Consider the following 72,089-nt stretch of genomic DNA (forward strand, 5'->3'; position numbering starts at 1 on the left):
AAGTGTAGTAAATCTAGTGGACGCTTGGTTGAGACTACATTTTTGCTTTGAAAAGACTTTTTGGTTTGTTTACCTTGCTGACAAGCATTACACAGTTGATCCTTCTCAAACCTGAGTTTGGGTAATCCCTCAACTAATTTCTTTCTTGCTAATTTGGCAAGGAGATCCATGCTTATATGACCAAGTCTCCTATGCCATAGCCAGGAATTATCTTCCTTTGACACTAAGCATATATTTTTTGAAAACTTTTTTTTCTAGATTTAGCATGAAAACGTTGTCAAAACGAGGGGCAATTAAAATCAACTCATTTGTTTTTCCCTGGAGTATCCTACACTCAGTGGCATTAAATACAACCTTTCTACCGCTGTCACACAGCTGAGCTACACTCAGTAGGTTATATTTAAGACCACTGACTAGGGAGACTGACTCAATAGTAGGATTGCCACCAACGATACCTGACCCTACTATCTTACCCTTTTTGTTATCTCCAAAACTTACACTTCCTCCTCGTTTATGCACAAGTGTGATGAACTGAGTTTCATCACTAGTCATATGCCTTGAGCATGTGTTGTCAATGTACCATAGCTTTGACTTCTCAGCACACCTCAGGCTCACCTGCAATGTAACTAGTTATTTTTAGGTACCCAATTCTTTTTGGGTCCTTGTTTGTTAGGGTCAACAGGTGAAGCATCATATTTTATTTTGTGACGGCATACATTTATAGTGTGGCCATCTTTTCTACAAAAGTCACAATACACTACCCTCTGAGGGTATTTCCATTTTTGGTCAGCACGATGGTGCTGAGCATGCCAGCATACCTTTGTGGTATGTCCTTTCTTTCCGCAGATGTCACATTGGACATTCTGCTGAGTATTCCACCTTCGCTAACTGGTACCTGAGTACTCAGCTTTTGGATGGAACCTTTTCTTAGCCGATGTATTCAGCTGGTTTTGTATTGATGTGATGTCCTTCCTCAGTTTCTTAGAATCTGATTGGACTTCAGAGACACACCTATGCATGATTTTTAGATTTTCATCTTCCCTAGAGTTGTCCTGAAGGAGATGTCGAAGGTCACTGAGTTTAACCTCCTCAATCTCATCACATCGCCCGCTGAGTGCTCTTACTTTCTTATTACACTTTTTGATCAGTGTATAGAGATCACTCAGGGCATTAATCATTTCATTTCTGAGCAAGGGTAGAGACATAGCTCAGTTGAGTGTTCCTCATGGTCAGATCCATCAGAGAGGCCAGCTTGCTCAAAGAGACAGTGGTCAGCAGATTCGTCAGCCATGAAACAGATGTTTGCTGACTCAGTGGCATCAGCTTCTGATGAGGTTGACTCATCACTATCACTCCATGTGGCCACCATTGCCTTTCTGCTTCCTTTCTTGTCCCTCTTTAAGGTAGGACAGCTTGATTTGATGTGCCCGGCTTGATGGCATTCAAAACAAGTAACAGGCTTTGAGTTGTCCTTCTTGTGTCTGCTATCGCTAGACTCAGCTTTGTATTTATCGCTTCTTTTGAATGGCCTTTTGCTGTACTTGTCATTTTTCTTAAACAGCTTCTTCATCTTTCTGGTAAACATGGCCATCTCCTCATCATCCGATGAGTCAGCTTCGGTTGAGTCAGCTTTCTTGATAAGAGATTTTTGTTTCTTGTCCTCAGATTTTTCTTTAGCCTCAAAATTTTTCATGGAGATCTCATGGGTCAGTAGAGATCCGATGAGATCATCATATTTATATGTGGTCAGGTCCTGAGCTTCTTCAACAGCTGTTTTCTTTGCCTGCCAGCTTTTGGGGAGACTTCTCAAGATTTTCTTCACATATTCTTCTTCTGTGAAGTTCTTGCCGAGTCTCTTAAGCTCATTTATAATGTTAGTAAATCTTGCATTCATCTCAGAGATGTCTTCATTATCATTCATCTCGAACAGCTCGTATAGCCGCATATGCTGATTCACTTTGGACTCATTGACCTTGCTAGTTCCTTCATAGGTCACCTCCAACTTCTTCCAGATTTCTTATGCTGACTCACAACCTGAAATCTTATTGTACTCTACAGCATCTAACGCACAGTGAAGCACGTTTATAGCCGAAGCGTTATTTTGCAATTTTTTAAGGTCATCTTCTGACCACTTAGCCTCGCTTTTGACAGTTTTCACACCGTCAATGGTTTCATAGGGAACAAATGGGCCTTGGATTATAGATATCCATGCACTCATGTTTGTTGCCTGAATGAAGTTTTTCATTCTATTCTTCCAAAATTTATAATTAGATCCAAAGAACTGAGGAGGCCGACTAATAGATAATCCCTCAGGGAGTATCTGAGTTGTTTGATTTCCTGGAAGGAAACGAGTGCTGTTCTCAACCATTACAGGGATCAGCTCAAGATAGTTTTATCTTGAATAGTGATCTACTGAGCTCTGATACCACTTGTTGGTCCCGTGTAACGTAATAGGATTAGTTCCAAGGGGGGGTTAGGAACTAATGTAACTTTTTCGCTTAATAATGTTGACTTAATTGAATGTTTGATAATTTAACTCAGCTTTAGGTCAACAAGGCTGAGTGAGATGTAAGACATCTTTAATCAGATACTGACTAGAGTTGTTTCAATATTGAGTTGGGAAACAACACTTTAAGTTAGTTTCCAACTCAGCACTCTGGTTACTCAGTGTCGGCTTTTACAGATTATTTACTAAGCAATTTTAAGCAAGAAACACATACATACATATATATATATATATATATATATATATATATACCAAGAGAAAAGGTTAGAGATTACTCAGCAGACTTATCCTGGTTCGGCCTCACCGCCTACGTCCAGTCCCCGAAATCCTTCCGAGCTTTTTCAATCCTCTACTGAGCTCTTTAAAGGTAGAGCACAAACCGTTTACAATAGCAACTGAGTATGCAAGAGTACCGTCCTCTATTCATCTACTCAATCCTATCTACCACTGAACACTATAACCGAGTATTCAGATTTTCTCTACCACTGAGTACTATAACCGAGTACTCAGCTTCACTCTTCTAACCTTTTACAAATGATAAGGAATTGTTCTTAATACAACAAAGAACACTTTAGATGACAGAGTCAATCTAGACTTTTACACAATAATTGGAATTGGGTGTAAGGGCTTGCTTTTTCTATTCAGACAACTTCTCTTTTGGATTTTCGACTTGGTGAAGATTTTGCTTGTCTGTATATCTCTTGTATGTATGTTGTATGATCCAAGTGATGATTTGGCCTATTTATAGCAATTTTTGTGGCTTCAATCATTCGAATTCTGATATAGCCGTTGTATGATAAATGGTCTTCTTCGTCATCACGTGGTCAGCTTCCAGAGCTGCAGGCCAATCCTGTCTTCTATTTTCACCAGACGCCAGGTTTGCCAGTTTCGTCTTCTTACGCCAGGTTTGTCTTCTTGCGCCAGGTTTTGTCTTCTTGCCAAAAGTCAGACGACCCATGCATCTCAAAAAGGTCTTTAAAACGGATTTCCAAGACTTCTGATTTGTGTCAGACCTTGTCTGTCAAGTTGACAGATCATTGACGCTGACTTGGTTGTTACTCAGCTTGACTCAGCGGCTTCACCTTCAAGCTTTTCTAAAGAAGACATTTCTTTTCTTAAGGCTGAGTTGCGTTCTTACTCAGCTCCTGCTATGTGACTTGCTTATGCTGACTTCGTTGTGTCTTTCTTTTATAGATTCTTAGTTCTTGTTCTCGTTAGTCAACTTACTCAACATTGAACAAACACATTAGTACAATTAAATCAAAGCACTTAAATTTAATTGTTTTAATCATGGGAATAATTTTGTCAAATCAAAATCATGTGGAACGGTGTTTCAACAACTTGTAGTAGGTGCAGAATCCAGACTGAAACTACCTGTCATACTCTTAAAGACTGTGTGAAGAGCAAGAATGTGTGGAGGGATATTCTTCCAGGTCATTTGCTGCCAAATTTCCTGGCATATCCTAGTCATGAGTGGTTTATTGATGGTGTTAAAGGTTTGTTATTGCCTGAGTTGGAGCATGGTGCTATTCTCTTTGCCGTTGTTTGTCACCAGCTTTAGCAATGGAGGAATGCTGATATTTTTGGAGATGGGGCAATTATCTTTCCCAATTTACTTGCTTTTTTCTCTAAAAAAATTAACACTATTATTAAGAGCTTTAAGGAGGAGGGTTTTTCTAATACTAGCCAGAGGAATGAGGTTTACTTAGTGGGTTGGAGTAGACCTGGTGAAGGGACTGTAAAGTTAAATACTGATGGTTCCTATCTATCGGATGGGAGGATTGCGGTTGGGGGGGGGGGGTTTGAGAGACGCTGGGGGTGCTTGGGTGTCTGGCTTTGCTCAGAACCTTAGTATAGGTTCTTCCTTCACCGCTGAGGTCTGGGGAATCTTCTCTGGGCTTAGGCTCGCCAAAAGTCTGGGTGTAAAAAGTCTGCTCGTGGAATCTGACAATTTAGAAGCAGTTAAAATTATCTCTGAAAATAAAGCTTTTTGCTTGAGCAACCAAAATTTAGTAAAAGGGATCAAAAGATTATGTTCTTCCTTCGATACCATCAACTTTGGACATGTCTTCAGGGAGCAGAACAGGGTTGCTGACCGCCTTACTGCTGAGGGCCATGTGAGGATGTTAGGAGTCTCCACTTTCTCGTCGCCCCCGGACTTCCTTTTTTCTATGCTTTCTGATGATAGAGTTGGGGTTAGCTTTCTCAGCCTAATCCCGGGTTAGTTCTTTGAGTTTTGTTTGTCTTTTCTTTCCTTTTCTTACCAAAAAAAGATAATGATGAAAAATGGTAGTAAATTTAATAAGTAATTAAAGAGAGTAGTAATTCCTTTAAAAAAGAGTATTAAATAATAATAACAATTTTATATATATATATATATATATATATATATATATATATATATATATATATTTGTGGATGGAAGGGAAGGAAAATGTGAGAACACAAAGAAGTCCTATTTTTCTATTTCTAAGTAGTTGAATGTGAATAAAAGTATGATGCCAACGAACCTTTTCTTTTTTTTTTATTAATCTGGGGATCAAGTAAAGGTTAGACTTCAAGAATTTATTGATTTGTTAGATTCAACAGTAGATATTGAGATGAGTGGTTAATTATATGCACAATTATAATTATGTTGTTTATATACTTTTTTTTTTTTTTATATGAATACTAAACTTGTAAATATTGTGCTTGGTTGGTTGATGTGTTAAACTTGTGATAATAAATAACTTTGTTGGTAAACGGGCATTTTGAGATTGATTCTATTAGTAAACACAATCCGAATTAACTACCGGTGTTAAAAAAAATCAAAAGTCAAAGGGAAAAGAGTTAATTGTGTCATTATATTTATTTACTTTATAAATTAACTCATTTATTATCTAATTATCACAAATAAATTCCAAAATAAAAAATAAAAATCAAATACATCACCTTCTCTATCTCTTCTCTTTGTTAATTTCTCTTTAAAATCTACTGAATTAAAGATTATACACTTTTAAATATTAGAGAGATTGGAAGGGTTGAAGGATGATAAAAATGTAGAAAGCAATGACATAAAATAACCAAAAAGCTCAGCTCTTTCCGCTTCCATTCACTTCTCATCTTCGTCTTGGCCACCAGCAGCAACGTTACTTTGGATTTGAGAGCAGCACAGCTTCTTCAATGCTAATCTGAAATTAAAAAGGACCAAGCAATATAATCACAAAACCCATCAATTTGACCAGAGACAAGTATGCTTGATAGCATTTTACCATAAATTAAAAAGAACCAAGCAATATAATCACAAAACCTGAAATTAAAAATTGTTCTCTGATTCTGAATAAGAAAGAAGCAGAAAAGGGTGGTCGAACCAACATCGGGCAAGGGAAGAAGAAGAGGGTGAGGGTCGAACAGAAGCCAATCGAGGAAGAAGAAGAAGGGGGCGATGGAAAGAGTTAGATTTTCATTTATTCGCATGAATAAAGGTTCAAATTGTTCTCAAAGTTGGGCTGATGTCAATTTAGCCCAAATCAATCTTTCGTAGGTCCAAAATCAATTTTTCGTAGGTCCAATATCACAATTTGCACTAAAGAAGCTGTGCTGCTCTCAAATCCAAAGTAATGTTGGTGGCTAAAACGACGATGAGAAGCGAATGGAAGCGGAAAGAGAAATGTATAATCTTTAAAATGTACAATCTTTAATTCAATAGATTTTAGAGAGAAATTAATAAAGATGAGAGAGAAGAGAAAGAAAGAAAAAAAAATAAGAAATTAAAGAGAGATGGAGAAGATGGTGTATTTTATTTTTATTTTTTATTTTGGGGTTTGTTTGTGATAATTAGATAATAAATGGATTAATTTATAAAATAAATAAATATAAGGACAAAATTAACTCTTCTTTTTAACTTTTTTTTAACATTGTTAGTCAATTTGGACTGTGTTTGATAGCAGAATCAACCTCAAAGTACATGTTTGCCAACTTTTAAACCACATAGTGTATGATTGAAAATGGCTCAAACCACGAGGTTTATTTTTGTACTTTCCCTTTAATTTTGGATAAATTATCTAATAATATTTTATGAGATTATGTACAGATTTGTAGAGATAAAGATGGAGATTTTTAAGGTTCAGAGTCAGAAGCCTTCCTGGCTAGATTTATTGGACCTGGTCACAAATTCAAACTCAAATAAAAATCGTGCAGAATATCTTTGGCAGATTGTTAGGATTATTTTTAGGCTTTCTATATTTGAATAATTTGGTTTTTCCATCCTCAGAGATTGGTCAGTTTTTATTAGATTGGTTCATAATTTTAGTTTTGATTAGAAATTAACTAGTTTTAGACCCGTGCTTTGCACTGAGTTTTATTTATTTGATTGTATCTCCATTTGATAGATATCTAGAAATTCACACATTAAAATTTTAATGACTATATAATTATTAAAATTTATTGTAATAACCTTTTAATATATGGCACATCAAGGTATTTTTTTATTGAAATACAGACCTAGCCCAATGGGAATCCCAACCAGGTTGGCACCCCCGAAAAGGCAAAGAACCAAATATATAAATGAAGAGATGAAAAAAATATGAAACCAGTAGAAAGAATGTTTTAAGAAAAAATCTAAAAATATCCCTACCAATGGCATTATCTCTAGCAAGAAGGGAGCAGAAGTCTGGAAGGGTATTCCACATTTGTAAATCTGAGGCCAGACGTCCGTAATTAGCAAGAGCGTCCGCCACTTGATTTCCCTCACGGAACACATGGGAGACAACCACCTGAATATGCGTCATTGAATCTAAATAATTTAACCAATCCACACGCATTGTCCAGGGAATGATCTGCGTACGGGCACGGAAAATTCGAATAACGTAAGTCGAGTCACTTTCAATCCAGAGATGAGTCCATCCACGTGACCTCGCAATTGAAACTGCAAAAATAGCAGCTTGCAATTCCGCCATGTGTACCAAAGCACAATCAAGGGGGGAGGCAAATGAACCAAGAGGATGCCCCTGACTATTTCGAAAAACCACACCGCAACTAGCTCTACCCGAGATCACGGAGGCATCAGTGTTAGCTTTAATCCAATCAGACGGAGGGGGCTGCCATCTAACTTCAATGATTCGAGGGGCCCTATGACGACGAGCGTTTAGCCCGAGATTATGGAGAATAAATAACTCCACAACAGAATTCCATACTGATCCGTTGCTGATTCTATCAGAGCTACGAATTGCAGACCAAAGATAGCGTAATTCCTTATGAATGTTTGGTGGCTTGCTCCCAAAAATAGCAGCATTTCTTACAGACCAGATCAACCAAACAGCGTTGACAAGTGCGGCCTGCCAGAGGGAAAGGACTTACAAACTGAACTTGTGTGAGAAGGTGCAAGAGGGTCTGTAGAGAAGAATCAAGTACAAGTCTTCTACCAAATAAAGCCAATATGCTAAACCATATTTGGGGAGCAAAGGGGCAATGAACAAGCAAATGGTCACTCGTCTTATAAGCCATTAAATAGACCGGACAGCGAGATCTTAGAGGCAGACCTCTAGCACGGAGTGCATCAAGAGTTGGTAAAGCGCCCCAGTATGCACGCCAGCAAACCATGAAGTGTGATGGCTGAATAAAAGGTTTCCAAATTGACTGAAAAACCAAAGGCAAAGTCGGAGGAGCACGTAGCCAGTGATAGAATAACTTTACCATGAAGAGGCCATTGCTCGCAGGTCTCCAAAAACATAAATCATATTCAGAGCCATTTCCATGCATATTCCGGATGCGCTGGTGCAATGGATTAGCCAGCTGTTAGGCATGAAATTGACTAAGTTTAACATGATATTTATAAGGGAATTTGGGTGTTATTTATGCTATATTGCAAAGAATAAGGACTGATTAGTGTCTTTATGCAGATTAGTAAAGATAAATGCTAAACACGCTGGAAACAGCTTGTTTCGCTACTGCCAAAGAGGAGTGGAGCCTTTCTTAAGTCCAGCGGTCAAACGCCGGATTATTCAATGACGGACAGCGACAGATCAGAGGTGGCAGAGGTAGAGACAGAGCAGCAGGTGGAGAAGTGTTAAGGTGACATTACTCAAAGAAGCATGATGACATGAAGTATCGACCCTTGAGTGTTCAAGGGTCAAAAAGGATCTTTAATCATTTCAGTTTATTTTGTTTTAGTTTTTAGTTGACTTAATTTCTGGAAGGGTACGCGGGTTGTACCAATTTTGTCCCTGTCTTTCTCCTTTAAGTAGGCGTAGCAAAGGAAAGATAGGGAGTTCGGAACATTTTGTAGTTTTAGAGATAGAATAGTTATTTTAGAAAGAAAGAAAAAGAGAGCTCGAATGGAGTCTCTGAAGGTTTCAAGAACGACTGATTACTCACTGCTCGATATGAGTGAGTAGTCCATTTTGAATGGGCACGGCCAGGCCGAGCTGGTAATGTAAGTTTTATATCATTTTTAATGAATATTTAGTATTTTGCCAATGCTGTGATTGATGAGGATTTAACTTTCATGCCTCGGCATTTATGCATGTGTTAGATGGATGTTAGGACACTGCTTGCATCTTCACTGATATCTCTATTAATCTCCCAACCTCGAAGCTGACCAGTTAGATGGTTGTGTCAAGGGTTTTCTTAATCAGAAATGCAGTTTCGTTCTTAATGCAAGAAAGAACGTATCTTTAGGACGCTAAAGGTTCTAGTAAATCTTAGGAACTTAAGAACACACGAAAGTTGACTTAAGCTCGCATTAAAACTGATACTTTGGCTTCATTGGCATTATCTTGTATTCATTGGAATGTTGTAAGGCTTAGCACAACCTGTTCGGCAGTGTCGAGCCTGTTCTATCTTCTAAATCATTACCAAGTTATCATATTTCTTACAACATTAGATCTCTTTTATCTTACGTAACCAACAGTTGTACAATCAAATTAAAAAGGAGAAACATGTTTGACCCACACGTTGTTTAGCAACAATTTCTGATATAGATTTGAATCTCAATCCCTGTGGAGATGATACTTAACTTAACACTTTATTACTTGTATCTAGTGCACTTGCTAGAGTCTCATCTGAGGACAATAAGTTTTTGGCGCCGTTGCCGGGTATTGAAAGCAACAAAATTTATCTGAAATTTCTATGAAACATGGTGTTTTTAATCCGTTTGCTAAGGCGTGCAGGAAACAAAGAAGTTCTTAACCTGTTTATGCGTAGAGCTGGACCTCCTATTTTTCCTATCGATCTCGAGTTAGAGAGAACGTGTAGACGAAACAGAGCGGGAGCTCGACGTAGTAGACAAAGAGAAAGACAAAGAGAGAGAAGAATGGTTGGAAGGGTACCACCCGAACAACCAGTTCAACCAAACCAAGAAGAAGAAGGAGAGAATAACAACCCTCCTGTTATGCGAATCAGAGATTATTCGAGGCCAACCACAGAGGGACATTCATCGTGTATCGTGTTACCCAACGAGGGGAACAACATGTTCGAAGTAAAGGGGTCCATGATACAGATGATCCAGGCCTCCGTACAATTTAATGGGTTTCAATCTGAAGATCCAAATGGGCATATTCAAGAATTCATCACGTTGTGCAACACATTCAGATCGAACAGAGGTGTTTCCGACGATGTAATCAGATTGAAGCTGTTTCCTTTTTCCCTGAGGGATAAAGCGAAGAACTGGCTAAGAAATTTACAGCCAGGAACAATCACAAGTTGGGAATAGATGGTGCAAGCTTTTCTAATGAAATATTTCCCACCACGACAAGCCATAAAACTGAGAAATGAAGTGTCTCGGTTCATACAAGAAGAGGATGAGTCGCTGGCAGAAGCCTGGGAGAGATATAAAGAGTTGTTGAGAAGGGTGCCAAATCATGGTATCCCTATGTGGATGCAAGTGCAAAATTTCTACAATGGTGTGACCAGCATTTACAAAATTCAAATCGAATCCATTGCTAACGGTAATCTAGAAGATTTGGAGCCACAGGCTTTGTATGACCTTATTGAGAAGGTAGTCAGCACAAGTTACAACTGGCACTCAGCCAGAAGTGAAGGGAAGAAGATGGGAAATGATGATGTTGTGTCAAAACTGACAAGTCAGGTAGAACAGCTTGCTCGACAGCTGGGAAAGATAAATGTGTCTTCAATCCACAATGAACCACCATTCAATGACATTTGTGATTTTTGCGGAGGAGCTCATTTCAACATAAATTGTCCCGGAGTCAAGCAAGGAAATGGCACACAGGCTGAATGTGACTACGCAGGGTATAATCAAAGGAACCAGCCTAACCGTTATTCTAACACATACAACTCTGAAACCAGGAACCATCCAAATTTTGGATGGACAGGCCAACCAGACCAGCTGGGACAACCACGATATCAAGACCAGCCAAGGTATCAACAACAGCAAAGAGGACAGTACAAATGACAACCTCAGCAGCAATACAAGCAACCTGTGCCACCAAAGGAAGACGTAGAGCCAGATATGAAAATAATGATGATGCAGTTCATAAGACAGACACAGGCGTCGATCAAAAATCTGGAGACACAAGTTCACCAGATAGCTGCATCCACGTCAAAAGGAAAGGGAATAATGCCAAGCAACACATAGCCAAATCCTAAAGGCGACGTCATGGCAATCACCCTAAGGTCTGGTAAGGAAACTCAACCAATTGTTTTGACTGATAAGAATGCTGAGTGTGCAGGAACATCCAAAGAAGCTGAAGGGGAGCAGGAACAGGATGTTCCTAGTAATGAAGAAACAAGGAAGGCAAACTGCACAGGTAAGCCGGATCAAGAGGAGGGCGAAAGAATGTATAAACCACCACCGCCGTATGTTCCACCTGTGCTATATCCAACACGTCTAATCAACAAGAAGCTGGAAGAACAGAATTCGAAAGTGTTGGATACCTTAAGGAAGTTACACATCAACATTCCTTTCGTAGAAGCACTGGCACAGATGCCGACATACGCCAAATTCCTCAAAGACATCCTGTCGAACAAAAAGAAGCTGGAAAACATTTGCATGATACCACTCAACAGAGATTGTTCGTCAATACTCCAAAACAAGCAGCAGCTACCAAGAAGCTAAAAGATCCAGGGAGTTTTTCGATTCCTTGTTCAATTGGAAAGCTAAATATTGAAAATGCACTTTGTGATCTAGGGGCTAGCATAAACCTCATGTCGTATTCTGTATATGCAAAACTTGGATTAGGAGAACCCCAACCTACTCGTATGTCTATTCAATTAGCTGATCGTTTAGTATGCTATCCTAGGGGAGTTGTGGAAGACGTGCTAGTCAAAGTAGGGAAATTTATTTTGCCAGTTAATTTCATTATAATGGACATTGATGAAGACTTGCATGTTCCTATCATCCTAGGTAGACCATTCTTAGCCACAGGGAAGGCATTGATAGACGTAGGCGAGGGACAATTATTTTTAAGGATTAATGGGGAAGAAGTCATCTTTAAGATGAACGAGGCAATTAGACGTGCAAATAATAATGATGACACATGCTGTTTCTTGGATGATTTTCAAAGTCTTTCTACTTTGCAGGAACAGGACACTTTAGAAACTTTATTGGGAGAAGAGGTGAACATATGCGAAGGAACAGGCTGTTCCATTGAATCCAACCTACTGGCACCTCCTTTCGATCCTACTGTTCCTACTTATCAAGAACCACCGGAGATACCAACTGTGCCGGTGACTAAACCAGAATTGAAACCGTTGCCTGCACACCTCGAGTATGCGTTCCTTGAACCCCCCAGCGGAAGTCCGGTCATCATATCCTCAAAGTTAACTCCTGATCAAAAGGCGCAACTCATGGCGGTTTTGCGAAGAAACAAGGATGCAATCGCATGGAAAATTGATGACATAAAAGGAATTAGTCCTGCAGTCTGTGTTCACAGAATCTTGATGGAAAAGGAGCACAAACCAACTGTCCAACCGCAACGCAAACTAAATCCCCACATGAAGGAGGTTGTGCGAAAAGAAGTGATCAAGCTTCTCGATGCTGGCATTATTTACCCAATATCTGATAGTGTGTGGACAAGCCCTGTTCACGTTGTGCCAAAGAAGGGAGGAACAACAGTAGTCCTCAACGAGAAAGACGAGTTGGTGCCCACAAGAACGATTACAGGGTGGAGAGTTTGTGTTGATTACAGAAAGCTCAATGAAGCCACGAGGAAGGACCATTTCCCTTTGCCCTTCATTGATCAGATGCTGGAGCGGTTAGCAGGATATGCTTTCTATTGTTTTCTCGACGGGTATTCAGGATACAACCAAATCGCAATTCATAGTGAGGACCAAGAAAAGACAACGTTCACATGTCCGTATGGGACTTATGCTTACAGAAGAATGCCGTTCGGGTTGTGCAACGCTCCAGCCACTTTCCAGCGATGTATGATGTCCATTTTTCATGACATGGTGGAGCGGACCGTAGAAATATTCATGGACGACTTCTCGGTTTATGGAAACTCATTTGATAGTTGTCTAAACAACCTCGAAGCTGTGCTTGTGCGATGCAAGGAGACTCACTTTGTCTTAAATTGGGAGAAGTGCCACTTCATGGTCACAGGAGGAATTGTCCTAGGGCATAAAATTTCAGAGAAAGGGATGGAAGTGGACAAGGCAAAGGTATAGGTGATAGAAAAGCTAGCTGTGCCTGCCAATGTAAAAGATGTGCGAAGTTTTCTGGGGCATGCAGGGTTTTATCGCAGGTTTATCAAAGATTTTTCAAAGATTGCGCTTCCCTTGTCGGCTTTACTTCATAAGGAAGCCGAATTCTCTTTCAATGCAAACTGTTTGAAGGCGTTTGAGCTCTTAAAGACCAAGCTGATCAACTCGCCTATACTGGCAGGACCGGACTGGGAGCAACCTTTTGAAATGATGTGCGACGCAAGCGATACTTGTGTGGGAGCTGTTCTTGGACAAAGGATTGAGAAGAAGTTCCGGCCTATTTACTATACAAGCAAGACATTAAATGAGGCCCAGCAGAATTACACAACTACCGAGAAGGAACTTCTTGCGGTTGTGTATGCCTTCGACAAATTCAGACCTTACTTAGTGCTATCCAAGGTTGTTGTTCACACAGACCACGCTGCGTTGCGATACTTGTTCGCGAAAAAGGATGCTAAGCCGAGGCTGATCCGATGGTTATTATTGCTTCAAGAGTTTGATCTAGAAATAAAGGATAAAAAGGGAACGGAAAATGTCGCAGCTGATCATTTATCAAGGATTGATCACCAAGGCAGTCAGGAACAACCAGAGATTGTTGAAAGGTTTCCAGAAGAACATCTGTACACTGCACAGTCTGCGCCGTGGTTTGTCGATATTGCTAATTACCTAGCAAGTTCGCTCAAGCCTCACAAACTGTCCACTAATCAGAGGAGAAATTTTTTTGCTGAAATTAAATATTATTTTTGGGATGACCCTTATCTTTTCAGGTTGTGCGCTGATCAAATTATTCGAAGATGTATATCGCAAGAAGAGGGACAGGATGTTCTAAGCCACTATCATGACCGTGAAGCTGGAGGACACCATAGCGCTAGCAGAACTGCTGCTAAGGTTCTTCAATCAGGTTTTTTCTAGCCAACACTTTTCAAAGATGCCTATCTGTTCGTTAGCACTTGCAATGAGTGCCAGCGAACAGGCAACATCTCGGCTAGGAATTCTATGCCCCTCAACAACATAGTTGTTTGCGAAATTTTTGACATCTGGGGCATAGATTTTATGGGTCCATTCCCTACATCTTTAGGAAATAAATATATCTTAGTAGCTGTAGATTATGTGAGCAAGTGGGTTGAAGCAATGGCTAGTCCCACCAATGACGCCCGTGTGGTAGTAAAATTCCTGAAAAGGCTGTTTGCCAGATTCGGTGTCCCACGAGCGATCATTAGTGATCAAGGAACCCACTTCTGCAATGCCAAATTCGAGAAGCTGGTGGGAAAGCTTGGAGTCTCTCACAGAATTGCCACACCTTACCATCCACAAACAAGTGGACATGTAGAGATTTCCAATCGTGAAATCAAAAGAATTTTAGAAAAAACTGTTGGCAATTCTAGGAGAGACTGGGCAAACAAGCTTGACGATGCTCTTTGGGCAAATAGGACTGCCTATAAAACACCAATTGGAATGTCTCCGTTTAGATTGTTATATGGAAAATCTTGTCACCTTCCTGTTGAAATGGAACACAGGGCCTTTTGGGCATTAACTTTCTTAAATTTTGAGCAACATGCTGTTGGAGATCAGAGAAGACTTCAACTCTGCGACATGGAAGAGTTCAGGTTATTCTCATATGAGAATGCCGTGAATTACAAAAACAAGACAAAGATGTGGCATGATAAAAAAAATCCAGACAAAAACATTCCACGAAGATCAGAGAGTCCTCCTGTACAATTCAAGACTCAGGTTGTTTCCTAGGAAGCTAAAATCAAGATGGACGGGACCTTATATGGTGCACAAGGTGTTTGGTCATGGAGCAGTTGAGATTGGCAGGGAAGGTCAGGAACCTTTCAAAGTGAACGGGCATAGATTAAAACCATATTTAGAGAACGATCACACAAGGAAGATTGATACTGTTCATTTCCAGGACCCCCCAAGCCAGTAAAAGCACAAAAAGGGTGTTCACTACAAACACCAATTGTAGCACAAGTAACTTTGCATTTTAATTATTTTAATTTGGTTAAATAGTGTCAAATGTAGTAGATTCATTTAACATAGAACTGTGATTCGTAATGAGTATCTCATGAACAGGCACAGTGGTAAAACTCAAACCTTTTCCTAAAGGTGTAGTTTTACAAATGTACCTATTCAGTAGGGGAGAAGTACCTTGGGAAATTGGGCGACAAAAGTATAAGTCAGAAAAAAAGTAGAAACGTCCAATCCTATCCCCATAGGCACTCATCTCACCTGTCGTCCTCGATGAAATCAAACGGATATGGAGCAATAAATTCAAAATTTAAATCGTGACCGTTCGTCACCCCTCCTCCTATTTCGAATGAACACGCCGTTTTTCCAATCTGTCCAGGTGGCGTCCTCTGAATCGACCTCATAATGACAGATTGGCAACGAGACGTATCTGCTCTCCCTACTTAAAGAGCTCTATTTCATTACGGTCATTCGCTCAATGTATTTTTTCTTTTTTTTTCTTTTCTTCGTTCGTTCTTTTCATTTAGACATTCCATGCTTTGTGCCCTTTACCACTGGGAAACATTATTTAAACTAGAGCACAACATGAGAACCCGTGGTTCAGGAAAACACGTAAAAGTTGAGGGCTCATCCAAGAAAGAAAAAGCAAAAGGGAAGATGACGGAGCCCAATACTGTAGCTTTTGTTCCAGACGAAAAACTGGTGAAGAAACTTTCCCAGTTCAAAGACGCAACCATACAGGCTTACTACGAAGAGCTGGCTAAGCTTGAGATCGGACCCATCCGAACAGTTTGTTGGGAAACCCTAAGGCGGCTAAAGCTTGATGCTCATGTGCGCGCACTCATGGAGGCAGGCCACTTTGGATGCTTCTTTGAGATGAAGGAACCTGCCTATCGAGAACTGACACTCGAGTTCTTGGCCACTTTTAAGCACAACATGGAGATAACCGATCCTGAGGAAGAGGGAAAGTTCAGCTTCCGACTCATGGGTCACTCCCAGAGGCCTTCGCTCAACTTGTTCAACCAGATGTTAGGTGCTACCGATGATGATGACCTTGAATCTGAAAGCTACAAAGAAGCATTCACCAAGACGCCATATGTCTTTAACCCTACGGCTTTCTGGGAATCAATTTCGGGACAGAAATACTATGACGGTAGCGTGTCTAAGGCTTCCAATGGTGATGACTATACAATCCGCTATTTGCACAAGCTAATTTCCGGCACAATATTTGCCCGAGAAAATCAAGCCACCATGCCACATGCAGATCTCACCGCTTTGTGGAGTATGACAGTTGGGCCAAGAATGAATCTAGGCTACTGGTTCGGAGAATACATCAACGCTTTCTGCAAGAAGAACTCTTCACTCATCTGCTGTGGGAGCATCATCACCAGGATTGCTGAATCTATCGGAGTTTTTAAACCCGAAAACCACTCTCGCCTCACGATTGTGAACCACCCAGACTAGATTGACCTCCGGAGCCTACAGAAGATGCTGTTCGGAAAGATGGTAAATGGGAAGTGGGTGTGGATGTCGGACTTTGTTACATCAAGGCGAACAGAAAGTCGAAAAAGGAAAAGCGAACCAACAGTGTCGGTCTCATCGGATTCTGAACAGGTCGAGAAACCAAAGGACCTGGCCTTCTATCAGAAGTGTGCAAAGCTTTCCAGTGAGGATATAATGGACCGATTCAATGCCCTGTTTGCCCAAAATCAAGAAAACTGTGAAATGATATTCGCCCTGGAGCAAAAATACGAGTCACAATAGGAGTCGATCGACATGCTTAAAACCATTTGTATTGAGGAGCATGGCAAGGAAAGTCTTTCTGGTTTTTCTGAAAAGAGTCTGGTAAGAAAAGTTCCTGAAACACCTGCTAGTGCTAATGTTAATGCTAATGCTGGTACGTCCTCGAAAGAGGAGGGAATTCCTGCCACTGTGGATAGAGAGGTTAACTCCTCTCTCTCCCAACCCGCCTGATCTGTCCAGATAGTCGCTGTCATAGCATCTGGTAACCTCTAACACCCTTACTCTATCATGTTATGCTCTGCCTGTATTATTATACTTTCACTTATCTACAATCTGCTGCCATGTTAATAACATTGAGGACAATGTTTTGTTTTCATTTGGGGGTGGGGATTGTGTATCACAATTTATGCGGGCATGACATGATAAATGCTTTAAATTCTGTTTGTTTAAATTAGTGATTTGATGTAGAACAAATATCCATTGAGAATCTCTGTTGCATATGTCCTTGGTAATTATTGTGATGTTTGTTTTCATTTTCTCTCCCACCTGTTCATTCACCATCTAGTCAATTGTTTTGTGTTCAGTGGGAATCAAAGAACAGACTGTGCATGTTTTGATGTAGTGGTTTGGTGTTACTTGATTGTTTGTGAGGTGTGTCCCCAAATCAGGAAGTTCCAAAAAATTTCAAATTTTTAATTCCTCTTTCAAAATTAGTAACCCTTGCCTTACTACATTTCCCCAAATATAGTGAGAACTTGAGCCTAAGAATGCATCTATGGTATGCATTGATTCTTTTCTGAGTGGGCCAGCACTCACTATCTTTAGGGAGAATTTGCCTTGGTGCCCTGTTGAAATGGTGATTGGTTCTGACTTTCATAGGAGGAAAAAGGCATTTAGTACCCTCTCCGCTACACAAAAAGCCACCTGTGCTTTGCACTCCAATGATTAGGATAACCAAGTCGAGCCATGACCTGCTCTTTCTGAAAAAACCACGAATGATAGCCCTCTCCCTTCACTTATAACTCTAAAACACCCTGAGTTCTATCTTGTGCTTCGAAAAGCCAATTTTTTAAAATAAAATCACGTGCTTAAGTTATGCAAATGTAAGCGGTTGAGCAAATATTGCTTAGGAAAAGACGGAAAGGACTTGGGAATATAATGTGGGGAGGAAGGAACCTTAATGACTGTTCAAAAATAATAAAAAGAGTACTGGGTTATGAGGAAACAGGTTGTGTAGATAAGCTACAAGGGTGAATAACAATAATCATTGTAGGCTGTGTAGGTTAAATAAATTGCAAAAAGACAGAGTTCATACACTGAAATAGCCTTTTACTGTCAAACCAGAACCTAAGCCTAACATTACAACCTTTATAAAGTCCTTTGGACTATGTCTGGAGGAACTTTGACCCCTAGATTCAGGACTAATAGGCAAACTCGCACCCTAAGGGTGTGGTGACTGAGCTGAGGAGTGAAATCACATTCTTTTTCCTGTGGTAAGTAAATGCCATGCGAGAGTGAGTGAATTATTCCATTCCTTAGTGAGGCATGTCTGGCAAGTAGGTAACTCCTTGTGAAAGAGGAAGTCTAAATTTTAAGATTTAAGGAAGTTCTCGAGCAAAAAGGACACAATGTTTAAGACAAGCTTTAACTCTTCGATGAAATCTTAGCATGCATCTGTTCATTGTCTCATTGCACAAAACAATCTTTGTTCCCCTTTCTCATTCTCTGAAACAAATTTCATTCCTAACTCTTTTTCTGATTCCTTCTTACAATTTGTTGCTTGAGGACAAGCAAAGGTTCAATTTGGGGGTATTTGTTAGGCATGAAATTGACTAAGTTTAACATGATATTTATAAGGGAATTTGGGTGTTATTTATGCTATATTGCAAAGAATAAGGACTGATTAGTGTCTTTATGCAGATTAGTAAAGATAAATGCTAAACACGCTGGAAACAGCTTGTTTCGCTACTGCCAAAGAGGAGTGGAGCCTTTCTTAAGTCCAGCGGTCAAACGCCGGATTATTCAATGACGGACAGTGACAGATCAGAGGTGGCAAAGGCAGAGATAGAGCAGCAGGTGGAGAAGTGTTAAGGTGGCATTACTCAAAGAAGCATGACGACATGAAGTATCGACCCTTGAGTGTTCAAGGGTCAAAAAGGATCTTTAATCATTTCAGTTTATTTTGTTTTAGTTTTTAGTTGACTTAATTTCTGGAAGGGTACGCGGGTTGTACCAATTTTGTCCTTGTCTTTCTCCTTTAAGTAGGCGTAGCAAAGGAAAGATAGGGAGTTCGGAACATTTTGTAGTTTTAGAGATAGAATAGTTATTTTAGAAAGAAAGAAAAAGAGAGCTCGAATGGAGTCTCTGAAGGTTTCAAGAACGACCGATTACTCACTGCTCGATATGAGTGAGTAGTCCATTTTGAATGGGCACGGCCAGGCCGAGCTGGTAATGTAAGTTTTATATCATTTTTAATGAATATTTAGTATTTTGCCAATGCTGTGATTGATGAGGATTTAACTTTCATGCCCCGGCATTTATGCATGTGTTAGATGGATGTTAGGACACTGCTTGCATCTTCACTGATATCTCTATTAATCTCCCAACCTCGAAGCTGACCAGTTAGATGGTTGTGTCAAGGGTTTTCTTAATCAGAAATGCAGTTTCGTTCTTAATGCAAGAAAGAACGTATCTTTAGGACGCTAAAGGTTCTAGTAAATCTTAGGAACTTAAGAACACACGAAAGTTGACTTAAGCTCGCATTAAAACTGATACTTTGGCTTCATTGGCATTATCTTGTATTCATTGGAATGTTGTAAGGCTTAGCACAACCTGTTCGTCAGTGTCGAGCATGTTCTATCTTCTAAATCATTATCAAGTTATCATATTTCTTACAGCATTAGATCTCTTTTATCTTACGTAACCAACAGTTGTACAATCAAATTAAAAAGGAGAAACATTTTTGACCTACACGCTGTTTAGCAACAATTTCTGATATAGATTTGAATCTCAATCCCTGTGGAGACGATAATTAACTTATCACTTTATTACTTTTATCTAGTGCACTTGCTAGAGTCTCATCTGAGGACAACACCAGCATCGGAAGATCCTGCTAGTTGCCATTTTCATAAAAATCTGAGATTCTATCAGTGAGCTTCAAACGGTCTGACATAGAAATCCCAAGCTGTTTAGCCAGATGCGGAAAAATCCATTCCGAATTCCAGAATGACAACTCAGAAGATGATCTAAATGAACAAAAAAAAATTCTGCCGTAACTTGAGATAGGCGGCCTTAACAGATCACCAAACAGACGATCGCTGCAACTGAAACTTTGGCAAACCAGCCATGTTTAGAAAGCGCGTCCTCAACAAATTAAAGCATAAAGAATTAGAGGAAAGAAATCCCCACGCCAATTTACCACTCATAGCCAAGTTAAGGGTCGAGAGGTGTTTAATACTCAACCCTCCTTCCTTTAAGGACTTTAAGCAAACCTTCCAGGGAACAGTAACAAGCTTTTTGGACAAAACTGAACTCGTCCAAATGAAATTCCTCATGTGTCTATTGAGCATATTTAGCAAACTCACATGCCATTTGTAAACCATAAAGGTGTGGATCAGAAAGCTAGTGATAACTGAATTAACAAGTGTCAGCCTACCAGCCATAGAGAGAGACGTCCCCGCCCAACGCGAGAAAGAGAGAATAATTCTATTCGCAGTCGCCGCAAGGTATTTAGCTCTTGGGATCCCTTGAAAAAGAGGAACGCCCAAGTAATTAAATGGGAGAGATACAATTTTGATTCCAATTAGACTCGCCAATCTGTTCCGACGTCTGAGTAAGATCGAATCCCCGAAGAAAATCTCAGACTTTTGCCAATTCACTAATTGTCCAGATAGAGAGCCATATAAATCAAAAATATCCATGAGAGTATGTATGTTCGAGATGCTTGCCCTGCAGAAAACTAAAATATCATCTGCATAAAACAAGTGCGAAGGCATTACAGAAGAAGTAGAATAATCCATCGGAGACAGCGACCCACGCAGGGTATGAGCTTTGATAAAACAGCTGAGGAAATCCTCCGCTAAACCAAATAGAAGAGGAGAAAGTGGATCTCCTTGTCTTACTCCTCGAGAGTAAGAGAAATACCCAGCGGATCCATTAGCAGTGAGAATCGAGATATGAGCCGAAGAGAGTATCGCATGAATCCAATCAATGAATTGAGAGGAAAAACCAAATGACTTAAGAACTTCAAGTAGAAATTGCCAGTTTAACGTATCAAAGGCTTTCCTAATGTCCACCTTCAGGCACATGTTACCACCAAAACATTTTTTATTCAAGAGATTGACACCTTCAGAAGCGATTGCAATGCACTGATGGATTTGGCACCCTTTTATGAATCCAAATTGATTCTCTGTAACAATTCGGCTAGCAATAATGGCGAGCCTATCAGATAAGATCTTTGAGATGATTTTGAATGTGAAATTGCTCATAAAAATCGGCCTATACTGTTCAATTATCGAGGCACCAGGGACTTTGGGGATAAGTGCCATCAAGCTTGAATTCAGCCCACCCGAGATTTTCCCATGCTGAAAGAACCACTGAACCATTTTACACACGTCACTACCCATAATGCTCCAATAGGACTGAAAGAAATGACCGGTGAAGCCGTCAGGGCCAGGAGAGCTAGAAGGATCCATGGAAAAAACCGTATGACGGATGCAATCCTCATCAGGGCAGACGGTTAGAGAAGTGTTCTCAAAATCCGTCAAAACTCGAGGAACCATATCAGAAACTAGAGACAAATCCATCGGATTCCCACCTGTGCTGGCGAACAGGTTATCATAGTAAGAGATAATATGATTAGAAATAATATTTGGGTCAGTGTGAGAAACCCCATCAATTGTTAAGGCATAAATTCTCATATACGATTTTCATATCGTAGAGACACGTTGAAAGTAGCTTGTATTACGGTCTCCCTCAGCAAGCCACCGCACCCGACTTTTTTCTTTCAAATATGTTTCTTGCTGAAGCAAGTGAAGGTCCAACTTCTCATGAGCGGACAACTCACGTTCCTGAAGATTCAATGACCATCCAGCATATTGAATATTCTACTGAATATCTGCAAGGGAACTGCGCGCCTCATCAATGTTAGCATTGAAGTTACCAAAAATATTAATATTCCAATTTCTCAAAATAGTCCTCAGACCACGTAACTTATGACACAACAAATGAGCCGACAGAAGAGCAGGGGCAGGGTCATCCCAATGATTTTTTATTATCACATAAAGCTCAGGATTACTAACCCACATTTTTTTGAAATCTGAACCGAGAAATCCTACCAGAAGTAGTCGAATAATGCCACCAATATTATTAAATACTTTTTTAGAAAGTACATTTTGAATACAATTTTCCATATCATTAGCAAATCAAGCGCGAACAATTATCACATTAAATATTATTAGAAGAAAACATTGCTTTTACACATGAATAATTGTAGTAGTAAGTAGAAATATAAAAATAGAGGCTAAAAGGCCTTTGATTTTAGCGGATTAAAAAAGTATTAGTAACAGTGGGTTGAAGCTTTAGCTAAGATGAGCATATCTTCCTGCAATCAAATCAGATGCAATCAATCATATGCAATCATATTCAACTTCATAGTTGCTTGATTCAAACAGTTGATGTCTCTACAATTTCATCTGATCATCAAATTATAATTTGATGAATCGGTATTTTATTATTGATACGTCAAGATAGAATATCAATAGTCATCAATAAATGAAATAAATGAAGTTTCGGTAGATTTACCCTGGCTATAACATATTAACTGAGCATAGTCAACCTGGTATACCCAAATTGAATGTAGCCGCATGTCCTTAATACATAGAAGATTAATGATTTAAAATGAGATATGATTTATACATGTATGAAGTTAGCATCTAAATAAGTGACATTATATACCTTCTCTAGGTGCAAACCAATTTAAATTTAGTGAAGATTAAAGTTGTATTATGACTCCACATGCATGGAGTTTTTTACTTGAATTTTCAAGTTCTACACAACTATGATAGTGACAAATCATTCAAATAATTATTATACCAAAATCATTTGCAACTTGAGAATTGAGTCTCCAATTTTCAATCTAACATTAAGCTTTGCTTTTCCCATACATTAATCTTTCTTTTAGCCAATTTCCTTTTCCTATGTGCATCTAATATACAGATGATAGCGATTTCATTGTTAAACTGTTGAAAAAATACAATGGTTTTCAAAGAGAAATATTATGAAAATAAAATCTGAAAATTGTGTAAAAGGAAAAAATATTAGTTAAAAGTTATAAACAATAACAGAGAAATTAAAAAATATTAGAAAATGTCACGGTCAGCAGTTAGAGTTACTGTTTAGTATAAAGTAATACATAAAGCAATATATGCATAAGCATTTCAAAAGAAAACAAATACACTAAACCTTAATCATTAGGGCCTTGTATTGCTCGTCCTGCATGAACTTTGTTTTTTGTATAATGGAAGAGTAATCAAATTCAAAATTTCATAATAGAAAGCATTAACAAAAAATAATAACAACATCAAGCGAATTTAGCAGTGTAATGCTAAAAGAATTTGAACAATTATAGTCAGAATAGAGGTAGAAAAGGTTGCAAAATCCCTAATCAATTTTCAAATGAACAAATTTGCACTGTTGTGATTAAAAAAATACATTTATTAAAAGTAAAGAACAATCCGTGCAATGCACGGGTCTCCTATTTATAAATAATAATAAAATTAACTCTACTTACTTTTCTATCTTATTAAACTCAACAAATTTGCAAAGTTGCCACCAAAAATATAAGACAGTGATCACATCAAAGGAAAATAGTCCCCATACGGCTTGAGATGTTTAACATGTGCTTTATAGTAGAGCAAGGCAACAATCACCAAGACTATCCAAATGCAGTTCCAATTCTACCAGCAAGATCATACATTGGCCACTAATGTTCAATAAGCCCGATGGATTATTTTCTAGAGGAGCCAGTAGTAAATTGATCAATATTAAACATATCTAATTTCTTTAGATCTATCGAGCCTAGGAACCGGATGATTAAATCCTAATCTGACTAAATGAACTTATAAAACAGTTGACCCGAAAAGATCATGCCTAAGTCTTGGCCATTACTGCATGATTATAATGCAATTTGGCAGAAACAATGCCAATTAGTTACCTGGAGAATAACAGATTAGCTTAAAATAAAAGGACTGTGAATGAAATAGCAGCAGACCGAAGCTTCACACGATCACTCTCCCATTTAGATTTTGGGGCAGTAGCTCCAGCAATAATTGCCGGTACAAAACGAAAGATCAAAACCATAATAAGAACTTGGCTGATATAATTGAAGTAAGAAAACCGTGCTGTGAAGCATGCTCAACATGCTCAAATACCATGCGCAATCTGCATAATAAAAAACTTAGCACTTGCCTCAATTTTCCGGTCAGGAGTGAGCAATTCTAAGCCAAAACAATAAATTTCACAATTTATGTATTTATTGAGTAATGATACGTTATCACTTTAAAGAAACCAATAATAATAGATTGCTATTTTGAAAGATAATAGCAAAAAACTAAAAATGAATTGAAAAATGACTAATAATCAAATGAATTTGGTAAGCTCTTTGTTTGAATTATCAAGGTGTCAAATATTGAAAAAACTATCTTTTATTTTATGTATTTCACTATGCGAGTCTCTTCTAATCACATTGTTTGGCGGAGCTCGACTCCTTTCTGTATCTTTTTCATTTTACATAACTTAAATTCTAACACGAGTTTTCGAATGAGTTTTTTTGGCAAAAAGGTGAAGTATAAAAAGGGAGCACCTTATAACACATATTATATAGAACTGCTTAAAATTAACAAAGAGAAATAAAAAAAACAAAATGGTATATCCTTATCTACACAGATAATTTAAACTCATAAAGGATATTTTTAAAATGCTTATACCTGCTTCATTTAATTGCATCAATAATATATCTTCATGATCAACCATCTATTTATAGATAATAGTCAAAAGCACCTCCCAATTAATTATGAATAAATTGTTTGTGCAGAGTTTCATAAACCTCGTTGTTTACACTACACCACTCTCTCATCCAAAACATCCAATCTATATGATCTCAGCAAATAATCCATGGAACTCGGATTTTTATTTTGTTAGAAGATATGGAACTCAGATTTTTATTTTGTTAGAAGATAATGAATCAACTAATCTCATTTCTTTTCATCTTTCCATACAAATTATGAATCCAAAACAGTCCAAATTTCTGTGTACATGATCTTCCAACTAAACAAAAATTGGTGAAGTTCAATAATATTAGGAATCAAAGATTTGTCATAGAACTTCAATTTAAATTTCAAAAGCTTAATCCTACTAAATGCAATTTATTTTGATTTATTAGACCTAGACCATCAATTTATAAATACGAAAATACCAATGCTTTCATAGATCAACTGAATGAAACTATAATATACAAAGTTATCAATTAATTGGCCAAATTTATACATACATGAGAACAATTGAAAGCACTATAGTCTATTTGCATTTAAACTCAAGACAACTTCAATATATGAACATGATAATTCATTATGGCATCCAACACAGTGAATACTAAAAAACTGTTCAGTACCTAAAACTCAGAGAAAGTAGAATCAAATTGTTACAGACAAACATGGAAAACTTGCCTGAGAATGCAGCAACAACCACCCCAGTTTCTAAACTTCAATAAAAACCATGAATTGCCTCATCTACGCCAACATAATCACGTGTTCACGATCTCTGACCAATCCTCCATGTTGCCACAACTTCTGGTTGGTTTTCTTTCACACTTGAAGGTACTAATTTCCAGAGGAATCGAGGGCTGTTATTGAAAAAGATTCCTTAGCACTCTCCCTTCACATCAAGTAATTGAGGACAAACATCAAATTTCATAACCCTAATCCAATATGTAAGCACTTGATAAAAGAGTGAGCCAAAGCGAGCCAATAAGGAAGATTTAAAATACAAAATATGAAATTCACCAAAAACTTTAATAAACTAACAGTGAGAGAAAGTTAATTCTTAAAAGTACTAATAACTTATATATCATTGACAAAAATGTGGCCTAGAAGATGAATTTCCCTGAAATGGAACACCCTCTGCAGCAAATGGAGAAAACAGATTTATCATTAACAAAAATGTGAGGAAGATGAAAAGGTTAGCAGTTAATGATTTAGAGGGAGGAGCAGTTGCTTCCCATGCTGCGAACGCGAGTGAAAACAGAGGTGTAACTGCTAGGATGCTAGGAGAAAGGAATGAGAAAAAATGTTAAAGAAATTAAAAAATTTGAGAGAAAGACATGTCAGCAATAGTGATATTGGGAGAAAGACATGTCAGCACATTTTCTACTGAATTAGTATATAGTATAGATAGTATAGATTAGTTTTAGTTTTGAGTTTTAGAATTAGTTTTTGTAGATAATTAATTAGTTCATAATTAGTTTTTGCAGAGATTAATTTCCAGTTCATACTTCTTAATTAGTTTATAGATTTTTATTAGTCTGTAATCAGTTTTCAATATGAAGAATTAATTTTCAGCCACTGTTAACGGGTTTAAGATTTTGAATTAATTTTTAGTTTTCATTATTAATCATCTTTTGCCTATGTAATTTAGTCTCCACCTACCTTGAGAATCCATCTGAAATTCTTCCATCTGCCATTGAAGCTCCAAGCTCCATCTCCATCTTTAAGGATTCCCAAGGTTCCATCCTTCAGTCCCAGAAAGACGGCTACTTAGTCGACATGTTCCTAAAAGGGATTTCTGCTCTCTTTAAGTTTATCTGTTCGCTTTAGATCTTTCCTATGAATTCTGGGTTGATTGTATCTGTAAAAGTAATTCTTCTATCTTTAATATAATTTCTCAATATTTGATTTCTCAATTGATTTATCATTCTGTCTGTTTATGTTTTGTCTAATTGGGGTAGATCATTCAAAAGTCCAAATATTAGCTAGGTTCATATTGTGAGTCGAATTTGATTCCCTGTAATCGAAGAACCTATGTATTGACGACTTCATAGTTGGTAAGATCCAAATTATTGAACCTTAGAGTTAGCTCGGTCTGTAACAAAGGAATTGCGAGCTAGGGACCCTAAAAGGATAAGTAGGTTTAATTGTCTTAGACTTAAGCAACTCAGATTAGTTTATTGATTAATTGTTAAATTAGATTGAAATTTATATTATCACACCATTCCATTCACTGCTTGATTAGATTACCTGGCTTAAGATCACTTTAGGGGTAGATTAACTTAAATACAACCTTCAATCTATCTTTCCACCGCCTACAGCCTAGTAGTTTGGTACTTACGGTAAAAATCATGTGGAATCGATACCTGGACTTGTCCAGATTTATTACTTGATAACAACGGAATACACTTATCCCTTAGTGAGCTCTTGAGCGTCAGCTTGGAGCGCATCATTAAGCAATCTTGCCAAAAGGTTGCCAAAAAGTGGCAATATTGCTTGAAAATTTCAAGCATTCACCATCATTCCAATGGATGGTACTCTTTGAAAGTTGACAAAACCATTACCACATTCCCAAATACTCTTACAAACACCCTTTAATGAACCACTCATTATACTCTTTCTTTAAACATTGAGTGAGTTTAATATATTGACCACTTATCAACCACTCAATAGGTATTGAGTAGTTTATTAAGTTTTGACTGTTTTTATAATATATTTTTTACTTTTAAAATAATATGATAGATTTTAATTAATTGGTGGATCCCTTGTGATTGATGGATCCGTTATGGTTGAGTGGTTATAGAGTTTAATCATTGAAGTTAATGATTTAATAAAATGAAGTTTATTAAAAAATCTTGCAATGATGATGTGTCATGTATATTGAGTGGTTGTGAGTATGAACAATTACAGATGCTCTTAGTTGGATTATTGTTTTAGTGAGTTAGTTTTACTGTTAGATTAAATTATGGTTAATTACATTAGGAATTTAACCATTGTATTTAGTCAAATATAACTGTTATGAAGGAGGATATAAAGAGACAACTCTTTCTATTGTAACTCAACTTTTGTAATTCCGGTACTTCAAAAAATATGAAGTAGTACTTTATTCCTTCCTTCAACATATTTGTTAAGTTTTGTAACCTATAAAACTAAAATTTCACAAAAGAAAAAAAACTATGTAGTTTTTATTCCCATTTATAGAAATCAGAACTGAGTTTGGTCGTAAATATTATAATCAAAATTGTTCACAAACTTAAAACTGAGTTTGCTCGCGAGCTTTCAAGTTGAGTTTCGTAATGTTCAAGCTCGATTCATTTAAGAATTACGCTTCAAAATCGTGATCAAACTCGACTTTTTATAAATCGAACTAAACACGGTCGAATTTTTATCAAGTCGAACGATGAACTGCTAATGAGCGACTCTTAATTTATTTATAGTCCTATTTAAATCGCTTGAATTAGAGATCTCGAATTCGAGTATGTAAAAGAACTTTAATAGTAAAAAATCTACTAAAAATTATTTAACGAGTCTCGAATTGAATAATAGGATAAAAATCTATAGCAAAATCTCTCATAAGACCAACCATTTCACCAATGTAATCTTGGAGTCAGAATCTCAAAGTGTTATTTAAGCTCTCCAGTTCCGTGTCTAAGATCAAAACGAGTTTGATTTAAGGGTAAATTTCAAATAAAACCCATGTGGTTTCACTAATTTTCAGATAAAGGACTGTGGTTTACTTTTTGTCTAAACGATGATTGGGGTTTCACACTTTTAATAAAACAAAGACCTTTTGAATTGATGCTATTAAAACCATCTTTAACGACCTGAAAATGAAAATTTTCAAGAATTAAAGTTGTTCAATATCATATTTTCTATGGAACTACATTTTCGATTTTCGAAACTCATATTTTTTGGAACTTTCTCTCTCTAAACATTAACTTTCTCTCTCTTTACCAAACATCATCTAAACAATCTCAAAATAAAAAAAGTTGAAGAATTAAAGCTGGTTAAAATATTAGTAGTTCTTAAAATATGTCATTTTTAAAGTCGTCAAAGGTGATTTTAATAGTATCAATCGAAAAAATCCTTAATTTGCTAAAGTTGAAAACCTCAGTCTCTGTTTTGAAAAAAAAAATAAATCACAATCTTTTATCTAAAAATTAGTGAAATCACATGAATTTTATTTAAAATTTACCCTTGATTTAATCATTCGAAGACTGTATTGATTTAATTAGTGTTATAGATTCCATTATTTATCAATTTGTTTTAGCCAAGTTAATAGTGTCGTGCATTGTTTTGCTCGTTTCAAAAAGAGAGTCGTGTTTGACATGTGATTTGACCAAAGAAAACAAAACCATTTTAAAGCAGTAAATTGTTTATTATATACGTAATTAATTTATACATGTCTAACAGTAACAAATCTTGAAAAGCAGAGAGAGAGAGACGTTGGATTAGAAGAGTAATGGAGCATGTGGGCATCTCCAACTCTAACTAATAAAAAAAGGAAAGTCTTTTTGTTTTCTCCAATTTTTATCGCTTTCCTTTTTCAATTTAAGATCAACCCAGAATTGTTTATTTCTGTTTCTTCTCTTACTTTATCATTAAAATCTCCAAAAGGTCCAGCTTGCGAGTGATTTTATCTCAAGATGATTTTCCCTGCTTGATTCTTTTTGTCTTTTTCTTGTTTTAATTGAGTTGAGAAAAGACACTAAATTTGCATTAAATAGAGTTTTTATAATGGAAGATAGCAACGAAACGAGGAAGTTCAAGAGGATGTGTGTCTTCTGTGGAAGCAACGCTGGAAACAGACAAGTTTTCAGTGATGCTGCTCTCGAATTGGGCGATGAACTGGTTTGTTTTTTTTATTTCTCTTCAACTCTCTTTGATTTTATATTCAATGGCTACAATTGAGTTGAGTTGACCTGCAGTGCAGATTAGGTGTTTGATGTTTGTTTTGTACCAAGGTGGTATCTTTTTATGTTTGTTTTCTGTGTGTTCTTTGGCAAGTTTCAGTATTGCTAACAGATTATTTGGATTCCAGGTGAAAAGGAAGATAGACCTGGTGTATGGTGGAGGCAGTGTTGGGCTCATGGGTTTGATATCTCAGAAAGTGTATGAAGGGGGCTGCCATGTTCTTGGGTAATTAAACAGTGGTTTAATACATTTAGCCCCCATTTATGACCTTGTACTTTGAAATCATCCTATTCAACCCAACCCCTCAATTTGGTTAAAGTGAACTAGTGACTCTCTAAAAGTGACATATTGACCACGAACTTGGTTTCACTAATCTAATGCTCGCCTAAACTTGATCCACCACGTGTATTTTATAGGGAGCAGTTGACTTTTCTCGACAAGTAGATGAGCCTGTGATGTATTAGGCCTTAAAGAAGCTATAATTCAGAAACATACTATCCGTATTTGCAGTAATTTGTCTATTATTAATCGCAATTTATTTGTTTGTTGACCTTATTATATCAAATGTACTAAGATAGTAGTTGGTCACGAATGCAGGGTCATTCCAAAGGCACTCATGCCGCTTGAGGTATCTCTGCTCTTAACCATCTGCCTAATATGTCTTGTGCTATTACAGTTGTTTTAATTTGATGGTCTTTGTTTTAGATTGATTAGTTCCTGATTTCTTCTTGTTTTTCATTTAGAGTTCTTATGAAACTGAGTAGCTTATACATAATGCTTTCTTGCAAATGGATTGTGTAGGGTTTCCTTCTGATTCTATTTTTACAGGGAATTCCTAGTACAAAACAAAGATTTAGGGAATATTACATTATGAGGTGGTTGTAAAATTGTGAATAGCTTTTTATAATTGGATGCACAGATATCTGGTGAAACTGTTGGAGAAGTAAGAACGGTGTCAGACATGCATGAGCGAAAAGCTGCTATGGCTAGGGAAGCTGATGCCTTCATTGCACTTCCTGGTAGTGACCTTCAAACTTTTCATTGATATGTTGGTCCTCTGTTCATGTACCTAAAGGAGTTAGTTCAATATTTATGAGGTCCTTGTTGCAGGAGGATATGGTACTATGGAAGAACTATTGGAGATGATCACATGGTCACAACTTGGAATTCATAAGAAACCGGTAACTCATAAATCTTGAAGTTTTGTGCTCTAATTCCAAGTTTTCAATGTAACTGGTTAGCATTGTGGACAGGTTGGCTTGTTAAATGTTGATGGTTATTATAATTGCTTGCTTGCATTATTTGACAATGGTGTTCAAGAAGGCTTCATCAAGCCTAGCGCTCGCCATATAATCCTGTCTGCCCCAACTCCAAAAGAACTTGTCGAAAAGATGGAGGTATAATAATCTTAAATACCTTTCATTTTATCATCAGTAAAATGAAATTTAATGATTATTATCATTATTACTTTCGCAGCAATACAGTCCTTCACATCAGGAAGTTGCTTCTCATGAAAGCTGGAATATGGAGCAATTGGGTAATTATCCAACACAACAAGATGCAGATGCAGATGCAGATTGAAGCATTGGTGGTAGGGTATTTCTCTTAAATTGATTCCTTATGTATTCATGATCATTTTTTAGTTGTGTATTAGAATCTACTTCCTAAATGGGGCTTCTTATTGTTCATGACTTTGCACGTTTTGTCTATTCAAATATTTGGATCCCTTTTGCTGTTAGAGTTGTAAATGTTTCCACTAAAAAAGTTTCATTGGAATCCAAGCAAACAGAGTTTTAAATGTTAGGAATATGATGAAAAATCCAAAATTTGAACCATAACCTCTCTATCTCTGGACATTTGTTTTTCTTGGAGAGTATATAATATACCCACTATGTTTAATGCAATAAATGAAAATGGGGTCTACAAAAGACAAATGGGGATAGTACGTACATTCTGAACCGTATCTCCTTCTCTTTTTGCTCTTGATAAGAGAATATATGTGTACTTGTCTCTCTCACATCACCTAAGATTTCTTAGCTGCCTAAAAGAGAGAGAGAGATTAAAGGAGGGATTGTAGACATGTGACGCTGTTCTTATTCTTCTGTTAAAGAAGTTTGATACTAATAAGTACACAAATAGAGCTTGTGTAGAGAATGTATGTGTGGACGGAGCAGGTAGTGTCAGAGGGAATTGAGTATTATGAGTAATGAAATGAAATGCTGGAAATAAATCGATCCTTAGGGATAAAATATGTAGTTTGGGCTTGGTGGACCTTATGCTTACTGATATTGTATGGCATCAAGAAAGGCGAGAATGGGTGTTGTGTTGTTTGGCTCTCAAATCAAAGGGAAGGTGCCAAACTTGCTTTTCTAATTTCATAATGTCAAAGAGTGACTTTCCCAATAGCCATTTTACTATTTATTCTACTCTCATTTCAATATTAATATTTATTTAACAAAAAACTGATAATAATATTTAAAATTTTAATAGATATAAAACTAATATATAAAATTAAGAAAATATATTATCTATTACCGTTGGAGCGTTTTTCTTTCCAACTCAAACCAATGAACCATGTCCACGTTAAAGAAGGAAGCGTGTAGAGACGTCCCTCCCAAGCATAATGAGAAGTCATTCAACCTCAACTCCTGCTAAAATATCCCAACCTCCAATAATACTTGCCAACAAGTTTATATAAGATCACCCCTCATTTTCAAGGGGAAATGCTACAAAGGACTCGCATTCTAAAAGTACATCTTTTGTGACATACGTTTCAAAATCTATTATCCTTCAACAACCCAAACCCCTACCGTCCTAATTCTAAAGAATTTCCATTCAGTTTGGTGTAAAGATAAAAAGTAAATAATTTATTAGTTTCTAATGTTTACGCATTGCAATAGTTAGTCAATGCAAAATATTTAAATTTTGTCTAAAATTATATTAGGTAAACCGTTCTTATGGTTAAAAATTAGTACGGTATGTGCTAAATTTGTTCTTATTGGTTACATATAAACTATAAAATATCATAAAAAAAAGATGGTGAATATAATATTTATCAAAATAAAAAATTCTTTTGATAAATAACAATATTTAAAAAAAAATATTGTGTCAAAATAATTTGCTCACAAAAATAAGTTTTATAATGAAATTAAAGGTTTATAAAACTTTAAACAATTTATAATTTTTTTTGTTTAACTGAAATATTTAATTTCCTAAAATATTTGCTTCGAAATAAACAAATATAAATGAAGCAGTATAAAAAGATAAAATTAGAGAGATTGAACACGTGGTCTTTTTATATAGGTTCGATAAATCTCACCTATATCCCCTATCCAAGACCATGTCTTGAGATTTTTGTAATTGGTCTTTCAATAGGTACCAAGTCTTTGTTAAGTTCACGAATATTTAACAAACTTAATTACACTTTTTTATCAAGCTACAATGATGGAGTCAGGACCGAAACTTCGAAGGGACTCCACCGTTTATTGAATTTTGAATTTTTATTAATCTAAATTTGATTTACTCGAAGATTCAAGATTTTAATTTTTGTTAATCGTTTTATAGAATTTTTCATTAAATAAAATAACAAAATCTAATTAAATCAACTATTAACAATTCAACTACATTTGTTTCTTCTGAAAAACAATTCAACTAAATTAAATAAATTAAACTCAACAATTAATTAAAATAAATTACAAATCAAATAAATCATAATTCAAATACATCATAATTCAACTAAATTACAATTCAACTGAACCTTATTTGGCCACTCTAGGAGCAACCGTTAGCCATTATCGGAAAATCTGTTAGAAAGGTGTTTTGTCAGTGAAAAGTGATAAATCCGTGTAATGAGAGAAGGCTATGTAATGTAATCGGTAGATATAAAAAAGATCAACATTGGTCCAAGAGGAGTAGATTACAAGATATATGGTTTTGTTGGTTCATACCAGGGGAATTCTCTAAGCAAATTGTACTTTATATATCTAAACAGTTGATTGCAAAGTTGATCATTCGGTCCTTTCAATTCATAGATATGGATTTCGGACCCATGAATGAGGATGTGATAATTACACTAACGATAAAGGGAAAGTCCTAGTTTTAAGTTATTTCTTTCATTTCATTGAATCATAAAGATCCCGATCATCAACTAATAGATTCGTTTGTAACATAATTTATCTTATTCGGGTAGATTCATTTTTGCTCTTTATGTGTAGGCTTCCCAGTTTATCCTCAGTAATGTAATAAAAGGTAAAGAGTAGTAGGAACGATACCGTTGTAGATACCGTTGTAGCTAGAGTAGTAAATCAAATCTCTTTTTTTGAGGAAGTGGTAATGAAGTGGTAATGTAATTACTCAAATAACGATCCATGTAAAGGAACACTAAGGGGTACGCAATACCAGTAGTCTGTGATAAAGAAAATCATTCTCTTTTGTTCCTATTGCGTAACCAGAGCTTTTTACTTTTCCAACTAACCGCTAGGAGTGTGAATCTTGTTCTATGGGTCTGCTTGGATGAAGGTTTGACAAGGTTAATTAAAGAGAGAGGAGTGGAGGTTATTTAGTGAAGCTCCAGATCCCACCAACTTTCCTTAAGGAAGACTATGGGGTGGGACTTGAATTTGGGTTGTTTCAAGGTTTTCTCACCTTCATTTAAACTCATTTTCAAGTAAGGTTGGGAAAATAACTTCCCTTTAACTAACTTTCTCTAACCCCAAAACAAACATACCCTTAGAAATAATTCAAAAGGAAAACAAACTCACCATGCATAAAGTTAATAAATTATTTAGATTGTTAATTATGATTATAAGTAAACAAATTCGAAAAAGACAAGGACTGATTTGGATACTCATAAGAAGTAAAAAAAAAAAAACTCAATTGACTTTAGGCTTTGATTGGATGGAGGGTTTTGAAGGGTAATTAAAGGAATGGTAGGGGAGGGTAGGGAAGGGGAAGGAGGGGGAGAGAGGGTATTACCCTTACCCTTGTTTGGGAGAGAGGTAGGTTTTCATAAAATTTTAAACCCTTACCTTGTTTGGAATGAAGGGTTTATAAAGGGATGGATTATTATAAAATGATTAAAATATCACTTTTAATTTTATATATACTTGTATCTTATTTTATTAAATTTTGACTTATTAAGAAACACATTTCACAAAATTTATTTTAACAATTTGACATTATTATGTAGATAAGATTTATATAATCATATTTTGAAATAAATAATGGATAAAAAATTACAAATGATAAATAATTAATAACAAAAATAGATAAATAATATAGCTAATGGAATTAATTAATCTAGGCTGAATGGAATTAATTAGATTGTTTGAGGTTATTTTTGTCCAAAAAATATTGTACCCTTCTAAACCCACCGATTTGGTAGGTTGAAAATCCTATCAAAACTCATCCATTTTAAACCCTTCAAATCCCTTCATCAACCCTTCAAAACCCTTACCTTCCTATTTTTTAATCACCCAAACAAGGGTTTCTACAAACCCTTCCCTACCCTTCCTTTAATTACCCTTCAAGACCCTCCATCCAATCAAAGCCTTATGGATTTCGTAAAAAAAAAATTGACAAAGGATTCAGATGCATTCTTATGCGATCTGCCCATTTTATTTGAAGAATCAAAGTCCAATTTAGTTGTCTGTCGACTACAGATTTCTTTTATTTTTTTTAACATCCTGGCGTTAAAAAAAATAAAAAAAGATGGAGGCTCAGTAGTAGGCTTCATCTTCTTCGTCGACCATGGGTGGAGGCCTCTCAGTTATGACCAATATAAGGGCGAAAACCCACCGGCCAACCCCTCTCAAATGGTTGGTTGACTCTTTGTGACTCTTTGTCCGTTCCTACTAAGTTCAAGTGTGAAACTTATCAAGTTTGTGGGTGTTAAACCTGACCTTACTTTTTATCAAGCTTGCGAACCTAACCTAATATTTTGCAAGCTTAAGTAAGATTCTATTTTCGGGTAGAATCATACCACTGATCATTATAGAAATATTAAGTGAGTAAACTTTCATAACTTCACTTTTTCTATGCCAAAGTGAGACTTTTTTTACAAAAAAAAAATTTGAATTTTTGAGAATATTACAATTGAAAGGAAGAACACTCTTTTTGAATCTTTCGAAGGATGTTGGCAAGACTTGTACGGACTCAATGTATAAAAGATTATCGTAAGTCTTCCAAGTTGGAAATGAAGCTTTGATCTCTTTTTAGATTTGAAGAAAAACTAAGTCTGCTAGACACATAAACTAGCCTGTTCTAACTAGTCATTATATGTCCAAAACTAGCCATTTTATATCCGTTAGCAACTAGTTGTTATTTCATCTTTCATATGTCATTATTTTTCTTTAATGCAGATTTCTTTTATTTTGTATGGAGATTCAGAAAATAACCCCATGTTATCATATTGATTTCTGCAAGCAACCCCTTTGGGATTTGGCTAGATCTTGTGCTTTCAATCCTCCTTACTATCAGATTTACATTCTAATATAAGGATTTCTGCTTCTTGCATTATCAATTTCTTTGCACCATTTTTGTCTTATTGAGTGGATTGATGGATTATGTAGAAACATCACCAACGATTGTCTTCTCTAAATCCGATGCATTCATGATTAAATCTTGGCACCTCTCTATAAACACTCTGATATTTAAGAGGGCGTTTGGTTCACAAGGGGTAAGGGAAAAGGAATCAAGAAAGGGAAACTAAAGGAAAGGAAAGGAAATGAATAGGCATTCATACCCCTATGTGTTTGGATATGTTTAGGAAAGGGAATGCAATTCCACCCCATTCCTTTGTGGATGTTTGGTTCAAATTGGGAATCAAAACTATTTTTTTTTAATTTCATATATAATAAAAAAAATTTCAACTCTTTTACTATAGTTTCCATAAAACGTGAAATAACTTCATATATAATCCCAAACAATCCAAAACGTCACTCACTTGCTACCCTTATTGATAATAATATAAAGTTCATAAAAGTTAAAATTAATCAAAGAAAATGCATAAATATTATATTTAAAAAGAAAATAATTATTTTAAAAAAATTAAAAATAAATATTAAAACTGAGTAATATGATAAAAGAAAAAAATTTGGTCAAAATTATTTTTCAGGGTAAAAAGGTAAAAATAAATAATTATAAGGATCAAAAGTGAAATTAATCTAGTGATAAAAAAATATAAGGATTAAACAAAAATAAAAAAAAGTAAAATTTAGTCAAAAAATATTTTTTGAGAAAAAAAAATTAAAAATATATAACAAAAATGAAATTAATCCAAAGATAAAGAAATGTAAAAATAAAAAAATATAGAGACCAAAATAAAAATAAAAAATAAAATAGGGAGTAAAGTAGAATTTTATAAGGAGTGTATGTTAGAAAGAGAGGGGAAATAGAATAGAAAACCTTAGGGGGAAGTGGGGAATGGGTTAGAGGAGTTAGGGGTAAACCCAAAACTAAAAAAGGGTAAAGGGAATCATTTAATTAGCAAAACAAACACCAACAAAGGGAATGAAACCTCCCTTTTCCCTTACCCTTTCCTGAAACCCCCAAACCAAACGCCCCCTAAGTTAGTATCACACTCACAATAGTGAAACAGTAATATAGGCTAGAGTTTTGAGCATACATAAAAGACTCCTTTAAACCCTCAATGTATATGTTGTGTGATTCCTATTCGAATTTTAGAAGATCGTCTTCCTATTGGGAGATCACGAATAGATCACTTCATCAACTACATATGTATCACATTTTTATTATTATGTTAACACTAGCATTCTCTAGTTACAATCTCTTGTAAGCTCATGCCCCTCAACTATCAATAGACACTATGTCCTGATCCCAAACTCCCAATCATCCCACTAGAAGTTCCTTGAGTTGATCCAAAAAGTGATGTCCACATGTTGTCATAATCTATTGATAATTGAGGGGCATGAGCTTGTAACTAGAGAATGCTAGTATGTCCTGATCCCAAACTCCCATTCATCCGACCAGAACTTCTGTGAGTTGATCCAAAAAGTGATGTCCACATGTTGTCATAAGAGGATACAATAGTCAAATAATAATCATACTAGTCCGTTCAAATTTTCAATTAGATAAATTTACCTTTCCGCTATAAGGTAAATTTAAACCTTGTCCTATATATATATATATATATATATATATATATATATATATATATATAATGCCTTCTATGTTTACTTAATTTTTAACAAAGATCATTGGATGATAATGGGGTGTAAAATGCATCCAGTAGTAAAAACACACAAAGTAAAACTTACTTTATCAAAAACAAAGTAAGCATAGCTATACACCAGATTTGTTTTGTGACAACATCATTTCAATTGTTGTATGCTACTGTAAGAAAAACCTCAAGGTTGTGCCAAGTTTTTGCAGATACAAAAGTATTCATCACCATCATATACATTGACAACAAATGGTTTACATATTACAATTCGTCAAGACAGAAAAAGAAAAAAGAAAAGGCCAATTCAACCGGATATCAAAAGATATTACAACATCAGACTTCAGCCATGTAAAATATAATTTTAGGGAATGATCTCCAAAATGCCATGCCCTCAGTAATCATCCACTGTACACCCCCCACCCTTCCCACCAAAATGAAGACTTGTATCAAGCTCTGTAAATTTTTCCCATTCAAGCCTTCTCCTTAGCTGGAGTTGATATCAAATGATGCAATGTTGCTGCTTGGATAACGGCAGTTGGGTTTGATTCCTTACTCCGAACTGATCCTGCTCGGCTCAGATTGAAATTCCGATCACCACTACTTCGCAAGATGCGTCGAAGCGGCCGTGGAAGGTTTCTTAGCACCCGATTGGAACTCACAAGTAAAATGACACCTACTATTATAAGTAGCCTGCAATGACATGCAAACATCTCAGCTATGCTGTTTATGAAAGTAAAGGACCTCAATTCCACAAATTGTATACCCTAACTAACAATACAAAGATATGCTAGCCTAATCACACAACTAGGATAGGTTTTTTCCACTAGGTTTAAGCCCAAAACGCAGGCAGCAGAGTTTGGATTTCTCTTTAACCAATAGATAACACCCTCTAATTTGGATATCCAAAAGTGTCTCATCTCATTTTCCTTCTTAATTATAACATCCAAATAGCTGAAAAAAGCTCATTTCCCATGGTATCTTAAATTATTAATCATGTTGCATTATGTGTCTAGTATCAAATATTTGTAACGATGCTACCTCAAGAATCTGGTGAAAAATCGATAGGAGTTAAGCCTAATTTGGCTTTTGTGAAATCTAATGAAGTTCAAGGATTTTCTGCCACGTGTTAGGGTCTGCTTGGCTTGACTGCATGAAGAGTTACCAAAGAAAAGGAACGATTTGAATCTTACCATATTTGGAAGGAGGGACAGAATCGGTTCATAAAGGTCGATAAAATTTTTAAAAAAAATAAATTAATAGTAAGGTTACTAAATTATCCTTGAATGAAATAATCATTTTAATTTTTTTGAAAATTAAAGTTAATAAATTTTTTCCAGCAAGTTAGCTTCAAGAGTTGAAGAGTTCTCCCTAGAGGCTAGATGAGCCCTTAACTCCAAGAGATTGAAGGATTCTCTCTAAATGAGCCCTTAACATAAATCCTAGGGTCATAACAAGTACTCTATTATGTAATAAGTTGTGTGGTAGAATTTACCATCCCAGCAGAAGTGAAAGTCGAGCAGCAGGTGCTGATGGCAGCTGTTCTCCCAAAGCAAGCATTCCAGCAAGGACACCAGTAATTATTGATGCTACAGCAGCACATGTAGACACCACAATTGCCCTCCCATGCTTCAGACCACGAGTCTATTCAAAAGTAAAAAAGCCTTAATCAGTATGGTCTGTAAACTTTCCATGTACCCAATAGAATTATTTTCGGCATGCAGCAGGTATGCTCCATGTAAACACGAACATATAAACAAATCATGTCTTCGTAGGTTTAGAGATATGTCCACTAGATAAAGAAAGACTGAACAGTTTCAAATCAATATTCCCCGACTACCCCTTCTGTTCCTGAGTTGAGGGAAGAGAAGCAGCTTATTGGATATAAGCATGGAGGGAAGAGAAGCAGCTAACTGGATATAAGCATGGACAATTTCAATGGGACACGACACCATGAATAGAACATAATTATAAAAACATCAATGTGCTATTATAGTCAAGATCTCAAAACTACCTGATAAATAAATCCTGTTCCACTACAGCATATGCTGATTGAAATGCATACTGGAACCAGCATTTTTGAGTATCCCTGCTCCAAGAAGACAAATCCCATCTTTGATACCACTGAGGCCATTCTGCAATTGGATGTGTTAACTTTACGTAAATCCCAATCATCAAACAAAGAATTAAATTGCATTTAGCATGCACAAATTCTAAACTTAGCACCAAAAACCTACAAAAAAAAAGACCATTTAAAAACATGTTTTACAAAGGGCAAAAATCCAGGTTTAATGTCACTGTGATCTACTTAAAACTCATCTCATTCAAGTAGTAACGTTCTTTAGCTTGAAAATCAATATTGAATCTCATTATTGTTGTACTACATTGAGAAATAACAATACTAACATTATTCATCAGGAAATGATATCTCAGAAAGATAAAACATGCGAGTTTGGAAATAATTCAGAAATTTCTGGGTAAAATCATGTTCTTGGATATATTACAATACTAGTTTCTTAGTGGTCAGAAATAACAGTACTTAAGTTCCAGAGCATCATTCAGCAGAAGGAATCCCTTTTGTTTTACTAAAAAGTCACGTATACGTGGACTCCATCAATGAAGTATGAGACTTTAATGTTTTTTTGTAGTATAATAGAGTTTCTCTGGAGAACGAGAAAATATCTCTACGAAGTTATGTAACAGGATTTACCCGAACAAAATGCCAGATTCCAACCCATAGATAATTTCTTCAACAACTTCATATTCCATCTGCATGACAGATAATTCTCAGTTTAGAGCAATGGCAAAGATGAGGACAGACAAATGACCCAATAAAGTACCAACATGAATGAACATAATTTACCGTGTCTTGTACCCTTCGTTGACGTCTGCAGATACGAAGCCACCCATTGAGGACTACCTAATCCAAACAACTGAAATTAATTGCAGAAATCCTGTGATATGTAATAATGATTGTTCAAAGGTCTCCAACCATTGAGAGACTTTATAATGAACAATATTAATGGAATAAGACCAATTAAAATATGATTGTTCAGAAGTCTCCATCCTGTGATATATATATAAGAACCATCACAAAAGAGAAAATGATTGAAGAATACTCAGTCCTGATCCACAGAACTGGGGAGGAGATTTGGATATAAGCATACTGCATAGTGTCATTTGTGTTTGCGTAGATTAAAATAAACTCAAAAGTCACTGGTTGGGTTGATAAAGTAAAGTCCTTGCCGATCCTGATAAAAATATCTCCCTCCCCATGCAGCCCTACCCCTCTCTTTTAGTCACTGAACATCTTAAGGTACAAAACTTCTCTTAGCTTTTTGAGTTTGCAACAATATGAAGACTTCAAGGAATACTTTCTTCGGATTAAAATTTTACACTAATATAAGATGGTATGCAGGATAAGGTACCTACAAAAAAGATGGAGACAATAAATGCCAGCCATGGCAACTGAAAAAGAGATATGGAAGAAGTCCCCTGCTCCTCACCACCAGCTCCAACTCCTGCCAATGTAGACGAAAAACCATTTGTCTTAATTAGGGAAATAAATAAGAAACTGAACTCCTGATTCAGGGGGGTGAACAATTTTGGTAAGGCATAATGTAAATCTTGATATTATTAATGGAAAAAATAAGAAGGCTCCAAGACAAGCATGGATTGAGATATTACTGGTTACTTGCAACTTTTTGAGGAATCCCAAAAGGGTATAGGAAATATAGATAACTTTAAACAGATAAACGTATGATAATTTGACCTTATCTGGATAGTTAAAGTGTTATTTCAAAATCCAGGCATTACCAATTAAAGCTAAAAATAAGATCATTATGAAGAACTCACGAACCTATGGTGCCAATAGCCGCCAGAGTGATTCCAATCCAATCAACGGCATTCATAACTTCTTTCAGATAAAAATGGGAAAAGACAGAAAGGATAGCAAGACCACAGCCAGAAACTGGTTGGATGACAGATACCTGATAGAGTAAAGTCAAGAATTCTATTATACTACTATCAAAAATAGGTGACCAATCAACTAAAACAGATTGCATAAGCTAAATACATATTACTACGTTAAATAAGAATTCATCTTTTGCTAAAGTTTGATTCATGAAGAGCATAGGCAATTTTGAAAACATTCTAAACAAGATTTTATGTTAGTTGCTACAGCACAAATAAAGACAGAAAATCAAATCATGAAAATATTCTGATTACTTCTTCCCATTTATGTAATAAGAAGAGTTATAGTTTAGTTTCCAATCAAGAATGTCAACTCTCAATCTACACCAAAGTTAGGGACATTATAAATTTACTTACAGGAGCTTGAGACAATGCCTTCAACATCAACATTGCCCCGCATATATCCATAAAGAAACCTATGATCCAAGCTTTATTGACAGCATAGGCCCTAATTACCTGAAAGAAATATTATAAAAACAATGTCAATAATTCAATACAGGAAAAGTTTTTGTGGCTATGCATCATTTCACATAAATAGTGCCTCATAATAGAATTATATTGCCCAATTACAATGTGTAGTTTGATTGCTAAAGTCTCTAGTAGAACATAATTTGGTTGAAATCAAAATACCAGAAAGCAAAACCATGAATTGAATAGGCCAAAAGAGGAAGTCCCAGCATGAGGTTATATTTATTAGCATAATAATGAGAAAATGAAATTGTATATAGAAATGTGATTCCAACTTCGCAATTGGATTTTGGAACCAAAAATTTCTATTTGAGTTGCTTCAGAAATGAAGTCGCGAAGAAATCAACAAGAAAAGAACGCATTTCAGACAAGGCTCAATCAAATCAAACAACCACAGATGGAATTAGTAAGGTAAAAAGTTCATCGGTTTCCTATTCCAGAATCTTGCCAAATTGACAATGGCAAAAAGAGGCATAGTCAAAGGAGAATAACAATGAAGAAGGAGATGAAAAAAGAAAAAACGAACCTTGAGTTTGAAAGAAAGAGGAGGAAGAATAATAGTGCCCTTTTTCTGAAGAACCTTGCCGATATTATTACCGGCGGCAGCTGCCAAGGTTAAACAGATCGATTCCCACATATCGAGTCCCTCCCAAAAATCTGAAAAAAGGAAAAGAAAAATACGGAAAAGATCTCTCCTTTTCTCAAATTTGGAGGAATAAATAGTGGGCGGAATCCAAATTAAAGGTGGGATCGTTGTGGTGGAAGGAAAACCTCTCACCTGGCTGCGTTAATTATCTATTTTATATAATACTCTATAATGAAGTGAGCTTTAACAAACACAAATAGTAGTTACCAATTTTAGGGCTGGTTGGTAGACGAGTTTCTTTTGGTTGGAATTCGGACTTTTCAAAGGCATAACTCGGTAATTTGACTCATTTCATTCTGCAGTCTCCTCACCGCAACGGCTGATAGGATATTCCCGGTCATTCAACTACCATAACATACAAATTTAACCTTATCGTCATTGAATGTGCGATTTAATATTTTTATCATCTAATAATATTTAAAATTACACATCACCAAATAAAAAATCTTAATGAATTTTGAATTTGCATGTATTATAAAGGCTTAATGCATCATTTGCCCCCTGAACTTATCCAAAAAGCTTGATTGACCTCCTGAACTTTCAAAGTGTCTTGACAGTCTCTTGAACTTGCATAAAATATCCAGTTAGCCCCCTGAACTTGCGTAAAATGTAATCAATTGATCACTCGGTTGCCAAAAAGTAAGTTAAATACGGAAGATGTATTACACGAGTCTTAAAAAAAGTAAAACAACCGAAATCGGAGTATACGATGATTAGAATAGAGAAAACAAGTTGTAGAGTTGAGCAATCAATAACTTCATTTTTAATCTATTTTTTAATTATGTAATAACATTCTAAGATGCGTGGAATACATATTCCGCATTTAACTTACTTTTTTGCGACCGAGTGATCAATTGATTACATTTTACGCAAGTTCAGGGGGCTAACTGAACATTTTATGCAAGTTCAGGGGGCTGTCAAGACACTTTGAAAGTTTAGGAGACCAATCAAGCTTTTTGGACAAGTTCAGAAGGCAAATGATGTATTAAACCTATTATAAATATTGCGTTTAACATTGTATTTTTAGATGAAAATTAAATTTATTTTTCCCAATAATTATAAAGTTAAATTTACAAGTTATCAATAGAATTTAAATTGATTAAAAGAAAATAAATATTTCATATATCAATAGAATTTAAATGTAATTTTTTTTTTTTGTTACACGGTGAAGAAGAATGTAAAAGAGCCCAAAAAACAACCAAAAAACTAGGAAAAAACAACAATCTAATCATTCTACCGTGGATAGACCTGAATCGATCTTCCAAGAGAATATTTAGGAGGCATGCAGTCGGGACTCTAAACTCATGGTGACTCAAAGGAAGAGAACTTGCATAGCTCGCCAAGTTATTGGCTCTGTTGCCCACACGATAAGCATGCACAAAATGCACATCCCAACCACGATTTATAATGCTCAAGCATATATAAATAATCCAAGAGAAAGGATGGTGAACCTCGACCAAACTAGTCATTAAAGTAACAACGACTTGAGAATCGAGCTTAAAAATCGCATGTCTATGCCGTTTCTCCCAAGCCAGAATAAGGCCAAAATATAAATCCCTGGTCTCAGCTAAAGCACACATACAGTATTCTATGTTTGCTAAAAAACCACCGCACTAATTACCCTCTGAATCCTTGAGTAAACTTAATGTTACCTTTACTCGCTCTATCCGAATTAAACTTGACCCAATCAAACTAAGGATGACGCCAAACAATCAAAATAACTTGACTATGAAGCTTCATTGCCTTCATCCGTTAATTAGTGTTAGGCGAATTCCGCAAGTGTACGGTTCCGCTTGTAGTAAATAATAAGATATCGTTCCCACAGAGAACATTGATTAACTACTATAACAAATTTAATTTATAAATTCGTTTTCTCTTGGTTATAGAAAATAATTAATTAAGTTTGTAAATAGTTTTGTTTAAAAGATAATAATAATACTTAAGTTAGATTTCTTAAGTTTCTATTCCGTGCATAGCTCGGGATACAAACAGATTTTCATAAATATAAACTTGCAAATACTTTTCAATCTACTACAGTTGTATCAGATAAGAATATTTAACCCAATATCTCGATCCAGGACTAAATAACTTAGATGTTTTTAGATAGATAATCATAATTCCCCGACCTATCGTAGTGAATTAGAATTAAGAATTAAAAACGAAACAAGTGGATTATGTGATACAATTATCCTTTTATGAACTGAATCTCTTCTAACTTCATAAAATGATAAGTATTTCTATGTATTGCTTAAATGGATTTTCCTATAATATTCATTAAAGCAGCAACATAATCAGATGATGAATATAGAATAATTTGCATTGGATTAAATTGTGATTTTGATAAATAAGTGTTTGACAGAGTTAATCATATGTAAAAAGTAAAGAATACATAGAATAAAGACTGTAACAGATGAGAGTATAGGGGTTGTGAATCCTTTTACTGTCTCTGTAAGGATGTCAAGCCTCTGGGCATCTTCTTCTTTTGTATCTCGTATCTTGTATCTCGGGGAAGTGTATCTCTCGATCTTACTTCCTTCAATGTTGGAAGTAAAAGCTTTAGAAATTATAATATCTTGATATCTTTAGTTTATCTCTAAATTTCTCTTGAGAATTTCTGCAGAGTATCAATCTGTATTATTTTTTATCTTCTTTCTTGAATGGAGAGAGGAGCATCATTCTTATAGTGGATGAAGGATTGTGTCTTTTCAAGATGATAACTCTTCAAGTGTTGTTATGGAGAGTCACAACCCGTGGTGAAGAAGAATGATGATTCAGGTTGAAGGAGATGCCTTTGTACTGAAGAATCATCTCTTTTTGCAGTAAAGACGTCGGTCACGAAAGAGACAGGAGTGTCACGTTCGTGACTTTGCTTTGCCATGCAAAGTTGGCAAGATTGTCTGTCACGATCACGACATGGGTCATGATCGCAATAGATGTTCTTCTATCAATGGTTGATTTTGGGCATGTCACGTTCGAGACAGGTGGTTCACGAACATGACAGACGTTTTTGCCCTAATTCTGGCTCATTTCTTCTATCTTCGGCTTGTTTCTTGCTGATATTCCTTTATATTGAGTTTTTATCTGTTTCAGACCTATTTCTGTACAAATCATGCACAAACAAGTGAAATCTTTCCAAAACCTATCCTAAACTAAGCTAAATGCATTAATATAAACATGAATATGCATGCGTAAATACGTAAATTTAGGACTTATCAATTAGCATCAACAATTTCGTTAGAAAAAGCAAAAAAAAATCAGCAATCACCGACTACAAAATCTCATCCGGGACAAGTTGGACGACTCGCACAAAAAGAGGTCTTTGTCCACACTAGACATCTCACCAGAACTGAGTGTTCCTACCATTAAAAAATCAACCAACCAGCTCCTTTAACAACATGATACTCCTCTATGTGTACGAATAAGAAGCATTACTCATAAACATATCAAGTCTAAGGAGGGTTAAGAAATTAATATTTAGCTTCGACAACATTCTCCCAAAGAGTATCCTTCATTAGTAAGCAAATTGCAATCTAATTTAGCAACCATAACATGTCTCATATTACGAATCCTGTGACTATATTTTTTGACCTGCAAACAATCTTCCAATTCACTAAACTTTACTTCTTAGAAACCTCTATTGCAAACATCAACTTTTCGACAAATACTAACCTTGAGAATAGTAGTTTGCATTGTGTACCTCAAAATAGCTGACATCACATAGTGTACTGAATTTTTTTAAAATGGACCAGGATCAGTAGTGGTCCCAGCTACTCAAATGATGCCACGTCAGTATAAATATTGATGTGGCATCATCTAAGTGGAAGGACCAGTATTGTCCCGTCCACAGTATAATTTCTCGATTTTACAAAGGTAACAACATAACAATACATTCAAATTTTTCAAGCTACATAATCACAAAATATAATAAATATTCTAATTCAATAAAATCTTAAAAACTACACCCAATCACGAAATCTCTCGATTTTTCCCTTCATGTTTTTTTAAAGAGGGAATGTTATAAATCAAGAGGATAACATTACATCAGACAATGTTAAAGGCCGATAGAACGCTGGAGCATCTAACCAATAAGATGGACTAGCATGTGATCGAGACGTTTGTGCTAAGCTATGAGCAACCCGATTTGTTTGCCTAGGAATGAAACTAAGTTTGTCAACTCTGAATTGAGCCGCAAGGCTTCTACAGTCTACAATAACACATCTGATGTTACTCAAATCTTCACAATTAGAATTAAAGAACTGGGCACTAATTAAGCAATTGGTTTCCAATAATACATCTGTAATACCCCTCTTCTTTGACCATGACAGTGCTTCCTTCACACACAGAGCCTCCACCACCGAAGCTTCCATTTGGCCAGGAATCAAATAAGAAAATAATCATTTGTCGTGCCAACATCATCACGAACGACAAATCCATAACCAAGGGAGAGTAAATATGGAACAAAGCAGTATTGACGCTTACCTTCGGTGACCAATAGGTGGACGGACCCAACGATTGCAATAGCCGTTGTCGGTAGGCCTATAGGGGTGTTGTGTACGGGCTTGGTTATGTCGAACTTGATCGATATACCATAAGGCCACATTCACACTAACAGTAGCTGACTTCCTAGAGTCTAACCATACCAAATCATTGCGGCTTCCCCAAAGAGCTAACAGAATCATACATGTAGCTTCAACAAATGTTGTTCATGGTCGATGAGCATCACATAGAACCACTCGATGAAGGTTTCGATAAGAGGGATATCAAAAGGTAATTGCTCTACATTCTAGTAGGCCTTTGCTTAGTCGCAATCAATAAAAAGGTGGAGATTGTGTTTCCCATAATCACCACAAGATGCATAATTATTCACCACGTCAATACCATGCATAATCAACTTGTCTCGGAGGGGGAGAAATCCAGTACATAGTTTCCACAAGAAGATTTTAATCATGGGGGGTAACTTCAGGCACCATAATTTTTGCCAAAGGAAGGTCGTAGAACTGCTACTGCCACCGTCGAGTATGGTTTGGATAACCGCTTGATACCCTGATCTGACACTATAAATGCCTTTTCTATCATGTTGCCCCAGGAGCCTGTCTAGAGATGAGAAGGATCCTTTTACCAGCTGTAAGATTTCTGATATCTCCCATTGAATGAACAATAATCAAAGAAGGGACATATTCCAAAAATGTCGTACACTGGATCCAGAGCTCGTTGACTAGAAGCGACATTATTCCATCTGGTTTTGGTGACATTATTCGAGGAGAAGCTCCCAGGATCCATTAATCCTCCCATATTCTCATGGAATTCTCATTTCCCACTCTCCATCCTAATAGATAAAGATTGTTTTTCAACTTTCTTTGATCTGAAGGAAACCATCATCAAGGCTTTTCATCAATCTAAACTCTAAGTTTGACCCTACTCCCCAATCATTTTGGGGTTTTAATTTAACACTTTGTTTTATGTTTGATGCTACATGCATGGTGGGCTTATCTTTCTACAGTAAGAATAAAGCTTTTTCCTACCACACATCCTAACAACCTTGGAGATGTAAGTGTGTGCATCATGATAGCATATTATCTTCTTTCATATAAGATGACATTTTTTCGCCTGCCATATATCTTAAAATCATTGAAGATGTAACTGCGTGCATCATAGTAATGGTAGTGGGTTATCTTTTCTCATAGAAGATGGAACACTTTTTCTTACCACCTGTTTTAATAGCCTCCAAGATGTAACCGCATGCATCATGTTAGGAGATTATCTTCCTTTATAGAAGATGAAGATTTTTTGCCTACCACATGTCTTGACAGCATTGAAAAATCCATTTTATCATTGATCAATTGACTTATTTCATAAAATATCAATGTTTATGCATTATTTCTTACCTTATACAAGATTAATTCATCAATCCTTTACACATAGGAAAGGAAACTTATAAAATGACGAGCCTTGTTTTCTTCATAGAGAAAATATTTATTTAAGGTTGAAAATTAAAACTTATTAAAATAAAATGCAAGATATTTACGTGGATCGTCTCCATAAATTAACACTGGAAATTACGAAATACAACTGCTCTAAATATAGAGCTTTAGATGATTTGCATTCCAAGCCTTGCTAATCTTCATTCCTTCATAGAGTCAAACTTATGTTTTTCTGACTAAAGTGAATTTCATAGCACCCTCATAAAGGATAAACTTGTTGGCTTAATTAAACAAATATTACAAGGTGGGAGGTTAGTCATAGAAAGATATTTTTGAAAACATTTTAACGTTCATTGGAGCATTCCTGTAACTGCCAGCCCAACTTGAAAATCCTGAATTTCCTGGGTTTCTACGTGAAACCTCTCTACATAATCTTTCAAAGTTTCTTTCTCTTTTTACTTGATGGTCAGAAGATAAGTAGCATCTTTTTTTTCTTTTAGTTTTGACGATGAAAGCATTCAAATGAATTATTTCCTCAATTGATCGAAGCTAGATATGTATCTTTTTTCTCGATTGTTGAACCATATAGGAGTGTGTTTCATCAAAGTGATTGCATCATGGCCTCATAGTTTTGCATATGGCCTCATAGTTTTGCATATGGTCATGAAGGTCACTTTTACTAAGTACGTGGCTAGTTGAGGCATCTTGAATTTCTCAGGAAGAAGTTTCTTCATGATTTTTTCACTAAAAGGACTTTCCTTCTGTTGGTCCCTTATAACGTAACAAGTTAGTTCCAAGGGGGGGATAGGAACTATTTAAAATTTAAGTACGTTAAGGCTGACTTCTTTTTCTTTGAAAAATGATTACACAGCGCGCTGAGTAAATAAGACACTAGCTTAGTCAACTGGTGACTAAGTCAGCTTCTTTCGTTGAGTCAGGAGATAGCACTTTGAGTCTATTCCTGAACTCAGATACTCAATACACACAACTCAGCGTGACCTCTTTACTTGGTCAGTTTTGTTTAAGCAAGCAATATATATATTAAGGAGTTTAAGGTTAGAAAGATGTTACTCAACAGATTTATCCAGGTTCGGCCTCCAAGCCTACGTCCTGTCCCCGGAACACGTTCCGAGCTTTCGAATTCTCTACTAAGCTCTTTAACGGTAGAGCATCAAACCTTTTACAACTTAGAAGCTGAGTATAACAAGAGTACCTTCCTCTATACATCTACTCACTCCTAATCTCTCGCTGAGTACTATAACCGAGTACTCAGCCTCTCCTTTCTAATCTCTAGAAATGATAAAGATTTGTCCTAAACAACAATTGCTAAGACACTTTAGATGATTGAATAATCACTCTAGACTTTTACACGAAAGATATAGAATTTGGTGTAAGTATTTGCTTTGCTTTTTCTCGCAGAACTTTGAGTAGAATTTTGGTCAGCGTAATGGCTTGATGAAAGTTCTGTGTCGAATGAAGCATTGAAAGGCCCTATTTATAGAGACGTCTGAGACATCAGTCATTTCGAATTTCGAAATAACCGTTGGAGGGAAACGGCTTCCTGTCGTTGTCACTCAGTCTTGCTCAGAGCTCTCGGCCAATCAGATTTGAGTATCTTCTGTCCTCGGCCAGTGTTGAGCAACTTTTAGTCAGCTCGGCAGAATGTCTCTCCATTTATGATAAGGTCAACTAGATAGCGTTCTGTGTCTTCTGAACTTTACCCAAAGTGGAAACACTTTGTCTGGAAGTTGTTCTTGCTCAGCTGCTGTCTTGTACTCTTTGTCGATTCAACTCAGCAGCTTCGTTACGAAGTTGTTCAACGAAGGTCTTCTCGAATCCTTCTTCCGCTGAGCTGCGTTTTGTACATAACGACAGCGTTTTGCATACGCGGGCCGAGTTGTCTTGATCTGTTTGACTTGGGCTTTGACTTCCGTATTTGGGCTTTAAGCCTCTTAGTCTTTATGTCTTATAAACAATTTAACTCAATATTGAACAAACACATTAGTTAAATATATCAAAGCATTTAAACTTAGTGTGTTTAGAATATATTTAATTTTACTTAAATAATTTTGTCAAATCAAAATCATGTGGAAAGGTGTTTCAACAAACTCCCCCATTTTGATGTTGGCAAAACTATTCAGCGAGGAACTCAGTGTTGAGCTCCCCCATGATAGTTGACCTATTATTACTTAGTAAACTCCCCCGTCAGGGTTGAGCTACTGACTTAGTTTTACTCCAAACATTTTAGGGTTTAATCGAGTAAGTCTAAGGTCAGTTTTCAGATATAGGTCAGCTCATGGTACATATTCTATTTTACTCAGTATTAAGCGGAAGGTTTAACATTCAGAGAGCACTGAGTAATCATTTTGTTCAATGGGTCTTATGAGACAGTGTTTTATAAACATACAAGACAATGTCAAACATATAATCAGCATTGGATACAATCAACAAGTATTATAAGCATTAAACATAGTTGATGTATTAGAAGATACATAATAACATAATACTCAGCATCATATGAAATAACTCAAGTTTGGATAAAAGATGCAAGTATTGTATTAAAGTAAAGTAGTCAGCATACATAGCAAAAGATGAGCATAAATGAACATAGAGACTATAGACTAAGTAAAAAACTAAGCTAGCCTATTTCTACTTCTTTTTCTTTTGCTTAGACTGACTGCTTCTAGGAGCCTCCTGCTGAGTTCTAGCTTGTTCTTTCTCCCCCGTTTTGTCAGCATCGGGAGGAGGAGGAATTTTAAAGGAGTCGGTTAAGACTGCGGCGGTCAGCACGGCGGACAACTCCTTAAGTTTGTCGGCACTTTCATTAATGCCGTCAAAGACAACAACGCCTTCATCCAAGACCTCTTTAGGTATACCGAGTTCAGCGGCGCTGAGCAGGCTCAGTATGTAGGCTTGAGACTTACCTACCCAAGTAATTGTATCTGACAGTGCAGCAAAAACTTGATAAAAGGTCTTCAGCAAGGCTGAGTCATAATATTGATGCTGGATATTGTTATGACGAACATGGGTGAAGATCCTTTGGGAATTAACCAATATCTCATTTTGCTTCATTTGGTCAGTGTCCATCTCTTGCTTATTCAGGTTCAGCAAATGAATTGCTTCGCTAATTTGCTCCACCGAGCATTGAGAGTAGGAAGCCAGCTGATGGTTGGTCTTGGTTTGCTCAGTGTGAAGCTGGGCAAAGAGCATCTTAACTTCATCTGAAGTTGCATAGTGAGTGTTCGCAGCTGACAAGGTTTGGAATTGGCCTTGAAGAGTGTTAAGATGTTGAACCGTTGTCAGTTGGAGCTCAGCCAGTTTCGATATTGAGTCCTGCTTGGGCTGATGTGATTGAATTGTAATCATATCACTTAACAGATCCTTCAGTCCCTTAACTTCATTTAGAAGCAGAGTGACTTGGGACAGTTGAGCTGATGTAGTGTTAGTAGACCCAGCAGAAGGTTCAGCATGTTGATGAAGATCCTTGATTAATGACTGCACCGAGTTGATTAGTTGTCTACCAGACTTGGTGGCATGTAGATAGCTGAGTGATCCTTCATCATGCTGCCTGGTTTCCTCAGTTTGACCAGTTGGTGGAGGAGTAAGAATTTTTGCAGGGTTGACGTGGTCAGTGACTGGAAGTGTGTTTTCAAGCTGCACTTGGTTTTCTGGAAGAGAGGATTGATCAGCAGTAGTGATGGTCGGTGAAGAAGTAATCCTAATGCGGTCAGTGCTGACAGGGGCAGGAATGTTCTGAGTCAGCACAATGCTTGGAGCAACAGCATTAACGAGAACTTGCTCGGTTTGGCTAGTAGAGTTGGCGGAAGCATTCAAGTCGGCTTGTTCCTTTTGTGAAGAAACAGAGGCTTGCTTTTCAAGAGAAGCTTGTTGAGAAGAGGGGGTTTACTTACTGAAAAACTTCAGCTTAAGAGAAGAAGGATCTTTAGTCGGCTTTTGAACAAGAAGGTCAATGACAGTTTTCTGACTTGCCTTTACTAATCTTCTTCTGCGAGGAGGAGGAGTGTCAACTTGGATAGACTCTCCTAAGTGAGAAGGAGAAGTTTCTTCTTGATCAGCATTGAGCTGGTCAGCTTGTTCTTGTTCTTTATCTACAGCCAACTCAGTATTAGTTGGCTCAGCAGCTTCCTCTTCACCAGCTGTCTCCTCAGCGTCATCCTGACCGCTTTCTTCTTCTTCTGCTTCCTCATCATCCTGATCTTCGTTATCTAATTCTTCTTCCACTTGAGTGATGAACTGATCATCCAGTTGTACATCATCTTCTTGATGCTCAGTTTCAGTTCCCTGACATTGTGTGAAGTGAGAGTCACTGGGATTAAGGAAGTCAGTGGGGATAGCATCAATAGGGGTCAGTTCTGAAGACTTCTTCTTCTTCAGAGGTTGCTCATCAGCATCTGTTCTTTCCTTTGTATCAGGCTCATCTTGCCTGCTTCTCTTCTCGGCTGAGTTAGGTCTCTCCTGACCTTTTTGAGCAGCCGACTTTAGCTTCTTGGCCTGAGGCTCAACATTCTTTGAAGGAGTCCCTACAGCTTTCCTTTTTCGGACAGTTGGAGCCTTTGTCCTTTTGCCCTTCTTTGGGACAGTTGTCTCCTCATCGGGCTCATCAGCATTTTTGCCTTTCTTAATCAGTTGGTCATACTTCAAGGCACGCATCGCAGCAGTTGTGATCTCAGAGCCTTGGGCCTCAGTTTCCTCGAATAGGTCAATCTGATGGTCTTTGAGGATTCTGGTTATGAGTGAGCCCAGCCTAAGAGTTCCAGTGCTCCTTGGGAAGCCAGCAATTAAGAAAACTGGCATATTGATGGGCTTGTAGGTCAGCATATGCCATATGAAGCATTGCTCGAAATTTGTCGCTGAGCTAGTGCAATTAATCTTGGGGTAGATGTAATTGGTCAGCAGATAGTGTGCCATCTTTTGGTGCTGGCCCATTGATGAACTTGAGATTTCTCCAGAATGGCCAGGGGGTTTGCAGAAGGTGGCTACATACCTAGTTCCTTCATGATCACCAGTTCTCCTCATCTTGGTTCCCTCATTCTTCAGTTTTAGCAAGTTGGCAAGGTAGGTAGGGTTGATAAAGATGGTTTTCTCTTTTACCACAGTTACTAGGTAGTCCTGGTTATCGTCAGCAACCCGTAAGTTATGGTAGAATTCCCTTACTAGGTCAGGGTAAGTGGGATCTCTAATAGAGAACAGCTCGGTCCAGCCATTCTTCGATATCCATTCACAGAATGGTTGCTCAGTTGTTACAAAAGCCTCAGAGAACCATCTTGAGAAGTCTATCTTGCATTCTCTTACGTCTGCGAAAACCTTAGTGTAGGTTCTGACTTTGGTCGGTTTTCCCTTAGAGGAGGTGGCTTGGCCGGTTTTGCCTTTGCTCGGTGTAGTGGCCTTAGTCGTTTCAGGCGAAGTAGTTTACCTGGATGGTTCATCGGAACTGGTCTTAGGGTGACCGGCACCGGAGATGTTCACGGAAACCTTAGTCATAGTTTCAGAGAGAGATTAGGAGGTTTTGAGAGTTTTTAGAGAGAGAATGCTTATGCCAGAGAATTCGGTAAGTGTAAAGAGATAACAATGGGGATTTGCCCATTATTTATAGTGGTGAAAAGTGGATCTTATCGAATCCATGTGTCAGTTTTGCCTTGGGATTGTCAACCGACAATGATCCTGGCTTTTATGACACATTCGGCGCATACGTCATCCTAGGTGGCTATTCGCGTGCTCTAGCGTTAAATGCAACGGATCTTATACTCAGCGTTTAGAATACTAAGCGTTTTATATTCTGAGTGGTCAGTTTTATACAAACGGATGATTTCTCAGTTTTAGATAACTACTCGGTGCCAATGTTTGCTCAGTATGTGATATTCATTCATTTAGCATTAAACACTCAGAATACATCTATTTACTCAGCAAATAATAGATCATTCAACATGTTAATTCACTCAGCATGAATCTATATTAAGAGCTGGAATTTACTGAAGAGGATTAAACATACCAATGGCTTCTCTCAGTATGCTGAACTGTTCACGAGCCAGTGGCTTTGTGAAGATATCCGCAAGCTGCTCATCCGTTGGGACGTAGGTCAGCTTTATCTCACCCTTGAGTACATGGTCTCTAATGAAGTGATGTCTTATGCTGACATGCTTCATCCTGTTGTGCTGAATTGGGTTCTTTGATAGATCAATTGCACTTTTGCTGTCACATTTGACCTCAATTGTCTTTGTTTGAACACCATAGTCTTCAAGTTGTTGCTTAATCCATAGGACTTGAGCAACACAGTGTCCAGCAGCAATGTACTCAGCTTCAGTGGTAGACAAGGCTAATGACGCCTGCTTCTTGCTGAACCAAGATACAAGACAGCTTCCTAAGAAATGGCATCCTCCAGAGGTGCTTTTTCGTTCAAGCTTGTCTCGTCCATAGTCAGCGTCAGTGTATCCAACGAGTGTAAAACCATGAGTGTTAGGATACCATAAACCTGCGTTCACTGAGCTTTGCAAATATCTAAGGATTCTTTTTACAGCTATGTAATGAGATTCCTTAGGGTTAGATTGATATCTAGCACAGTAGCATACTGAGAACTGAATGTCCGGTCTACTTGCTGTTAAGTAAAGTAGAGAGCCTATCATACCTCGATACAATTTGTTGTCTACCAACTTACCATTCTCGTCAGCGCAAAGGACAGTGTCAGTGCCCATAGGAGTGGATATTGGCTTGCAATTTTCAAGATCATATTTCTTCAATATCTCCTTGGCATACTTAGCTTGACTGATGAAGATGCCATTTTTCCCTTGTTTGATTTGAAGTCCAAGGAAGAAGTTGAGTTCTCCCATCATTGACATTTCAAACTCAGTCTGCATTTGCTTGCTAAATTCCTTGCACATTGACTCATTAGTAGCACCGAAAATAATATCATCAACATATATTTGAGCCAGCAGGGTATCTTTACCCTTTCTCTTAATGAATAAGGTTGTATCAGCTTTGCCCCTGACATAGTTTCTAGTCAGCAGGAAACTGGTCAGCCTCTCATACCAAGAACGTGGTACTTGCTTGAGGCCGTACAGAGCCTTTTTGAGTTTATAAACATGGTTTGGGAATTTAGGATCCTCAAACCCTGGAGGTTGATTAACATAAACTTCCTCGTTTATAACTCCATTAAGGAATGCACTCTTAACATCCATTTGAAACAGTTTAAAGTTCATATAGCTTGCATAAGCGCATAAAATTCTAATAGCTTCTAGCCTTGCCACTGGGGCAAAGGTCTCACCATAGTCAATACCTTCTTGCTGACTGTAGCCCTGAGCTACAAGCCTTGCTTTGTTCCTGACTATGTTTCCTTGCTCATCCAGCTTGTTGCGGAAGACCCATCTTGTTCCAATGGTCTTCTGACTCTTTGGATGTGGCACTAACTCCCATACATTGTTTCTTCTGAATTGGTCAAGTTCCTCTTGCATTGCGCTCATCCAGAATTCATCTTCCTCAGCATCAGCGAAGTTCTTAGGTTCCTGAACTGAGACAAAGGCTACGTTGCTGAGGTATCTCCTGAGTTGGTTTCTTGTCATCAGGGTATTCTCAGCGGTATCAAGAATAACACTCTTTGAGTGTCCTCTTGGTATCATTATCTCCTTTAGTAGATTGATGTCTTGTGCTGTCTGTGTTTCAACAATCTCTGCAGGTGTAGACTGGTCAGTGAAAACAATTTGAGGTTCACTTTTACCTTTGGTCAGCTCTTGAGGGAATGACTCAGCGGTTGTATCTTGATCAGCGGGTACTGAGTGTGGATCATCCTCGGTCAGCGGCAGATATCTTCCTGCAGGGTTAGTTTCATCGAACTCAACATGTACTGACTCTTCTAAAACTTGAGTTCGTTTATTGAAAACTCGGTATGCTTTGCTGTTTGTTGAGTAGCCTAAAAAGATAGCTTCATCAGCTTTTGAGTCAAACTTAGCTAGGCTATCTTTGGTGTTTAAAATAAAACATTTACAGCCAAATGCACGAAAGTATCCTATGTTGGGCTTTCGTCCTTTCCAAAGCTCGTAGGGGGTTTTCTTTAGTATAGGTCTAACAAGAGCCCTATTAAGAATATAGCACGCTGTGTTAACAGCTTCTCCCCAAAAGTACTTTGGAAACCTATTCTCACTCAACATTGTCCTGGCTATTTCAACCAAGGTTTTGTTCTTCCTTTCAACAACCCCATTTTGTTGAGGCGTCCTAGGAGCAGAAAAATTATGGTCAATGCCGCTGGCTTCACAGAATTCAACAAACTGTTGGTTTTTTAATTCTCCACCATTATCACTTCGGATGTGAGCCAATTTTAGGTCTTTATCATTTTCAAGTTCTCTAACCAAATTTGAAAATGTCTCAAAAGTCTCATCCTTGCTACTCAGTAAGATGACCCAAGTGTACCGAGAAAAGTCATCTACAATGACCCAGAAAAATCTTCTTCCACCCAGACTCAGCGGCTGGACTGGACCGAAGAGATCCAAGTGTAGTAACTCTAACGGACGCTTAGTTGAGACAATATTTTTGCTATGAAAAGATTGTTTGGTTTGTTTTCCATCTTGGCAAGCGTGGCATAGTTGATCTTTTTCAAATTTAAGTTCTGGCAGTCCCTCAACCAATTGCTTTCTTGATAATTTGGCTAGGAGGTCCATGCTTACATGACCAAGTCTCCTGTGCCATAGCCAGGAATTTTCTTCCTTTGAAACTAAGCATACAGTTTTTGAAAACTTTTTCTCTAAGTTCAGCATGAAGACATTATCAATGCGAGGGGCAGTTAAGATTAACTTATTAGTTTTACCCTCGAATATTTTACATCCAGTGTCATCAAATATAACTTTTCTCCCATTGTCACATAGCTGAGCTACGCTGAGTAAGTTATATTTGAGTTCGCTGACTAGGGAGACTGACTCAATAGTAGGATTACCTCCAATGGTTCCTGACCCTACTATCTTACCCTTTTTGTTGTCTCCAAAACTTACACTTCCTCCTCGTTTACACTCGAATGTGATGAACTGAGTTTCATCACCAGTCATATGCCTTGAGCATGCGCTGTCAATATACCACATCTTTGACTTCTCAGCACATCTCAGGCTTACCTGCAATGTAACTAGTTACTTTTAGGTACCCAATTCTTTTTGGGTCCTTGCTTGTTAGGTTCAACAGGTAAAGCATCATATTTTATTTTATGGCGGCATACTTGGACAGTATGGCCATTCTTTCCACAGAAGTCATAGCTGACCTTCCGTTTAGGATTTTTCACTGACTGGTCAGCACCCCAGTGCTAAGCGTGCCAGCACACCTTTGTGGTGTGTCCTTTCTTCCCACAGAAGTCACACTGGACATTCCGTTGGGGATTCCATCTCTGCTGACCAGTACTTTGGCACTGAGCATTCAGAGGAATATTTCTTTTGTTTGGAACCTTTAGTTGGTTCTGAATGGATGTGGCATCCTTTCTCAGTTTCTTAGAATCTGATTGGACCTCAGAGACAAACTTTTGCATAATTCCAATGTTACTATACAGATCTGAGTTGTCCTGAAGAAGATATCGAAGATCACTCAGTTTGACCTCCTCAACCTCGTCACATCGCCTGCTGAGTGCTCTAATTTTCTTATTACACTTTTTGACAAGTGTGTAGAGGTCACTCAGGGCATTAACCATTTCATTTATGAGCTGGGGAAGTGATATTACCTCATTTGATTGCTCCTCATCGTCAGATGCAATGGAGGGGTCAGCATGCTTAGAGACGCACGGCTCAGCAAGTTTGTCAGCCATAAAACAGATCTTTGCTGACTCAGTGGCATCAGCTTCTGATGATGAGGACTCATCACTGCCGCTCCATGTTGCCACCATTGCCTTTTTGCCGTTCTTCCTTTCTTTCCTCAGCGTGGGGCAGCTTGACTTAATATGGCCAGTTTGATGACATCCAAAGCATGTAATGGGCTTTGTGTTGTCCTTATTGTATTTGCTGTCGCTGGACTCGGCTTTATACTTATCAAACTTTCTGTAAGGCTTCTTAGAATATTTGTCATTCTTTTTGAACAGCCTTTTCATCTTCCTGGTGAACATAGCCATCTCCTCATCATCTGTTGAGCTCCCATCAGTGGAGTCAGCTTTCATGACAAGAGACTTTTGCTTCTTGTCTTCAGACTTGATAACATCGAGATATTATCATGAGGACCAAAAGAGATATCTGCCTTTAAGTATGCCACGTAGCAAAGGAAGTCAGCTGGCGGATCTCCCTGGACTAGCTCTAGGAGATCCGCTGGCGGATCTCTAAGGCGAATCTCTCCATTCACCTTGGTAACGGCTGGCTGCCGGCTCGGCCATAAAGGATCATTAAATGGATCATTAACTGTCTTACCCGCCAGGTTAAGAGTAACTTGTAACCGCCATTAAATGAGCATTAATGGGGACTTTCTAGTTACTTAGAGGTTACGAACTTCTCAACTATATATAGCCTACCATTCTAGGCTATCAAGGTACTCAGACTTTTCTATATTCTCTAAGCTTTGTCAATACAGTTTATTCTTCATATTCTCTACTGACTTTGGCATCGGAGTTTCCCCCGTCGAACCCAACGACGCCCCCCACAGGGACGAGCTCCGATCAGAAGTTTCTCCCTTGTTATCAATTGGTGCGGTGAAGGTGGAATCCTTGATCAAATAAAGGGTTTTTCGTTCACACTGAAACATCATGACCGATGGAGGACAAAATCCCTCCTTTGGGATTGAATCACCGATAATTACACCATCTAGTGCTGATCGCACTAACACAACTGCTCCTGTAACAAATATCGATGGAAACATGCCCACTGCTTCTTTCATCGATATGTGTGCTCGGGATATCGAGGCACGATATGGGCTTGAAATTGGGAACCGCCTCCGGGCGTTCATGACTCTTCCTCCTCGTTGGAGTACGGTATCTACGTCAGCTGTCTCATCTTTACCTCCATTGAACTTTGGTCTGGGACCAGGTGCCCATAGCTCTTCATTCCTTCAAGCTCACAACATTGATTCCATGATAACTACTACGACATCGGGTGGCGGACGACCGGTTATCAGGGAGTTATTTCCTGGCGAGGGAAGTCGAAGGAATGATACGGTCCCTCCTGGCGGATCGGAGATTCCAAGGTTTAATCTTGATGGACCAAATGTACCTAGGCGCCCGCGGACAAATTCGTCTCTTGGCGGATTTAAGGAGCCCATTCGTAAAAAGCATAAAAATGATAAAAATAAGCAAGCAGGATCCCCACGCCGTGGCAGATCACCTCCATCTACTGGTCGTAGAAGAAGTAAAAGGCCAGAAAAAACATCTCATATAGGTGGACCACCGCCACATCCATCTTCAGGAACTGTTGGACGCACCTCGTCTGGAGGCCAGCAAGGAGGAAATGGTCCAACTCCCCTAGGCAGAGGAAGTGGTGGAGGAGATGGTGGAGGAAGAGGAGGGAGCGGACGTGGTAATGCAGGAAGACATTCGCCATCAGATCCATCGTCTGATTCAAGTTCTTCTTCTTCTTCTTCTCCAAGTAGATCGCCACGAAGGGGTCGCCCCAGGGCGGATCCGGAGAATTTTGATGATAGAGTGAGGGCCCTAGTACTCCAAATGAATGAAGAAAATGCTAGGCACAATCCATTCGCCAATAGGGATTCGCCTTTTGCAGCCTGGATCGAGGCAGAGGAAACCGACAGAGCTTTCAAGATTCCTAATCTCGCAATATACACAGGCAAAGATAATCCGGAAGCTCATGTTCGAAAGTATCGAATCTTGGCCAGGCTCAATCGAGCCATCGAACCCGTGCTCTGCAAAATGTTTGTCACCACACTGGGAGGTCCAGCTTATTTGTGGTTTCAATCTCTACCTCCAAGATCAATAAACAGCTTTGATCAATTAAGCAGGGAATTTTGTGCTAAATTTGCTGGTTGTATTCCTGCAGTGGTGAAATCTGGAAAGCTTTTTGAATTAAAGCAGAAGGCGAATGAACCCCTCCGAGACTATGTGGACACTTTCAACCAATTGTGTATACAAATCGTTGATGTAGATATCTCCGTAGCTGTGGAGTGTTTTGTGAGAAACACTACTTGTAAAAGTTTGCAAGAGGATCTCATTCGTAAAAAGCCCACCAGCATGGCAGAGTTAATGGAGCGTTGTAAAGACTTTATAGAAGTGGATGATATTCGCCGAGGTTCGCCATCATCACCAAAAAAGGACAGAGGCGAATCTCGTCCTCGGGACCGGGACAAGGACAAACGTCAGGATTCTTCTTCTCGGAACAAACGAAGGGATTCTCGGAATAAATCAACGTTTGTCACCTCTTTCACACCTCTCAATGCCTCTAAAAGTGAAGTTCTTATGTGGATTGAGAACAGCCAGCACAAGCGGAGCATTTCATACCCCGAGCCAAAAGGGGGGGAGTACACCAATAAAGGTAAAAATCCTAAAAATTATTGTAAGTATCACAGGAAAAATGGCCATGATACGGATGCTTGCTGGGAGTTAGCTCGAGAAATTGAACGACTCATTGAAAGAGGTAAATTGGATCGGTTCATCCAAGCTGAAGGAAAAGAAGAGGATAGATCCAAGAAAGACCCAAAGAAGAAAGGAAAGGGTACCATCAATGTCATAGCAGGAGGACCTGGTTATCAGCCAGCATCGAAAAAGGCGAAGACGACCGCCCTTAATAGGACACCATTAAATCGCCCTTTCTCAGACGCAGGTCCTGAGATTCCACCCCATGCGGATGCACTGGTCGTCACCATGATGGTTGAAGGTTGGGAAATGAAGAGGGTAATGATTGATACGGGAAGTTCATGTAATGTCATTACCCGAGGAGCATTCGCCAGACTCCGGATTGATCCCGTCCAGGTGGAGCCGACGGTGGTTGACATTTTGGGAGTGACAGGTCATACCATTCAGACGAAAGGCCAAGTTACTTTAGATTGTGAGCTTGTTGATAATGATCAAGTTTGGAGAGGAGATTTGGAGTTCTCGATCTTGGATGGACAATTAGCTTATAACATTATCCTCGGACGACCTTTTATCTCCGAAGTTGCAGCTCTTATCTCTATTCGCCATTTGACACTTTACATTCCCACGGTCAAGGGAGGTGTGATGGTCAAAGGTTGTCAAAAGGTGGCCCAAGAAACATATTTGGCATCCTTAATGATTCGCCCTCAATCTAAGGAAGAAGATGAAAAGGAGCGTGTCACAATGGCCTTAGACGAAACCGAAATGTACTTTATGGCAGAGGAGAAGCAGGTACGAATAGCTAAGGGGCTGCGGGGCAAGATCAGAGATGCAATCACCAAAGTACTTTGTGAAGCTGAAGATGTCTTTGCATGGAAGGACGAAGTTCTCCCAGGAATTAGCCCAGATGTGATCACCCATAAGCTCAACATCGATAAAGATGCAGTTCCTGTGGCTCAGAAGCGGAGAAACCATGGTCCGGAAAGGCAAAAGGTGATAGAGGAAGAGATCGCCAAGCTCCAGAAGGCGGATGCCATTGAGGAGGTACTCTACACACAGTGGTTGGCGAATGTCGTGCTAGTCAAGAAAGCTGGCGGATCTTACCGCATGTGCATTGACTTTACAGATCTCAATAAAGCTTGCCCCAAGGATAATTATCCTTTGCCATGCATAGACATGCTTGTAGATGGAACTGCCGGTCACGCAATGTACTCCTTTACTGACGTGAAGTCAAGCTATCATCAAATCCCCATGGAGCCCTCAGATAGAATTAAGACCTCGTTCGTGACGCATCAAGCCACTTATTGTTTTAAAGTCATGCCCTTCGGGCTTAAGAATGCAGGTGCTACCTATCAGAGGATGATGAACAAGATATTTGCGGACAATAAGAGCGGTAATTATTCTGTCTATGTAGACGATATGATCATTAAAAGCACAACTGTAGAAAGGCATGCAGAAGATATAAGGGAGGTATTGGGCGTACTTCGGCACCACAACATCAAGTTGAATCCAGAGAAATGCACTTTCGGGGCAACATATAGGAAGTTTTTAGGATTCATGATCAGGGAAAAAGGAGTCAGCCCAAATCCTGACAAGGTCAAAGCAGTCCTAAAAATGCAAGCGCCCCAGAATATCAGAGAAGTACAGCGCCTCAACGGACGTATCATAGCCCTGGGCAGGTTTATCTCTTGCTCAGCTCGTAGATGTCAGCCTTTTTTCGAAGTCATCAAGAAACAAAAAGCATTCGAGTGGAATGAGGATTGTCAAAATGCCTTTGAAGGAATCAAGCGGTTCCTCACAGAGCCACCCATGATGAGCCGACCTTTGAAAGGGGAGGATCTTTACATGTACGTATCGGTCACGGATAAATCCGTATGCACAGTCATGATACGAGAAGAAGATGGCCAACAATTCCCAATTTATTACGTGAGTAAAGTTTTGAAAGACGCTGAAACCAGATATTCAAAGCTGGATAAAATGGCACTGGCTGTTGTAACCACGGCAGTTCGCCTTAGGTCATATTTTCAGGCGCATACTGTAATAGTTCAAACCAATATACCAATGAGAAAGGTATTACAGAAGCCGGACACTTCAGGAAGGTTGATGGAATGGGCGATTCGCCTGGGCGAATTTGATGTAAGATATGAAAGCAGATCATCTTTGAAAAGTCAGGTCCTGGCGGACTTCGTGAATGAATTCACTGACGAAGGGATATCTCATCCCAAGCCTCCGTTAGAAGAATGGTCTATGTACACTGATGGAGCTTCCTCGGCGGATGGAGCAGGTGTGGGAGTTGTGATCAAAGGTCCACACTACATAAGATTGCGATACGCAGCAAAATTAAATTTCCATGCCACTAATAATGCTGCTGAGTACGAAGCTCTGATACTGGGATTACGTCTACTTCAAGAAATCACCCCAGAGCGGATCGTGATATATAGCGATTCAAAACTAATGGTCAACCAAGTAATCAAGAATTACGAGGTGAAAGACGAGGTTCTGGCCAAATATGTAGCAGAAGTCAAAAAGTTGTTGGATCACCTTGAAGTTAAAGAAACTAAGTGGGAATTGATTCACATACCAAGGGAATCCAATACAGAGGCTGATCAATTGGCCAAAATGGCTTCCTGTGAGGAAAAATGGGCGGACCCGGATTGTCCCTTTGAAGTAAAAATGGCTCCAGCATTTGCCTCTGAAGAAGTATCCCTACTCACAATGGTGGAGGGTGATTGGAGATCGGTCATCCGCCAATATCTGCTGAATGGATCATTACCTGAAGACAAGGAGGAGGCACGGAGGATAGTTAGGAGATCAGCCTATTTCTCCTTGATCAATGATGGTCTTTACAGAAAATCCTTCAGTCATCCTTGGCTGAAATGCATTCTACCAGAAGAAGGGCAGCAGATCTTTAAGGAGCTACACGAGGGATCCTGTGGGTCACATGAAGCTTCCGCCACGATCTTGAAGAAATCCAGGTTAGCAGGTTTCTACTGGCCCACAGCTGAATTAGATGCCCAGAGTTTGGTAGAATCTTGTCACAATTGTCAGATTCACACAAATGAGTCACATACTATCAAACATATCAAAAAGCCAATCATTGAGGGACGTCCATTCGCCCTCTGGGGAATAGACATCGTTGGCCCATTTCCCCCAACTCGCCGGCAAAAGAGGTACGTAATAGTGGCAGTAGACCATTTCATCAAATGGGTAGAAGCCGAGGCTGTTTCCTCTATTACAGCAGAACAGATGGTGGAGTTTGTCAAGGACAACATCGTGGGAAGATACGGCATTCCACATACCATCATCACTGACAACGGAACACAGTTTAACTGTGGCAAATTCAAGGCTTTCTGTGAGGGGTTGGGCATCCTGAACAGATTCGCCTCCGTTTATTATCCTCAGTCCAATGGAATGACCGAAGTTACCAATCGGACAATTGTTAAGGGGATAAAGAAGAGGTTGGGAGAGCATGACAAGAAGTGGGCGGATCAGCTTACAAGTGTTTTATGGGCTTATCGTACCACCCCAAGAACAGCTACTGGGGAAACACCATTCGCCCTTTCTCATAGAGTGGAGGCCGTGATCCCAGTTGAGATACAAGTCCCCAGTGATCGGGTAGCCTTTTATTGTGAAGAGGACAACAACAAACGACTAAGGGAGCGTTTGGATCAGGTTGAGGATCGCAGGAACCAATCCTATGTACACATGGCAGCATACAAACAGCGGATCGCGGCTTACCATGATAAAAATGCCAAGCTTGTAGATCTAAAGATAGGAGATCTTGTGCTTCGCAAAACTGACAAAGTCCAATCTCGAGAAGGCAAGGGCAAGTTGGGGCTCAACTGGACAGGTCCATACCAGATAGTAGACAAGGTTGGACCGGCCACATTCAAAATACAAGATATGGAGGGCAATACACTGCCACGCACGTGGAATCTCCAAAACCTCCGCAAATACTTTGTTAAAAAATGAAGTATGTTCATGGTCTTGAGCACTCTTTTTCCTTTAACAAGCTTTTTCCCATGTGGTTTTTCTTGTTAAAGGTTTTAACGAGGCTCATTTATAAAGACCTATTTGCTGTAATAAGGTGTTTCTCCCATTAATAAACATTGTTGGTTTTATCATCTATGTTCTTTTTATAGTTTACTGCTGCAATATCAATATTCCAGTCTTAAAAAGAAGGGGGGCATCCAACGCTCTCCACATTCAATGTAGATCCGCCACTTGGCGGATCCTGATCACCGATTGAGTTAAAACGATCCTTGGACGCAAGGTCTTTACACTCTCTTATCCCTCCCAGAGAGGGATTCACAAGTCCTGCGGGCGGATCATTCACTTCAAAGATAGGTAGCAAATTGAACCCCTAGGCAGCTTTACTTCCTCCAAGAAGGAATAAAACAGCTTCAAACCTTCACAAAGGTTCATACCATGGAGTATGGCTGGCCACCTACTCCAAACATAAATCCTAAACATGCTTATGTTCAAAGTACTTCTTTACGTAAATGTAAGAGTAAAATAAATAGATAACATCGTAAAGGATTAACCAGATTGTACTTAGAAGATTTTTTACAAAAAGATCTTTAAACAAAAACTAAATAATAATAGGGGCATCCTCTTTTTTGCTTCCTTCGCCTATGATGCTTGCTTGAGGATCCTTCTTCTCCACAGTCACAGATCCGCCACCAGGAGATACCTCCTTATCCTTCGAAGAAGTAGGACCCGGTGGAAGGACAGAATCAAGAATGGGCTCTGTACCTACCTTGGGCGGCATCTCTTCAGAATTGTCCGCCACAACTGTGGTAGAAGGTTTGGTCTCCTGCGGGGGTCCTTTCATCCATTTCCGCACATAATTGTGAAGGTATTCCCTGACATCTGGCATTTTGTTGAACCTCGCCATGTCTTCTGGTTCGGGGACGGCGAGCAGAGGATCTGTGAAGTCAACTTCGGGATGGGCCAGGGAGAAGTACGCCATAAGCATCTCGCCATAGTAAAACGCCTGTACACCCGCCGTGTATTCAGCTTCTCCGAGAGCATCCTCATGGCTTTTGGCATCAGAAGCCATCGTTGCCTTTAAACTTTTAATCTCTTCATCCCGAAGAACTAAAGCCGCGGTGGCGGAGGCAAGATCCGCGTTTGCAGAGGCAATGGTGGAATTGGCATTCGCTATCTCTTTTTCTAACCTGTCAATGGTTGCCCTGTCCGCCACGTTCTGAAGGAGTCCATTTTCCAAAGTACGCAGACGGGCATACAGCTATAAAAGACAAAATGATTTAGTCCAAGGGCGAAAAAGAGGTGAAGGAATTATCATTATCTACATTCTTTTTGAACTCACCGAAAGAAGCTCCGATTTCCCCTTCTGGACATGAGTTGGCCCAGGGATTTGGTTATAGTTCCTTTGTACCTCTCCCACCTGACCCAAGGCCTCATCCAGATCATTCAGAAGGGATTCATTCTCAAAAGAACCTTGGGCCCCCAATTTGGCGGACCAGTATCCTCCAATATCGGGCTTCGCCATCTGCACAAACAGAGAAGAGCCATACATCACTTTAGAATCGGATGAGCAACAGAGGAAATCAAAAGATGGATTACCTGAACAATCTTCTCAGCAGGTTTGGCGGATCGTATCGCGTCCGCTATAATCTTGGTACTACCCATAGTGTTGGGCCGCCTCTTCTTCAGTGGCGGATCAACAGCTATCTCTGCAGGACGTTTGCCCGTATCGGCTTGAGGATTAGCCGCTTGACTTTTCTTGTGCGCTTCATCTTCCAAAAGCTTCCTGCGCGTCTCTGCAAGAGCGTGATTGGCCTTAGATACACCCCTGCCAAAGAAGACATCAAGATAATCAAGACTTTTGAAGTAACGGAAAGGTACCTTGATCAAACTGAGTAATTTTCGAATAAATAAATTGATCCCCTTCTCGGTGAATCAATGGAATGTCACTCATCATGAAGGCTAAAGCATCTGCATAAGTCCATGCATCCGCCTTGATCTGCTTTATGAGATCTGCCACCTCTTCATCACTGCTTGTTAAGATCCGCATGTCACCCGCCATATGTAGCGGACGAGAATTCCAAACTGAAGGGAAACCTAACGGTTCATCCTCCTTTATCTTCACATAGAAGAAACTCTCATCCCAGCTATGAACGTTGGACATTTTGTCGTAAAAGGGCGAATAGACACCAAATTTGGCAAATGTAAGATAGGATTCCGACTTCCTCTTGGAAGGTTTATGAAAGGCCCTAAAAATACGGCCCGTATAAACAACGCCTAAATTTGAAGCGAGATAGCAGTCTAGGGCCATGTCGAGCCAGCCATTAGGATGTAGCTGACTGACGGCAATGTCAAAGTATGAGAGGATATCCGCCATCATCTTGGGAAGAGGAAGGCGAAACCCTCTCTCTACATGACTACAGAATACAGTAAAAAAGCCGTTAGGCGGATTGGAGGGGCGTTGATGAGAAGTAACAAGTTGGGTTTCGTAATTTTTGATCCACGGAAAGCGATCCGCCAGATTCGCCAAATCCGCGGCATTCATACGGGATGGAGTGGACTCCGCTCGAGGATTCTTTTTCTTAGCAGGGAGGGAAGAAGTGGCCATGGAACCCAGAAACTGGTTACGAGCACCGGCCGGAACGGCACCGGAAACAGGAAAAAAGAAAGAGGGATTTCTGGTTGAACGAGTCTGGTAATGGTTACGCGCCGAGTTATTGAACTCAGCTAAACCGGAATTAATCGCACCTACAGAAGATTGGGAGTCCTCCGACGATGAAGTGGTCCAACTAAAATCTACTTCAATCTTAGGAGGAGATGACGAGTTAAAAAGTTCAGAAGTCGACCCAGAAGACGAGGATGAACTTCTAAACATTCAAGATAAAAGGAAAGGGCACTTACATGGAAACGTAGAAGTTTGAAGAAGAGCTCTGGAAAACTTCTAGGAAAAGCTTCGAAGATGGAGAGAGATGAAGAAACGAAGAAGAAAGAGAAATTAGAAGGAGAAAAAGGTTTCTTTTGAACTTGCCTAGGATAGTGTGCCACCACACGTGTCAACCATCAAATGGCGTTGAACAGAGCGCACATTAATGATGGAGCATATGACGGCGCGCGGAAGTCTAAAAGCCCTAAAGGACTTTAAAGGCATTTTAGGGGGGCTTCTGATAACATCGAGATATTATCATGAGGACCAAAAGAGATATCTGCCTTTAAGTATGCCACGTAGCAAAGGAAGTCAGCTGGCGGATCTCCCTGGACTAGCTCTAGGAGATCCGCTGGCGGATCTCTAAGGCGAATCTCTCCATTCACCTTGGTAACGGCTGGCCGTCGGCTCGGCTATAAAGGATCATTAAATGGATCATTAACTGTCTTACCCGCCAGGTTAAGAGTAACTTGTAACCGCCATTAAATGAGCATTAATGGGGACTTTCTAGTTACCTAGAGGTTACGAACTTCTCAACTATATATAGCCTACCATTCTAGGCTATCAAGGTACTCAGACTTTTCTATATTCTCTAAGCTTTGTCAATACAGTTTATTCTTCATATTCTCTACTGACTTTGGCATCGGAGTTTCCCCCATCGAACCCAACGACGCCCCCACAGGGACGAGCTCCGATCAGAAGTTTCTCCCTTGTTATCAAGACTTTTCCTTCACCTCAAAATTCTTCATCGAGATCTCATGGGTCAGCAGTGAGCCGATGAGTTCATAATATTTATAGGTGGTTAAGTCTTGAGCTTCCTCAACAGCAGTCTTCTTTGCTTGGCAGTTTTTAAGAAGACTCCTAAGAATCTTCTTGACTTGTTCTTCCTCAGTGAAGATCTTCCCAAGTCTCTTGGGCTCGTTGATGATGTTTGTAAACCTTGCATTCATGTCAGATATTCCTTCATCATCGTTCATTTCGAACAGCTCGTATAGTCTCATCTGCTGGTTCACCTTGGACTCCTTCACTTTGTTGGTTCCTTCGTAGGTGACCTCCAGCTTCTTCCAGATCTCTTGCGCTGACTCACAACCTGATATCTTATTATATTCTGCAGCATCAAGCGCACAGTGAAGCATATTTATAGCCGAAGTGTGATTTTGTAGCTTCTTGAGATCATCCTCTGTCTATTTGGCCTCAGCTTTGACAACTGTTTGGCTAGCCACAACTTCAACAGGAACAAACGGGCCTTGGACTATTGAAAGCCATTCACTCATGTTTGTTGCCTGAATAAAGTTTTTCATCCTATTCTTCCAGAAGGTGTAGTTAGACCCGAAGAATAGGGGAGGCCGAGTAATGGACAGCCCCTCAGGTACGATCTGAGTTGTTTGGTTTCCTGGGAGAAACCAAGTGTTGTTTTCAGCCATAGTAGGGATCAGCTCAAGGTAGTTAAACCTTTCATAGTGAGCTTTTAAGCTCTGATACCACTTGTTGGTCCCTTATAACGTAACAAGTTAGTTCCAAGGGGGGGATAGGAACTATTTAAAATTTAAGTACGTTAAGGCTAACTTCTTTTTCTTTGAAAAAGGATTACACAGCGCGCTGAGTAAATAAGACACTAGCTTAGTCAACTGGTGACTAAGTCAGCTTCTTTCGTTGAGTCAGGAGATAGCACTTTGAGTCTATTCCTGAACTCAGATACTCAATACATACAACTCAGCGTGACCTCTGTTGAAACACCTTTTCCACAAGATTTTGATTTGACAAAATCATCCATGATTAAGAGGCAATTAAATTTAAATGCTTTGATTTAATTGTACTAATATGTTTGTTCAATATTGAGTGCAAAAATATATAAAGTAAAGACAGGACAAAAGTCAGCACAAGCAAAGCTGAGTAGAACGGAACTCAGCATGACAGAATGGAAGCTGAGTGAAGTAAAACTCAGAAGCAAAATGAAGCTAACTAAATTTGAAGACTTCTTTAGAAGCGTTTAAACAGAACGGAGCTGATCAAGGAGGAACTCAGCTTAGAAGTTGAACATCCGAAGATAACAAATAAAGCTGAGTGACAGTCAGGACAACATGAAGGATCCGTTCACTAAAGGACAAAGTCTGCCAATCTTCTGCACCAATAATTGGAACCTCGAAGACACACAAAAGACTAATTCCAAGAAACATGGGTCGTTGGATTATTGGTAAAAGACAACTGGCACAAAAAGACAAGTCTGATGCATGAAGACAAAACCTGACGCCTGGATAAAACAGAGGAAGGGAATGGCGGTACAGACTGAAGCTGACCAGAATCTGTCCCCCAAAAGAGCCGTTTTGGTGTTAACGATAACAACAATTCAAACGATCCAAATCTGCAGTTTTCCTTCTATAAAAGGACAATGAAGAACCTTGGATCATCACTGAAGCATCAAGAGAAAAATACAAAGAGAGAAAATCTTGAAAGCACTCAAATAAAAAAAAGATCTTACACCAACTTTTCCATTCTCTGTGTAAATGATAGATTGATTGTTGTGTAATCATCTAAAGTGTTCTTTAGCATAAAAAGAACAAGTTTGTGATCAATAGGAATATTGAGAGTGTTAAGCTGAGTGCTTGGTTGTAAGCATTCAGTGGTAGAGAAATCTAGGTGCTGGGTTGTAGCACTTAGTAGAAGTTAAGTAGACGAATAGAGGAATGTACTCTTGCATATTCAACTGCCTTGTAATTGGTTTGTGCTCTACCGCTAAAGAGCTCAGTATTAGATTCAAAAAGCCCGGAGGACTCTGGGGACTGGACGTAGGCAGTGAGGCCGAACCAGGATAAGTGATACTGAGTAATCTCTGAACTCTCTCTTATATTGCATGTGTTGTTTGCTATATTTACTCAGCATATAAATTGCCTAAGCTGACCTTGAGTAAATAAGTGGTGCTGAGTTAGAAGCTGACCTCCAAGAGTGTCAATTCTCAACTCACAAGAAAACAACTTTAGTCAACATCTGACTAAAGCTGTCTTGAAACATTTCTCACCAAGCTGACCAAACGCTGAGTTAATAAACTCTCAAAATAACTTCCCGTCAGCTTAATTAAAACGCGAAAAAGTTATATTAGTTCCTAACCCCCCCCCCCCTTGGAACTAATTACCAGGGACCAACAAGTGGTATCAGAGCCTAAGCTCACTACTCAAAGATTTAACAATCTTGAGCTGATCCCTAAAAATGGGTGATAATAGCACTCGGTTTCTTCCAGGAAACCAAACAACACAGATACTCCCCGAGGGATTATCAATCACTAGACCTCCCCTATTCTTTGGGTCAAATTATACATTCTGGAAAAATAGGATGAAGAACTTTATTCAAGCCACAAACATGAGTGCATGGCTTGCAATTGTTCAAGGTCCACATGTGCCATACAAAACTGTTAACAATAAGAAAGTTGTTAAAAGTGAGGCTGAGTGGACAGAGGATGACCTCAGAAAATTACAAAATAATGCTTCGGCTATAAATATGCTTCACTGTGCGTTAGATGCTGCAGAATACAATAAGATTTCAGGTTGTGAGTCAGCACAGGAGATTTGGAAGAAGATTGAAGTAACCTATGAAGGCACAAGCAAAGTTAAGGAGTCTAAAGTCAATCAACATATGAGACTCTACGAGCTGTTTGAGATGAATGAGAATGAAGACATCTCAGAAATGAATGCAAGATTCAC

General features: G+C 38.3%; 2 protein-coding genes across 3 annotated transcripts; one reads left to right on the forward strand and one right to left on the reverse strand.

Annotated features, from left to right (window-relative positions):
* Positions 1–29,305: 29,305 nt before the first annotated feature.
* Positions 29,306–31,552, forward strand: LOC136203735 (cytokinin riboside 5'-monophosphate phosphoribohydrolase LOG8). The gene is made up of 7 exons (XM_065994953.1): positions 29,306–29,751; positions 29,942–30,039; positions 30,412–30,442; positions 30,734–30,833; positions 30,925–30,995; positions 31,068–31,211; positions 31,291–31,552. Exons 1-7 carry the CDS (start codon positions 29,638–29,640, stop codon positions 31,393–31,395), a joined length of 663 nt encoding a protein of 220 aa, XP_065851025.1. The 5' UTR covers positions 29,306–29,637; the 3' UTR covers positions 31,396–31,552.
* A 6,644-nt stretch (positions 31,553–38,196) lies between these two features.
* LOC136203171 (probable magnesium transporter NIPA9) lies at positions 38,197–43,322 on the reverse strand. 2 transcript variants are annotated; one of them, XM_065994256.1, is made up of 9 exons: positions 42,960–43,322; positions 42,323–42,421; positions 41,853–41,982; positions 41,426–41,514; positions 40,857–40,913; positions 40,704–40,762; positions 40,008–40,128; positions 39,489–39,637; positions 38,197–38,686 (listed from the first exon to the last, which is right to left on the reverse strand). In XM_065994256.1, exons 1-9 carry the CDS (start codon positions 43,068–43,070, stop codon positions 38,467–38,469), a joined length of 1,035 nt encoding a protein of 344 aa, XP_065850328.1. In that variant the 5' UTR covers positions 43,071–43,322; the 3' UTR covers positions 38,197–38,466. The 2 variants fall into 2 exon arrangements, with proteins under 2 accessions (XP_065850328.1, XP_065850327.1); XM_065994255.1 differs by having other exon boundaries at positions 40,857–40,909; positions 41,422–41,514; positions 42,960–43,295.
* Between the last annotated feature and the right edge of the window lie 28,767 nt (positions 43,323–72,089).

Source organism: Euphorbia lathyris, chromosome 8 (assembly GCF_963576675.1).
Source record: "Euphorbia lathyris chromosome 8, ddEupLath1.1, whole genome shotgun sequence".
NCBI classification, from domain to species: Eukaryota; Viridiplantae; Streptophyta; class Magnoliopsida; order Malpighiales; family Euphorbiaceae; genus Euphorbia; species Euphorbia lathyris.

Bases quoted from the DNA above. Each gene is read 5' to 3' on its own strand.
- LOC136203735 (XM_065994953.1), top strand. From the start codon at position 29,638: ATGGAAGATAGCAACGAAACGAGGAAGTTCAAGAGGATGTGTGTCTTC. The intron at 30,040-30,411 runs GTAATTAAACAG...TCACGAATGCAG, and splicing joins GGGGGCTGCCATGTTCTTGG to GGTCATTCCAAAGGCACTCA. The intron at 30,996-31,067 runs GTAACTCATAAA...CATTGTGGACAG, and splicing joins TTGGAATTCATAAGAAACCG to GTTGGCTTGTTAAATGTTGA.
- LOC136203171 (XM_065994256.1), bottom strand. From the start codon at position 43,070: ATGTGGGAATCGATCTGTTTAACCTTGGCAGCTGCCGCCGGTAATAAT. The intron at 40,763-40,856 runs GTAAATTATGTT...TCTGTCATGCAG, and splicing joins AACGAAGGGTACAAGACACG to ATGGAATATGAAGTTGTTGA. The intron at 39,638-40,007 runs GTAGTTTTGAGA...ACTTTTGAATAG, and splicing joins GAACAGGATTTATTTATCAG to ACTCGTGGTCTGAAGCATGG.